Raw genomic sequence first — 51,387 nt, 5'->3', positions numbered from 1 at the left:
CGACGTCGCCTTGGTCACCACCAAGGACGGTCCCGACGGAGGCCAGTCGAAGCCAGTTCTGGCTCACAGGGCCATTCTGGTGAGCATTGCCTTTTGTTCATTGTTTTCGTCGCTAATTTTGCTTGAAGTTTGGGGTTTTCTTTGTTTTGCTCTGATATCCATTTAAATTTGGGAATTTCAGAAGAGACAGATCCAGTGATTAAGCTTCGATTTGGGGTTCCAATGTTCTATTTCTTGCTCCAAAATTATGGGGTGGTGATAGATTGTGTCATCCATGGTAAATAAGTGGTCAATTAGGTGATAAAGAAATCTTAGAATAATTCTGGGTGACAGTAGGAAGATTAGATGCGGAACACAAGTGTAATGAAATTATAAGATAGGAGTTATAGGAGAGTGAAAGAGTAATGCTAATACAGGATTTCCTTAGAAGTTTTATCTTCTATCATACTATTGAGTTCTCTTACAGTGCAAGAGTTTTCTTTTCTAAGTCCTCTTTCATTAACTATTCACAATCAGGCGAGCCGGTCCCCGGTGTTCAAAGAATTGTTCGAGAATGAGATGGAACAAACCCATTACAGCATCATCAAGATAAGTGAGGTGTCGTATGATGTCCTCCGAGCATTTGTCAACTATCTAGCATGTCTCGATGACGAAATGTCTTCTGATCTTCTAATACTAGCTGAAAAGTATCAGGTGAAGCACCTCAAAGCTTATTGTGAGAAGTTTTTGGTATCCAAATTAAATTGGGACAACTCAATCAAAAAGTATGTCTTTGCGCACCAGCACAATGCAAAGATTCTCCTTGAGACTGCCTTGTCCTTAATCATGGACAACATGGATAAACTCAAAAATCGTCAAGAATACTCGAAACTCATTGAAAAGGAGCCACGCCTAGTGGTGGAGATATACGAAGCATGCCTTGCAAAGCAGGAAAACACCACAGTATGGGTACCTGTCAAACGCAAACGCAAATCAGTTGGTTGATAATGAGTTCTCGATTTTCTAGTGCCAATCAGTTGGGTGAATGAGTTCTCGATTTTCTAGTGCCGTGGGATGGAATTATGAGTTTGGAGGACCAAAACTTCTGCCTGGATTGTTTCGTTCCATTTTTCTCACTGATTAATCCGTGGATGATGGGTGTTTTCGGCTTTTTAAGAGTGAACTTTATTGAAGCTGTCATTATATTGATAGATGTAATAAATGGCTATGCTTTTTTTTTTTCTAGAAATAAACTAGGGATGCTGCAATGGTCATGATATTCATCTATACTATGATTTAGTTGAAATCTAAGGGGATAAGAATAGTAGAAGTACATAACTTTCGCATCGCATCTACTTAAATGCCATATCATAGTAAAATCAATCATTTAAGTGTCGTTTCTGGCAAATCATTTCGATGCAGATATTTTAATTTTTTTTGAGTTTTTTATTTTCACTTTCTTTTCTTTTATTCTTTTCCTTTGCTTTTTTTTCTGTGCCAGCAAGGGTCGAATTTTCCGTCGAGACAAAACGCCGATGGCACTTAAATGATCGATTTTTCAAATTTGTGATACTTAGTGAACGAAAAAAAAAAGTTATGCAGTGAGCGGCATAGCACTCCTGCTATTCTTATCCCAAATATGAGCATTGAGCATTGCCTAGGAATATTTAGACAAACTAAATGCTTGCGGATAAGAGAGACTTATATTTCAGTTCATTATTTTTACATTTGGGTGATCAAACTTTGTTATAGGGTACATTGCAATTTAGTTATTTTTTAATCGTACCAAAATTTGACTTCGCTCTCAATCAGTTTATTCAACCTTAGCTATTCCGGCCAACAACCAAATATCCCAGAATTTCATTTGGTCTTTACACTTTGGTGTGAGTCAAGTCAAGACAGATAATACATTTCACTTGTTTAAGACTCGTCAATCATAATTTTTAGGGCAATTAATGTTTGGATTTCTCCTAGAAAAGTTACGCCCCTTTCATCTTTTATAATTTCTTGAACATTTGGTGCGAAGAACATGATGTTTGACGAGATGAATTTCATTTTCTTCGGTATAGGTCATCACCGTCGTATATATTTGGCTTTTCCATTTGAAACACAATTTGGCAATTGGCCCCTCTTCGTAATTTTTTCAACCGAAGATGACATGCAAGTCTTGAGAGTCTGCGCATGCATACTTAGTTGAATTGATCGATATGTTAAGATTTGGTCGTGAGAAGGTTATTGACAGCAATGGAAGAGTCTATATGTGATGAAAACAGTTATTCAAGAACGTGGGCAGATTAAGTTGGCGGAAATAAAGGACAGAGATACGACCGATGGAAGTTATTTGAAGAAAACGAATTGTTGAACTTTGTTGAAGAACGGTTATTTTGCCTTCACTATAAATACCACTCAGTATCTAGCAAGAAAGCCCCGAACATATCAATCAAAATGTTATATATTTATTATAAAAGCTTTTTGCACCGTACTTTCAATTTCCCTTATCCGTAGATCCTTATAGTTCGACGTTAGTGTATATCCATGTATTACGTCGTCGATGAGACTCAGACGTGATATTTGGGTATTGATCAGTACTGCCGTTGACTAGTGTCAGGCGGAGTTAGTTTGTATCTATTGTATTGTTTGGCCTTGCCGTTGATTGGATACTCGTACGGTTCAAGTTTGCAATATCTTGGTTGAAATAAGTGGATTCTTTTTCTTACCTGGATATCTCATGTCAGGAATCACCACAAAACCCATCTTCTTTCATTAAAGACCAAAGAACGACTTTTGGTGAAAGATATACACAAAAACAGAAAATAGATTTAGCTGTAATTTAAGTAAAACCTAGCAATTCTGCCATATATATTCCCACGAATCATTTGTAGCGTTTTAGGTTATATTCAACATAAACATGTTCAGAACCATTACTTAGGCCAATCCGACCTAGAGGAATGACAAAGTCCTAAATCTTAAAAAGAATATTATTTCCTAAGATTGATGGCATTTGGATATGACAAAAATGGCAAATTTTAGGTGCATCTCATGAAGGGTATCATCATATGTCTTTCACATATGAAGGATGTGATGAGTTTTCACCAACCAAGAGACTTAAAACCAGCTCCTTGAGAAGTGCAAACGCATCAACGGGAGAAATTTGCGCAATTCTTAAATGCAGATCACGAAGTTTCCCACCTTAGATCATTCATGCATCGAAATGAAGTCTATTATCATTGGGATGCATGATATCGATCAAGCATCGCTCGACCAATGCAGCTTCTGCTATCAATTGTGCTTTGGTAGTCCTGCAAAAGCACTAAGGCTGTATTTGGTAAGCAAGATAAAATTCAGGATAGATTAATATTTATCCTATCCCGTGTTGGTTCCTACTCAAGATGGGATAAAGCCGGATACAAGGAGGATATAGCCTGGATCGAAATAAACTTTTTAAATAATAAAAATAAATTAATATTTAAATATAAAATAATATTTGAATTATAATATTAAAAATATAATTTAGAATAACAAAAAAAAAGTTTTCGTTTTTATATATTCCTATATTATTTATATAATTGAATTTCTTTCTACTCTATAATATAAATTTAATATCTATATTATTACATATTTTAGGTATAATAGTATAGTTTATAAATTGATAAAAATTTTATAAAGGACTGATGGAAGGGAATAAAAAAAATTAAAAAAGAGATGGAAAAATAAAAATAAAAATAAAAATAAAAATTGAGTAAATAAGAATGAGGTAGAAGAACCCAGATTTTAATAAACAAATTCAAATTTGAAAAGAATCTTTCTATCGAAAAATGAGGGGCAATGAAATTTCTAAAAAAACCTACCTTCACTTGTCTCCCACTCCTATGTATCTGGTTCACACTGAAGCTTTACGACTCTGTAGTTTTTTAGTTGACGTCAAAGTTTCATGAAAGTGGCAAGAGAGTCTAAGCTTCTTCTCATTTGTATATCTCTGGTTCATATCTAAAGTCCACAAAAGCAGCAACAGAGTCGAAACTCCTCCGTAATTTTGTGGTTCATGTTAAAGTTTCACAAAAGTAGCAAGAGAGTCCAAATACTATACTTTTCGTAATCACAAAAGTGAATGATCATATTTAATGATCATATTTTTACTCTCTTATTAGATTTGGCAGTGAATTATGAGAGATTTTTACAATATTCGTTTGTGCATTTTCAGATTCATTTATATTGATATGTCGTAAATAACAAATAATGGATGTGATAAAATATGAAATTATCCAGCTTTATTAATGCGATTCACCAAACAGTGGATAGGATATGGCAAAATCCTTGGATTTCATATCCTATCCTATCCAATCCTATCTTAGTTAGAAATCTGGACAACCAAACGCAGCCTAAGGATTTAGCCTCAGATAATTTTTCATACACAACATTTTCTTGAATATATATTCATCTTTTAATGCTTATCTATTGTCGCACAAAGCGCAGAACTTGCATCACTCTATTCTTTTGTACTTTGTATAACTTCTCAAAGAAAGTGGTCCTGTGAAAAAGCTGCAGCTTTTGGGAAATACACATTGCCAAAAACAGCTAATGATAATGATTTGGCATCTTATTTTAATTCGATTGAGAGGAAACCGCAGCTACAAATTCATAGGAAGCAATAAAGCCCCAAATCCTCCTCTTTTCGTGTCAAGATACTTATTCAACATATTGAGAAAAAAAATATTTCACTTTTTCCAAAATTAAGCATAGATAATATGAAAAAGACTGTATATTCAAAATATTAAAAAGTGATTAATATATTTTTTAATAATCACAGCCGTTGACAAAATACCCTTTGGAAATCCTTTTGTGATTGCATTGCTTTACTGTATTTTATGCTAATCAGCTTCCTTCTAAAGGATAAGCAACATTCGACATCATTCATTTCAGTGCAATTATCACGGTCAGCTACCATTCTTTTTCTTGACGAAAATTGATAAATTAAGTTGCATTCTCAAAGCCAATGTACACACATGCTTTTCCCTTGAGGAACAAAATACAATTTGCTTATATCTTGGCCAAAAGAGGTATTGATCTTATTTGTGTCATGATCTGACGGCCAAAATCGAATCAATTACTTAAGAGCGTTCCCCATCTTATGTGTTGCAATCTTCTTTGTTATTTTTTGGTTATTTGCTCTTTTTTGCTAGCTCTTGCAACCTGTATATTGAAAAGTGATAATCGATAGAAATATTTGTATGTTACTCTTATGAATAAAATCTTGTCCATCAAATCACATCTAGATCGATATTAATAATAATAACATATATTGATAATAGCGTGCGAAGACCCAAGGAAAAAAGACCCAAAAACATATTAACATTAATATTATCTTCTCCATCTAAAGTAAAGAACATTCCAGATCAAGATTTGGGACTGGGCCAAACTCATGAGACAAAAAAGTTTAGGGTAGAATTGAGAGTTGACCAAAAGTTAGGGCTTTTTATGAGATAAAGAAAAACTTAGGATAGAATTGGAATTGAAGCTAAAGTTTGGGGCTTTTTAGGGTATTAGGCCATAACTATTATAATAATAAAATCTAAATTGATCATTTTGTGCATTTGAGTGTGTAGTTTTAGTGGTAGTGATAGAATTGGCTCCAGTCATTTTGCGGAAAATGTGACATTTCTAGAAAATATTTTCTGGAAAGTATGACAATATTTTCCGGTGTTCGGCTAATACTTGATAATGAATTGGAAAATATTTTCCATCCTTCGGTATCCGATTTGATTTTCTAGGGAAAATTATCCAAAAATTTGAATTTTTTATTTTCTTCTTCCTTTTTCGTTTTCCTTTGTCTTCTTCCTTGGCCAATCGCTAGCCATGACAACGGCTGGCCATAGGCAAGCTCGAGCCTCGCCTAATCTGGTGAGCTCAAGCCTCGCCAAATCCAGCCTGATCTGGTGAGCTCAGGCCTCGCCAAATCCAGCAAGCCTTGTGGGCCTCGCCAAATCCAGCGAGCCCTGCGGGCATGTGGCAAAGCTCGAGCTCACCTATGGCTGGTTGTCGATTGCCACCGTGGTCTGCAATCAGCCGAGGAAGAAGCAAAAAAAATAAAAATAAATAAACAATAAAACATTGAAAATAAAAATTTAAAACTCGATTTTTTAAAAATAAAATAAAGAAAATAAAAATAAAAAGGAAAATGAGTTATTTGAAAAAAAAATGAGGTGAAAGAAGATATGGAAAATTTTCTTCTCTTTTGAAGGTATTTTTTCTATTGATGGAAAATATTTTGCATGATTAGTTTATTTACCGTAAAACGAATGCCGAAAAATCCGGAAAACATTTTCCTGGAAGTTATTTTCCATGAAATGAACGGAGCCTAAAATCATTATCTAATTCTCTTCATTCTCACACACGCAGCGCATGCGCAACAACTTGTCTAATACCCTATATCTTGGCAGTTATCTTATTTTCTCTTGAAAACAACTACTCCCACTCAAATTGAACATTTACCCATAACTGACATGTTAGAATTTAATGACCTCTTACCGGTAAAATGTTTGAAAGGGTAGAATATAGAATTAATTCATTGCCTAAACTATGTGATCAAAATGCGCAAGTAAAACATTAGGCATACGAGTGCGTCGAGGACTAGTGTTGTTAAATGAAAAAATAAGTGTGGGACGTGCCCGTATCAGGCGCATGTAACATTAGCCTTGCATATTTGAAGGTAGCGTTTAGTGTTGGAGATGTGATTTGATATTATTGAAGATTCTGATATTGGGCACCGATCTTGATTGACTAATTGATTTAGTCAATCCATGATTGATTTTGATAAATAGGGAATTGTAATCTTTTATATATTGTTTCCCATTTATCTTTCTTATTCTTTCACTATAAATAGGTCATGTACATGTATACTGAAATATACCAATACAATATCAAAAATTCTCCAATTCCTTTAGTTTTCTGTCATGGTATCAGAGCCTTCTTTCCTGGCATAGCTTCCGCAATTCTGGATTTGCCTCCGGTTCTATCCTTGCTTTTGTTGTTGCGACCCTTGCAAAACAAATCAGCCAACTGGTAGGAATTCAAATTTTTTTTTCTTCTTGATACCATGTCAAACAATCAAAATACAAACGAGGAATTGCTGAACTCACCTCAAAGTCAAACAATATCGGATCAAATTAATCCGATTCGAGATGGGCAGTCTTCGCACAATGACAATCTTCAATAACCGCATTGGATTTGTTCCTCGCTCCAGCTTCAAAGCTTCCGCCCAGCCTGTGTTTCGCCCTCGCTCCAGCTTCAAGCTTCTAGCCCAGCCAGTTTCCACCCCATCCCAATGGCCTCCGATTCACTGGTATCCCGTTCAAGGTCAATGGGCTAGGGGCCAGAACAGTCATGGGCTACACCTTATCAACATGGTCCACCTGGAGAGGAAGGCGTACCAGGCCTCGGAACTTTGCCCAATGGAGATGGGATAGACCCGAATGGCGGATTGGGTTGGACAAACACGGGTCACGGACCCAGATCCATCCCATCGGGTCAAGGGACGAATCCTTACCCGGTTCTTCAACCCGGATACCTACCTTACGAGTTTCCAGTCGGCGGCGGCGGCCGCCCCGAGCCCGGCGATCCACTTTACACCTCGCCGGCGGACGGACCAGAGCTACGGCTCATTGGTTTGCAGCTTACGGGATCGGAGAACTATAACGCCTGGGCTCGGGACTTCCGGCGAGCCCTTGTCACTAAAGACAAGGACGGCTTCATTGACGGAGTTGTTCCATTTCTGGCCGACGAACGACTTCAGAGTCATTGGCGGAAGTGCAACCAACTGGTTCGCACTTGGATCGGAAACAGCCTAGCCCTCGACGTCGCGACTGGCCTTCCACCGACTGAAGATGCAAAGAAAATATGGGAATACATCAGCGAGATGTACGGGCGACTTGATCGGGCGAGGATTTTTACCATAACTCAGGCCTTGTCGGAATTGAAGCAAGGGAACCTCTCGGTTACCTCTTGCTTCAATCGGCTCTCGGCCTTATGGAACGAACTCGAGGCAGCCGAGGAGCAGCTCGAGGGACTCGAGAGTACGCTTGACAGTACAAAGAAATGAAGGAAAGAGAGAAAGCCACAAGGTTCTTACTGATTCTCAACGATTCGTATTCGTCTTTCCGGTCACAAATCCTTGCGATGGAACCTCCACCACCACTCGGCCGGATCTACCAATTGGCTGTCCAGGAGGAGAGTCAGCGGCTGGCTGCAACCGAGCATGCGAAGATGACAGAAGGAATCACCCTCGCCGCCTTACCATCCGGCCTTGCTACGGTGGAAACGACGACCGGAGGACAGAGAGCCTTTGGGAGCGTTGGAGACAGAAGACTGGCTGCGGTGGGGAAGGAAAGTGAAGGACGCCCTAGGTTTTCTCGAATGGACGGCTTGGATCAACGCATGGAATCAGATGGTCCATATTCATCCATCAGCCCAGCCGAATCCCATGGCCATCATCAGGCCACGTCGGCACCAATCTATAAGGGATCCTACGGCCCACGAAATTCCACGTCGTCTGGGAAGGTTAGTGGGCAAAATTCTAAATTCAAGAATAAATATTGTGAATATTGCAAACGCCCGCACCACACCATTGACACATGTTGGAAATTACATGGGAGACCAAGTGATAAAGAAAAAAAGGAAAAGGAAATTTCTGCTTATAGGGTCTCTGCACAAAAAATTGATGGAACACATCAGACAATTACTCAAGAGCAATATCAGAATATTATGAAAGCTCTGAGTCAACTGAAGACCAGCGACAAAAATGCAAGTTTCTATGGTACGTTTCTTTACAAGACAAATTCGATTTCAGTTGATGCATGGATAATCGATTCAGGAGCCAGTGACCACATAATTTGCGATAAGAAGTTATTTTCCCACATTCATGATCCACAATCTTCCGTATCCGTACGTCTTCCAAATGGGAATGTTACTTATGTTACTAAAATTGGCACTGTTCATCTTGGTCCCAATTTTATCCTAAAAAATGTTCTATACATTCCCGATTTCGAATTCAACCTCCTTTCCGTCTCAAAAGTCTGTAAAGACAATTCTTGTTATGCCATATTCAATTCAGAAAATTGCTTCTTTCAGGACCTTTCGACTGGGAAGCTAATGGGCTTGGGTAGTGTTGCACAAGGATTATATTTCTGGAAGAATTCCCCAGGAGATTTAAATTTATTAAATAAAAGCATTTCTTGTAATGCAATCACTCATAATAAAAATCTCCTTTTTCATCAACGCTTGGGACATAGTGCACGCTTCCCTCATCCAAAATGTCCAATATGTCCTTTGGCTAAACAATCTCGAGCATCTTTTCCAATTAGTACATCTCGAGCAAACAGTCCTTTTTCCTTACTTCATATGGACATCTAGGGTCCCTATCATACCCCTTATCGTGATGGATCTCGCTTCTTTCTCACAGTCGTTGATGATTATACCCGAGCTACTTGGGTTTTCCTTATGCAATCTAAGAGCCAAACTTTTTCTCATCTGTCGAAATTTATTTCTCTAGTCAGCAACCAATTTGATAAATCTGTCCAACGAATTCATACAGATAATGGACGTGAATTCTTCACTTCTGATTGCATATCTTTTCTATCCTTTCATGGCATTCTTCACGAAAGTTCTTGCACTTACACTCCACAACAAAATGGAGTTGTTGAACGCAAGCATAGACATCTCTTGGAAGTAGCTCGAGGGTTAAAATACCAAGCTTCAATACCTGAGACTTTTTGGGGAGATTGTGTGGTCACGGCAGCCTATTTGATTAACCGCATGCCAACTCGAATTCTTGATGGCCGAACACCTTTTGAGATGTTTTATGGGAAAGAGCCAGAAATTAATCATCTCAGAGTTTTTGGCTGTTTATGTTATGCAACAACTGTGGGCCCTCGAAATAAAATGGATCCCCGTGCCATTCAATGCATTTTCATGGGATATCCTCCTCTTCAGAAAGGATACAGAGTTATGGAACTATCTACAAGACATTTCTTTATAAGCAGGGATGTTACATTCCACGAAGATGTATTTCCATTTCAAGAAATGGCATCCTCATCTAAATCATCCTTGTCATCATCCGACCAGCGTCAATTCTTGTCAGATGAGGACTTGTCTATGATTCCTCAATATGTTCTAGTCACACCAGAACCACCTATACAGGTTATGAGGAATTCTCCAAGCCACACGGTTGAATCACTAGCATTATCATCTACAGATATTGATTCAACTCCAGTGTCGTCATCTCCACCACAGTCTGCACAAGAATTGTCTCCACCAGTACCTGAACAACTCCAAATTGAGCAACCTCGACGCACTAAACGGCACATTCGTCCACCTACATGGACAAAGGACTACATATGTTCTACTTTAAGTTCTCCAGGTACACAATATCCTATATCCTCATATGTCTCATTTAGTCAATTGTCACCAGAACATATGTGCTGCATTAGTCGCATCTCAAAAGAACATGAGCCATCTTCATACAATGAAGCAGCATGTGACCCTCGATGGCAAAATGCAATGGCATCTGAACTTAATGCCCTCATGGAAAACCACACTTGGGATATCGTTCCATTGCCAGCACATCGGAAACCAATTAGCTATAAATGGGTATACAAAATCAAATTCAAAGCTGATGGCTCTGTTGAGCAATATAAGGCTTGCTTAGTTGCTAAAGGATTTACTCAACAAGAAGGGTTTGATTATCATGAGACTTTTTCTCCAGTTGCAAAAGAAGTAACAGTCCGTTCCTTCTTATCAATTGCCGCTATTCACAATTGGTCATTACATCAGATGGATGTACACAATGCTTTTCTTCATGGGGATCTCGATGAAGAAATTTATATGGAGCTTCCACAGGGTTTACGCAGACAGGGTGAGTCTCGAGTATGTCGTCTCCGTAAATCCCTGTATGGGCTGAAACAGGCTTCTAGGCAATGGTATGCCAAATTCACTGCTGCACTAACAAGTGCAGGTTTTCAACATTCCAAACATGATTATGCTTTATTCACATGGACTGCAGGTAATTCATCAATTTATTTACTGATATATGTTGACGACATACTTATCATGGGAAATGATGACTCTCATGTTGCAAAATTCAAAGAGTATCTACATTCTGCTTTTCATATCAAAGATCTGGGACCTCCAAAATATTTTCTTGGCATTGAGATCGCTCGATCCGACAAAGGTATCAACCTTAGTCAACGAAAATTTATCTTGGAGATTGTTTCTGAAGCAGGATTGTCAGGATGTAAACTAGCTGTTATACCAATTGAGCAGAATACCAAACTGACAACACATGAGTATGATATGGGTTCATCTTCTTCTATAGATGATCCATTACTTAAGGATCCATCGGGATATCAGCGGCTAGTTGGGAAACTGATATATCTCACTATGACAAGACCTGACATATGTTATGCAGTACAAATACTCAGTCAATTCATGCATAATCCAAAACAGTCTCATATGAATGCAGCACTGAAGGTGGTAAAGTATTTAAAAGGATGCCCAGGACTTGGTATATTTTTGTCTTCTGATTGCAACATGAAAATGACAGCTTACTGCGATACAGACTATGCTACTTGCCCGATGACTAGGAGATCCATCACTGGTTTTTGCATCAAATTGGGTAAGTCCTTATTATCATGGAAAACGAAGAAACAGTCAACTGTATCATTATCATCAGCTGAATCAGAGTATCGAGCCATGGCAAAAACTGTTTGCGAAATAGTTTGGATACGAGGACACTCTTAGATTTTGGGATTCAAGTCGAAGGACCAAGTGAACTGTTTTGTGACAATGATGCCGCACTCAAACTAGCGACAAATCCAGTTTTTCATGAGAGAACAAAACACATATAAGTTGATTGCCACTTTACCCGAAATAAGATTCGAGAAGGATCCTTGTAACAAAAGGAATTGGAACTATGGAACAACCTGCAGACATCTTTACTAAGCCACTATGTCGAAGACAGCATACACACCTATTGAGCAAGCTGGGTGTCCTTGACATATATAGGCCACCAGCTTGAGGGGGAGTGTTGGAGATGTGATTTGATATTATTGAAGATTCTGATATTGGGCACCGATCTTGATTGACTAATTGATTTAGTCAATCCATGATTGATTTTGATAAATAGGGAATTGTAATCTTTTATATATTGTTTCCCATTTATCTTTCTTATTCTTTCACTATAAATAGGTCATGTACATGTATACTGAAATATACCAATACAATATCAAAAATTCTCCAATTCCTTTAGTTTTCTGTCATTTAGCATTGACGATATGAATATAGAAAAGGCCAAAGTAACTAGCTGGAAGAATAGCACGAGAATGGTAGAAGCCAAGCGAAAGAATGGAGCTATAAATCTATGTAGAAACGGTACGGTGTATAAAAGCAAATCCGACTCAAGACATGTCACACAGTTCCTTGAAGATACCATCAAGAAATTGTGATCAACATCATGCTCTTGAATTCCCCAAAATCGAGCCTCCCATCGCTGTTTGTATCGTACGTGCGAATCATGCTATTGCAATCCCTCCCGCTTCTCTCGTCCCATAACCCTAGTCTTGAGAGGACGCTCTGGAGCTCGTCGCTGGAAATGAAGCCGTCTTCATTCAAATCGAACACTTTGAACGCCTCGGCAAGGTCAGCCTCTCGATCAGCACCTCCTTCGTCGCTCTCCCGGGAATCTAATCCATCGCTCCTCGTGGCTCCTTCCGGCGATATAGAGTCGTAAAAGTACGAAAACTCATCCAAGTCGAGGCTTGGTTTCCCTATAGATGACTCAAGCTCGTCCGCGCTGTGATGGACACCGATTTTCTCGAGCAGCCAATTGAGCTCCTCGAGGCTCACCTGGCCATCGCCGTTCTTGTCGAGGTTCTCGAAAATCCGACGTAAATCTCCGGTTCCGAGGCGAGACATAGTATACAATGAGTCGATGATTGATACGTTCGTGTGGATGGGGGAAAACTAAAGAAGATATATGCGCAAATGCCAATGGCACTGTGGGAGGAGGACAATTCGAATTCAACGACTCCGAGGTGGAGTTGCGGTCTATTTACACACACATCGAACCTTCGTCGTACGGTCGTCTGCGTACGTGCACAGCGTGAACTTTGACGGAGATAGTGGTTTTTAGGGTTTCATGGAAGTTAGCGGGAAGCTTCGCCGAAGGAACGACTTTAGAAAGCCGAATTGATAATTTTCTTGTTTCGGAATGTTCTTGACTTTTAGACGGAGAAGATAACACGGTAATGCTTATATATGTTTTTATTAACATATATTATTATTAATTTCATTAATTGTGCCATTTATTTTCCGAGATGATTCTTGGAAAGAAGGCTCGTCCTTCGTAGCCACGCTTTTTCACGCTGAGAAACGTGATCCAACCCACAGGTCTAATCCAAGAACGGATACGACTCAACTTTGGCATGCTCCTTCTCGTTGTTTTGGTTTGGTGTCTGACGGATCTCGCTGACTTCTTTGTTGGGTTCGTCCGCTAATTGGAATATTAATTAACACGTTGATTAGGACAAAGTCGGGATCAAATTATGTAGTGATTGATGGATTGTGTCGGGACTTATTATGTACGAATGTTGTAGGGGGGAATATGGGGGAATCTCTGTGTATTCTTTTTTTTGTACGTATGCCGCTCGTGTTGGAGACGTGGAGAGACGAGATTCGTACGCGGCGCTCTTGGCCCGATTTGTGTGGGGGAGATTAATTGAGTAAAAGATTTCGGCCAATCTGATAAATGTCGAATGTTGAAGAAGATCCATGAAGGAGTTTAATGCACACCTTCACGTTCTAATGTTTTGTAATTACATCATTTTTCATCGTGGCGATTTACAACACCGTGGTACCAAACTTTAGCGATCCAATTTGCTCAAAATTTCTTTCAATTCAGTTCAAATCGAGTCATCATTATTTGATTTGTGCAAATTGCCACCCTCAAATTGTCTCATATACTAATTCATTAAATTTCCTAATTTTCCTTCTAAAAGTGAAATTATAATTTTATTCACATAGGCAATGTCAAATATCCAACTTAACTAAATGCAAGTCAAAGAAAATTTTTTTCATCATAATACCGAATCATGTCAGGAGGACTCCAATTACAATCAAGAACTGATAAGGAAATGAAAAAAGAATACAAATGAGAAGATCAAATTTAAACAGTTCCTTTCTCTTTGATTTCATTTCACTCAACTTTTCCATCAATCTGTTTTTCCTTGCATTCTTTTTCCAATTTTTTTTAAATTAAATGGTTCCATCATTTAATTTTACTATATAAGTCATCCTCAATTGTGATAATTAGCCACGTTGGCCACTACGCCATTAATTTTAGTGTCATATTTGATATATCTATTAGTCATTGCTTGCCCTCCGATTATTTCCTTACTCTTTTATGGCTATTGCTTATATTCATGTATCCGTTTTTTGACATCTTGAACTTCTTCAATACAAACATCTATGAATAAAACTCAAAATAAGTTCTAATCTGTACAATATCAATAGACACATGGGATAATGACATAAACAGTCCCTAAATTTTTGCCCAATGTGCAATGTAATCTCTGAATTTTTAATTTGTTCAATGTAGTCCTTTAACTTTAGCATAATGTTTAATGTGGTCCTTGAACTTGAATTAATGGGAGGACTACATTGTACAATATCAAGTTTTTATTGTTCATTTTTTTGTTTATTTAACATTGTTGTAATCAAAAGAAATAACTAATTTACACATAAATTTTTCAAAGTAAATTACAAACTATTAACTAATATAAATATCTACATTTTATATTGAATTTATTTTTAAAACCAAGTGACTATCTTTATTAATTGCTATGCATTCACTTAATTAAAATAATATACTGTCGCGACCGAACTCCCGAGCCCTTTTTTATCGAACATGCAAAAAAGGGGGGCTCGCCTGGTACGTGCTAAGTCTAGGTTCGGGACTTAACTCGGGCTCTCCCAAGCCCATACCATATCGCGACTTAGGGTTTAAGTTTTTAACATGCAAGTGGTTTATATCAAGGAGTTGCCACTAATCGATTTGGGGTGGGTCGATTAAAAACCCAAATAGGGTGATGGGAGAATCACCCTATTCCTACGAACCAGAGATTAAATGAGTTCGGGGACTTGGTTACACTAGTTGGATAACTAATGCCCTTTCGGTACCATTTTATCCTGTTCATTTCTGAAAACATTTGTCAGGCAATTTAGATTGATTTTAGGACCTTTCTCCTAACATGTGAGGTGATCAAGCGAGTGCATAATCAGAAACGATCAGCAGTCAGGAACACAACAATTCATGCAGCCTAAGGTTCTAACCTTAACTAAGTCAGATGACATTCAAAACACAACTCATGCGATTGTATTAAAAAACATGCATAATAATACAGCGATAATAAAAATAACATGCAAAACACTACCGCGCAACCTCAGGCTTGTCTAATTTAAACAAGACAAAAATATGCATAATAATACTACGATAAATTAAACACTTAGATATAACATAATTTAAAAAAACGAAAAAGTTTTTTTTTCGAAAAAAAAAATAAATAAAAAATAATAATAATACAGAAGAAGAAGAAAAAAAATTTAATTTATTTATTTTTTTTAAATTTTTTTTATTTTTTATTTTTTTAAAAATAATATTATAATAAAACCGGGTCGGGCGGATCCGGGTCGGAACCGACCCGGGTCAACGGATCCGACCCGGGCGTTGACCCGGGTCGGATCGGCTGATCCGGGTCGGTTCGACCGACCCGAGTCAACGGATCCGACCCGGGCGTTGACCCGGGTCGGATAGGCTGATCCGGGTCGGTCGGAACCGACCCGGGTCAACGGATCCGACCCGGGTCGGGTCGGCTGATCCGGGTCAGTCTGACCCGAATTCACAGACCCGCGGGGGGGGGGGGAGGCACCGGCGGAGCCAAAATTGGTCGTCCGCCGGCTGACCCAGACCTCCGCCGGCCCAAAACCGGCCTCTGGGAACGCCGCCAAGCCTCGCCGGCCACCTGGGTTGCCGTCCGACCACCGCTCGCCGGCCGGCGACCGAATTAAAAACCGGCCTCACTGAGGCATTTCAACAAACACTCGGCGTGCGTGACCAAAACAGAGATATTCCGACCTGTTCCGGCGAACTGGTGGACTCAGGCAACCCAACATACCTTCGGTGACGACACACGGATGGCGGGGGACGGCGGTATGGGCCGGGACTCGCGCGAAATGGCCGGCGTGGGTCCCGGTCAAACCGAGCATAAAAACAGGGGAGAACAGAGGCGGACGGGACCCCGGGAAAGCTCACCGGTCGACGACGCGTACGGAGGGGCTTCCGGCTGGTCAGGGGGGCGTTGGCGAGGCGACGGGCTTCCTTCTCACGGCCCGAGGACTCTCAGTTCACTCTCTATCTCTCTATTTTCGCTCAATCTCTCCCTCTCCTCCGGTGCTCTGTTTTGGCCGAGAATGACCAATCGGTCGGGGACGTCGGCTCGGTGGATCGTTGGCAACTCTGGCTCGCCGGGGGCACTCCTGCGGCTGTGTTATTCCACCTGTAAGCTAAAATATCGGAAAATTTTCACCCGATCTCTCTCTTTCTCTCTCGGCTTCTCTCTGCTCTGTTTTTTGTAAAACGGCCGACCGGGGGTGTTTCCGGGGGTTGCCGGTCGGCTTGCTGTAGACAGCGAGACCGGCTGGGACCTGCGAGACGCTCCCAGGCTCCTCTCTCTTCTCTGTTTTTTTTTTATTCTCTCTGGGACTCTCTGTTTTCTCTCTATGCTCAAACCGACCGAGAAAAGACCCCCCCTTTCTCTCTCCTTTCTCTGGTCTGTATATCCGACGACGACGACGCCCTTCTCTGCTCCATTCAATGCTCTGCACCGGCCTCTGCTCCTACCATGACTTTCGCGGCCATTAGGCCGGTGCAGAGGGGGGGCCGATTCTGTCAAGGTGCCCCGAGACGGGGAGGAGAGGAAGAAGGGGATAAGGGAGAGCCCCTGGAAATTGGGGAGGACGGGACTGGCAATTAATGCCAGTCCCGTCGGCGTGCCTCTTCGGCCTTCCTCTGGCCAGATAGCGACGGCGCGGAGGCGCTCAGCCGCTCACGTTCTGCGGCCGACTGCAGGGGTGAACAGGGGAGAGAGAGCGACCGTGGACGGGGGAGAAGGAAGAGAGGAAGCAGTTGGGCCGGGCCAGGCCCAGTCCGCGCGGAGGAAAAAGAAAAAGAAAAAAAAAGGAAACGATTTGGGCCCGCGCAGGAGGAAAAAAGAAAAAGGAAGAAAAGGGCCGGGTCGGCCCAGCTTCGACCCGGCCCGAATCGATTTCGAATTTTTTTTTTTTTAAATTTTTGTTTAAAATGTAAGAAAATATGCTCTAATATGCCCTATTAATGCACATATGCCTAATGTCTATATGCAATGCATTTAAATAGAAATATTTTTTGTTTTAGGAATTAAAGAAATTTAACTCCTAAATTTTGTGTATTTAATTTTGGGCAAATTAAAAAATAGGTGTCAACAGCTGCCCCTCTTTGAAGGTGAGCTCGCAGAGATTGAGCTCGCAGAGGTTACGTTCAAAGATAAAATGGCACCTAAATTTGGCCCATGCATGTTCAATGAATGTTATTTTTGGCGAGACCGGAGTCCCATTTTTATGATGCGATATAAGATGATGCATGCTAAAGCAAACAAAAACATACCTGGGGCTACTTACCTTGCCGAAGGGTAGAGTAATTCCAGATAGTTGATATTGTGTGTCGAGGACCCGAACCTGTCTTCGGTCGCCTTGACGGGAAAAATGGTTTGTCTAGGACCCGAACCTATCTTCGGTCGCCTTGACGGGGGAAATCGCTTGCCTAGGACCCGAACCTATCTTCGGTCGCCTTGACTGGATTTCGTTTGTCTCGGACCCGAACCTTTCTTCGGTCGCCTTGATTGGGGGAAATCGCTTGCCTAGGACCCGAACCTATCTTCGGTCGCCTTGACTGGATTTCATTTGTCTAGGACCCGAACCTTTCTTCGGTCGCCTTGACTGGGGAAATCGCTTGCCTAGGACCTGAACCTATCTTCGGTCGCCTTGACTGGATTTCATTTGTCTCGGACCCGAATCTACCTTCGGTTGCCTCGACTGGGGAAATCGCTTGCCTAGGACCCGAACCTTTCTTCGATCGCCTTGACTGGATTTCATTTGGTCTGTCTAGGACTCGAACCTTTCTTCGGTCGCCTTGACTGACTGGATTTTGTCTGTCTAGGACCCGAACCTTTCTTCGGTCGCCTTGACTGACTGGATTTTGCTTTACCAAAGTACCTGCATCACAAGGGGTACCTGAAAAGACTTGATGTGAACAGAGGGAGTCAGTTCCATGCTCAGGAGGGTGAACAAAGGGGTCAATCCGATGTTCAGAGGGTGAACAACGGGGTCAATCCGATGTTCAGAGGGTACCATAACAATCGTAGGTACATGGATTTTTGGAATCAGGCATGGGTAAAATGTACTTACCTAGGCACGTTCCTGCCTCTTAAGGGCGTGTTTCCTGTCAGACAAGTTTTTCTTTGTACAAAGACATACGTATTCATCGGAGAAATAGACAATTGAGGCTATTCTTGAATATCGTATGAAATATCTTGACCAGCTAGTCAAGATGCTTTTCTTTTTCAAAGAAACACCCCGTTTACCTTCTGGGTAGTTTGAAAAGAAATCTGATGAAATACCTGGGATTTCTTACCCGGAGGTTTGATGTATCATCTGCTGAATACCCGACCTTTTTCAGGGCATCTCTTTTGTGATGATAGTGAGGGCTTCTCCTGCGCCCGAATTTTCGTGTTCTATCACTGGGGATTAGAACTCTGAGCAGCAAAAGCATGCTGTGTCAATTCCACTTGGGGAGCGGAAGAAATTTTCTGTGACATCTTTGGAGACGCTCCAAAGGTCATATGTTCTTTGAGTCTTTGAGGATATTTTACCTGTCAAAGAGGGATAGTGCAAACATACATACATTCATCGGGGATAGACAAGCTAGGCTATCCTAGAATGTGTATTTGAAAGTTTATGCATGATGATTTTGCCATGTTTGCATCACCAAACATCCACCGAGGGTCAATCAAGACAATTTTCGCTTGAGAGGTGGACTTCTCGAGATGCTAAACGAGGGATTCTCAGTCAAAAAGGACTTTCCACTCGCTCTCATTGAAAAGGGCTATTTGTCCCGTCCATTAATGCGGGAACATCGAAAACACTCAATCTGACCGTTATCACATCTGCAAGGGTCTGAGTTTTCTCGCAAGCAGTACGACGCTGCCAATCTGAGAGGTCTTTTTCAGGGTTGTAATATAGGCTTGGTCAATGGCTTAACGAAGGAGATTGTCCGAGTCAAGGCCATGAAAGAAAATATTCTGTAATCATCTCCGGGTTTACAAGTCAAGAACCCTGCAAAATGAGATAGAAATAGTCTTGCTCGCACTTCCTCGAGCGTTGTTTATAAACATTTGAAATTTCACGTTAATTCAAGTGTCCTAGTCAGAAGAGACTTCATGAGGGACGTAACGTGGGCTCGGTTCACAGGTTGAGAAACGAAAGGATCGTTAGGCTCAAAAATGTGTGTAAGGGTGAGAGTTGGTGATCATCTTGGCATTGTCACCTGTCTTTTTCTTCATCATCAGGATCCTCTTGGACAACTCCCTGGGTAATCCCGTGTTTTAGCATCTTTGACAACATTTTCTTGAGGAGCTTCTGCGTCAAGCATTTTCCTGGATACCATTCTATCCCTGTTCCAATTACTTTCTCAAGAATAAGCTTGTCTTCATCTATCATGTGACAGATTTTTGTCAAGACAGAGTTCCTAAAGTAGGAATTTGTATCGAAGAAGAACTCAAGTTTAACCCTTTGGGGTCGTCTTTTCATCGTTTTTCTTCTTCTCCTTTTTCTTTTTCTTTGTTTTTTTATTCATGGGCATTGGCCTTGCTTTTACCAGGCACACTGCTTTTTCATGCCCCAAGTTTTTAGCATTTTTTACTGCTCTTTTGGTGTTGTCAGGACTAGCCTAAACAAGTTTGAGCAGACAATGTTATTAGGCTCTTGGAGTCTTCATCTTGATTTGGTACTTTGGACCTTGATGCTCGAGCTGTGGTGACTTTTGCCTTGCCCCGGTGTAGGGGATGATCACCAACTGGGTTGGTACGAAATGAAATCGCTGGCTCAATTGGGCTAGCAAGGGATATGAGTGTATGGGATAGAAGAAGAACCGCTCTTCGTCATCCTAAAGCACTTAAATTATTGTGAAAGTTCATCTGCAATAAAAACACTCAAAGATTAATGCAAATGAGAGCAAGAAAATTCCTATTCATCTTTGTCACCTTGTGAGAGCATTGCGGTGATGATCATAGAAAATTTTAGATATTACAAACTCCTCATCCTTCTTGTCTTGCTCATCACCGTTATCAATAAGATGTTGACATTTTGGACAAGCTTTAGTTTGCTGCTTCTCTCTTGACAAAGCCCTCTTAGCCTCGACTGTCCGGCCGTCGATGACGTGCTTGTCTTGGAAGACTCTGTCGAGGACCACCGGATCCGTGAAAACGACGAGGCCGAAGTCACAGGGGCGGTGATCGAAAAGGGGAGGAACACTCATCTTGCTTCCTCTGCATTGGAATCCTCCCTGTGATGCCGATTTAACTCAAGCTGGCCCAATGTGGGGTGGTTCTTGACAGGGGTGATTTAAAAAGAACCTCCAAGTGTATGGGCTCAAATGGTCAAGCAAAGGATTAATGGTAGTGTATGGGGCAGAGAAATGAACTGCCTCTCGTCATTTTGGCTACCGTACCTTATGCGAGAAACCCCTTTACCTTGTAAAAGTGGAACCTTTTCGCTCATCTTACATGGGTTTGGTACTTGAGAATGTGTATAGGGTAAGGATTGCCTCTCATCATCCTGACACATCTCGTTCAATACCTCGGAGTAGTTTGACACCATTCGTCGAATTGTCAAAATTTTCACAGGGAATTGGTGAATTAAACAGGTAAAATTATCATGCGAAATTCTTTCCAAGAGACATGCGATGCACTTGGGGGAAGTTAAACATTTGTTTGCTTTAACATGTTTCCTTTTCCTTTGTTTCGTTCTACTCTTATGAGAAGAGTTTGTAGGGAAAGAGATACTTACCTGTGCTGCAATGGCGACGAGACAAACCTGTAAGGCAATAAGAAAGACTGTGTTAATGAACGGCTCTTTGAGGGACAGGAATTGGGAACGATACAACATTACCCTTCGTGATTTCCCTCATTTGAGATCAAACTGACAACTCCTTGAGTTTCCTCGGATGTCGATAATTCCTCCTAACAAAAACAGGAGCTTATGTTAGAAATGAGAGGATTGAGGGTAAATTGAGAACGATACAAATTACCCTTCTTCCGTTTTGCCTTCAAAGCTAGCAGAGCCTTTTCTCCTCTTTACTTTGTTCAGCCTTCTTTGTCTCAGTCTGCTTCTCCATACTCTTGGTCTCGAAGCTCGAATGAAATCCTCTATAGTTAGGGGTGCTTCCAAATAGAGGGTTCTATTGTCAGAGCAGGCTGTGTCAATGCGATTCCAGCATGCTGAAGAGTTTCTCGTTAATGCTCCGATTCCTGACTGCACAAGGCATGTGCAATTGCTTGCATGGGGAACTTCGCAGCAAAGCTAATCTCTGCTTTAAAGGTCTTTGACGAACATGGGCATGACTACCATCGAGACTTCTGTGGTTGTCAGGATCTGCCTTGACGCCATTTTATCATATGCAAAGTCCTTTCCAGCTGCTTGTACCATGAGTGTTCTTTACTCAATTTTGCCCTATGTAAAAGGAAAAGATATGTCATTTCTTTGCTAAAGTGGATGAACTTTAGGAACGAAATACACCCTTTTTGATGGACTGGGAGATCGCATGCCCCCTAGTCTACTCTTCCAATTAAGCACTTCTTCGTCATGTTTCATTCGAGAGACATTGGTGCTCTATCCGGCTCGATAGCACGTCAGAGTCTAGCATGTTCCCCAGTTCATTATCTGCAAAAGAAAAGGGATGGAATGTCATTTTCAAAATTTGTTAAGGAATAAGACATACCTTTTCTTTCAAAAGGGATAATCTTTTCTTGATCTGCCCCCGACTTTTGTACGAAATGATGTTTCGCTCATCATGGGGTCAAGGAATGGTCAGCATTCTCTTTGACTTTCTGGAGTTGATATCACCCATTGGTAGTAGTGAGATTTGCCCCATGTTTCATTTGAAGATTGGATGATCTTCGCTCGGACTGCCCCTATGAGTTGGTCCGCTATCATCACCAGGGTCTGATGTGCTCTTCAGTTTGTGTCATTTTCAAATGTCCCATTTGTAATAACAAATCAAAAAGGAGTATGCTCTGAGACACGAAGTGAGCGCGTTAGAAAAACAAACAGGGCTATGAGCACGCATGCTTTTCCACTATTCTTTTTTGTCCTTTTGAAAAATGATAAAACGTTTGTTTTATTTTCAAAAGCTTAGAAACGAGGAAGCATGAGGAAGCTCGGGCCTCAGAATACTTTCCTTTACATGGCTGGATATCATCAACGGGCCGGTTTGGGATACTTCCTCAGGCCCTCAAAACAAAACATTTGTAATTCTTTTGAATAGTTCAGGCGAATTACATTTGTTGGAATGGAAATTGCAATACTAAAATTCCACGCATAATTACAAAAATCAGAAAACTGGGAATCTTAGAAAACAACTGGGACTTTAGAAAGCAAGAAAAGCTCCTACATAGGAGGATTCAAACTATTAAATATGCATCTATTCTAAAGGAGGAAAATTGAGTCTACAGTTTACTCAATGACGACATCCGTGCCTCCTGCTTGATTGGGTGGTGCGTTGCGGAATGAAAACATCTTTGCATCCAGCAATTTCTGGACCTTATTTTTTAAGACAGCACAATCATTGACGGAATGTCCCATTTCACCCAAATGATAGTCACATGCCTTGGAGGGATCGTAGTTGGGGAAACGCTCAGGATTTTCACGCTTTGGCTCTTTAGCAAGCAACCTCTTTTCCAGGAGAATAGGCAGGATCTGAGACATAGGCAAAGGGAGTGGCGTGAACTGCTTTTTGTTATTTCGCCTTTGGGGCGGCTTGCGGCCTGAGGCCGGTTGCTGTCCACTGCTTATCTGAATCATTGGGGAAGGACGAACGGTTTGGGTGTATGCAACATCCGCATCTGTCAGGGGTTCTTTCTCCTTCTTCATACCGAGTTTCTTGCTTGTGGAAGTGGGGTCTGTAAACCACCCCTCACGCAATCCCATTTCGATTCGTTCACCCACAGGAACAAGACGATTAAGGGATTCAGCAGTGGCACCAACCAGGCGGTGTCTGTATTCATATGGAAGAGACTTTATGAACAACTTCACTTGTTCATGATCAGTGAGTTGTGGGGTAACCTGGGCGGCCAAGTTTCTCCATCTGGTGGCATACTCTTTGAAGGACTCACTCTTCTTCTTCTCAGCGTGTTCCAGATCGTCACGAGTAAAGGTGACGTCGAGGTTGAATTGATAATGCTTGAGGAATGCATCAGCGGTATCATCCCAAGACTTAAAAGTATCCACATCCTTCGACATATACCATGTCAAGGCTGGTCCCGTCAAACTCGCTTGAAAGGTCTGAATCATGAGGGGTTCATTATCAACGTACTGAGTCATCCACACATGATACATGTGCAGATGATGTCTGGGGCATGAGGTGCCATCATACTTCTCGAATTTCGGCATCTTGAACTTTTCTGGTACTTTGACCTGTTTGTATATAGACAGGTCAAGTGGGACAGCATTCTGCGGGCCTTGTAGCTGTTTCAGCATCTCCTCGACTTTTGCAAGGCGTTTGTCCTGTTCTGTCATTGGTACAGCTTCAAGTTCAGGCTTCCTGACAGCAAGGGGAAGCGGATCGTCCTCTAGCGGGGGCATTTTATTGTCGCTGGCGGAGGCTTCGTCTTTTCCTGTAGACGGTGGTGATAACACCACCTCAACTGCTGCAGGCGTAGGTGTGAGCTTGCCATGAATGGATTCCACCTGCTTTGTGAGATTTTGGATCGTATTGATGACCATTTTCATCTCATCTTCCATGTTATTGAGGCGGACATTTTCTTCGGCCATTTTTTGTAACTACCTGCGAAAACGCGTATATGAATGAGTATAATGTCCAATAAAGAATCATTCTATGACTTAGTCATATTATTATTGCATATTTTCTTTATTTACAAAGAAAAAATAAGCAAAAAGGGTTTTTATTAATATTAACATTACAGGCGGCGTCCCCGGGGTTCGAACCCCGGTCGCCTCGGACCGTGACGCTACATCCCCGGATACCACTGGGCCGAAGGCCGCGATGGTGTCATTAAGGGGCAAAAATTTTATTTAAAGCATAAAAAACGGCCCGAGTTATATTAACATTTGTACAACCCATAAACATTTTTACAGGAGATAACCAAAATCCCTGAACATAATTACTAGGAAATATAAAAGACAGAGGCTTTTAACAAAAGGGTGCCCTTCCCGGATACTCATTTTATAAACGATGGGGAAATCACGGTCTCTCGGAGGCGTTTATTTTTACGGACAAGCTCCGCAATAAGCGTATCCCTGGTATATAGACTGCAATCAACAGGTGGCCTAACATTAACAAATCAAATAAATAAGTAGGCTGAATAATAAAAATGAGAAGGGACAGAATATATACCTTTCCTTGAACCATGGCAATCACAATAACATGCACATGAGGAGTGAGGTTCGATTTCTATCTAGACTGGCTCAGCAAAATGAAATTAAAAGGGTGCCTGACCGTCGCAGTCTCGCGTTGGTGTCAAGTCCTTTTAACCTCGGCCAAATCGAAAGGAATATCTTATAGTCACGCGAATAGCGGCTAAAGATACTTCTTTACAATTTTTAGAAATAAATTTCGGGGAAAAGAAAGGCAACCTCTACATCGCGGGCTCGCGTTCGAGGTCGTATCTTTCTTAACACCATCCTAACATGCCCTATCGCGGCCCAGGTCCGGCAGCGTGATTGTGTGTGCAACGGTGTAGTGCTAAATCATTAAAGCATGCACAACAAATTATAAATAATCAATTCGAACCTGCAAGACAAATAACACCTTAATGTCAGGATCATACCTGGAGTCCTTGCTGCCAAACAAAAATTATTTTGAACAGGATAAAATTTTTTGGCTTAAGTCCACTTTAAAAAATGCATTTCCCCAGCGGAGTCGCCAGTCTGTCGCGACCGAACTCCCGAGCCCTTTTTTATCGAACATGCAAAAAAGGGGGGCTCGCCTGGTACGTGCTAAGTCTAGGTTCGGGACTTAACTCGGGCTCTCCTAAGCCCATACCATATCGCGACTTAGGGTTTAAGTTTTTAACATGCAAGTGGTTTATATCAAGGAGTCGCCACTAATCGATTTGGGGTGGGTCGATTAGAAACCCAAATAGGGTGATGGGAGAATCACCCTATTCCTACGAACCAGAGATTAAATGAGTTCGGGGACTTGGTTACACTAGTTGGATAACTAATGCCCTTTCGGTACCATTTTACCCTGTTCATTTCTGAAAACATTTGTCAGGCAATTTAGATTGATTTTAGGACCTTTCTCCTAACATGTGAGGTGATCAAGCGAGTGCATAATCAGAAACGATCAGCAGTCAGGAACACAACAATTCATGCAGCCTAAGGTTCTAACCTTAACTAAGTCAGATGACATTCAAAACACAACTCATGCGATTGTATTAAAAAACATGCATAATAATACAGCGATAATAAAAATAACATGCAAAACACTACCGTGCAACCTCAGGCTTGTCTAATTTAAACAAGACAAAAATATGCATAATAATACTACGATAAATTAAACACTTAGATATAACATAATTTAAAAAAAAAGAAAAAGATTTTTTTAAAAAAAAAAATTTTCGAAAAAAAAAATAAAAAATAATAATAATACATAAGAAGAAGAAAAAAAATTTAATTTAATTTTTTTTAAATTTTTTTATTTAAATTTTTTTAAAATTTTTTTATTTTTTATTTTTTTAAAAATAATATTATAATAAAACCGGGTCGGGCGGATCCGACCCGGGCGTTGATCTGCCTGGTCGCGTCGGGCCGATCCGGCCGGGCCCGACCCGACCACGCAGACCCGCGGGGGGTGAGGCACCGGCGGGAGCCAAAATTGGCCGTCCGCCGGCTGACCCAGACCTCCGCCGGCCCAAAACCGGCCTCTGGGAACGCCGCCAAGCCTCGCCGGCCACCTGGGTTGCCGTCCGACCACCGCTCGCCGGCCGGCGACCGAATTAAAAACCGGCCTCACTGAGGCATTTCAACAAACACTCGGCGTGCGTGACCAAAACAGAGATATTCCGACCTGTTCCGGCGAACTGGTGGACTCAGGCGACCCAACATACCTTCGGTGACGACACACGGACGGCGGGGGACGGCGGTATGGGCCGGGACTCGCGCGAAACGGCCGGCGCGGGTCCCGGCCAAACCGAGCATAAAAACAGGGGAGAACAGAGGCGGACGGGACCCCGGGAAAGCTCACCGGTCGACGGCGCGTACGGAGGGGCTTCCGGCTGGTCAGGGGGGCGTTGGCGAGGCGACGGGCTTCTTCTCACGGCCCGAGGACTCTCAGTTCACTCTCTATCTCTCTATTTTCGCTCAATCTCTCCCTCTCCTCCGGTGCTTTGTTTTGGCCGAGAATGACCAATCGGTCGGGGACGTCGGCTCGGTGGATCGTTGGCAACTCTGGCTCGCCGGGGGCACTCCTGCGGCTGTGTTATTCCACCTGTAAGCCAAAATATCGGAAAATTTTCACCCGATCTCTCTCTTTCTCTCTCGGCTTCTCTCTGCTCTGTTTTTTGTAAAACGGCCGACCGGGGGTGTTTCCGGGGGTTGCCGGTCGGCTTGCTGTAGACAGCGAGACCGGCTGGGACCTGCGAGACGCTCCCAGGCTCCTCTCTCTTCTCTGTTTTTTTTTTATTCTCTCTGGGACTCTCTGTTTTCTCTCTATGCTCAAACCGACCGAGAAAAGACCCCCCCTCTCTCTCTCCTCTCTCTGGTCTGTATATTCGACGACGACGACGCCCTTCTCTGCTCCATTCAATGCTCTGCACCGGCCTCTGCTCCTACCATGACTTTCGCGGCCATTAGGCCGGTGCAGAGGGGGGGCCGATTCTGTCAAGGTGCCCCGAGACGGGGAGGAGAGGAAGAAGGGGATAAGGGAGAGCCCCTGGAAATCGGGGAGGACGGGACTGGCAATTAATGCCAGTCCCGTCGGCGTGCCTCTTCGGCCTTCCTCTGGCCAGATAGCGACGGCGCGGAGGCGCTCAGCCGCTCACGTTCTGCGGCCGACTGCAGGGGTGAACAGGGGAGAGAGAGCGACCGTGGACGGGGGAGAAGGAAGAGAGGAAGCAGTTGGGCCGGGCCAGGCCCAGTCCGCGCGGAGGAAAAAGAAAAAGAAAAAAAAAGGAAACGATTTGGGCCCGCGCAGGAGGAAAAAAGAAAAAGGAAGAAAAGGGCCGGGTCGGCCCAGCTTCGACCCGGCCCGAATCGATTTCGAATTTTTTTTTTTAAATTTTTGTTTAAAATTTAAGAAAATATGCTCTAATATGCCCTATTAATGCACATATGCCTAATGTCTATATGCAATGCATTTAAATAGAAATATTTTTTGTTTTAGGAATTAAAGAAATTTAACTCCTAAATTTTGTGTATTTAATTTTGGGCAAATTAAAAAATAGGTGTCAACATATACTCATTGAATTATAAGTAATGTATTTTTTTGTGAATAACGTATATCTGGTTTTATCGTTTACTTTTTCATTTCACTGTAATATATATTAAATAGATTTCAATAAGTTATTTGCTTTAATCACTTCGTGCTTGCGTTATACTATCACATGGTTGAGTACAAAAAAGCACAAAAATAAAATAAAAAAGACAACTATATTAAGAAAAGAAGATACATGGAATGGAAAAGGAAATATAATTGTTTCTTTAAATAAAACGGGAACTCATCTTAGCTTTTTTAAATAATAAAAATATGAAACCGGTTAAGTGAGTCTTTCAGTTTCCAACTTTAAAACTTGCGATTGTGGTTGGACTGACCACTTTGTAAACTAACGGTACAGTCAAGTACTCATTTTCCTTATATTTTTTGGTCATGGAAGAAAGAAAGAAACATAAGTGAGTGCGTACTTCTTTTAAAGAATATTGGGATAAGTGTATTAGAAGTCCTAAAACTTATCACGAAAGTACAATTGAGTCATAAAATTTTCAAAAAGTGCAATTGAATCCGAAAACTTGTAATGAATGTGCAATCGAGTCCTACAACTTTCAAAAAATATAATCAAATCCTAAAACTTGTCTCGAAAATACAATTGAGTCCTAAAAATTTCAAAAAGTGCAATCAAAGTAAGGATTTGATTGTACCAATTTGACAAGTTTTAGGATTCAATTGCACTTTTTAAAAGTTTTATGACTCAATTGCACTTTCGTGACAAATATTAGAACTTCCAATACACTTATCCCAAGAATATTCAATTTGATAGAGGTTATTTTTGTCTATGTAATTGTTAGAAAATCTTAATGGAAATTAATTGCGAAAGAGTTTTAAAGATAAACCTATCCAATTAAATAAGAGATTTCGCAAAAGTTGAGAAAAGATACTCTCTGTTGTAAGAATATTATTTCCCTGATTATTACCATGTGTTTTTTTTTTTCAATTTTGCATGTTATAAGATAAGTCCGAGGTTTTGCAAGAGAATTAGCTCTCACGAACCCCTACTGATCACTGACTCTGATAAATGCCGAGAGCAGGGCGCTTTCACCCGGACTCGTCCTCGTCCTCCGACACGTCGGGGACCCAGCGCATGCGGTGCAAGGCATGCGAGGCAAAGTACGTCTGGCGCAACTCCTACTTTTTGCAAAAAGTGCTATGAGAAAGTCGGCAAGACCGCAGAGGAGTACAAGCGAGAGATCGAAGACTTGAAGGCCAAGAACTTCTTCCTGAGACTCTGGATTCAAACCGACCCCCATGGTCTTGGGTTCACCGACGTCGTCTTGGTCGCCGCCGTCAAAAACGGTCCCAATGGAGGCCAGTCGAAGCCTGTTCCGTCTCACAGGGCCATTCTGGTAAGCATTGCCAAGGTTCATTGATTTCATGGCCTGAAGTTTGGGTTTTTCTTTGTTTTTGCTCCCATCTCCGTTTAAACTAGGAAATTTCAGAAGAGACAGAGATGTTTAGTCCCCAGCGATTAAGCTTCCATTTGTTTGTAATTAACTTTGGGTGGGTTCGAATGTTTTGCTCCAAATTCTAATAGGGTGACGATAGATTGGGTAAGTGGTCAATTAGGCGATGAAGATATCTTAGAGTATTTCTGGGTGAAGAGAACCACTGAATGCTCAACCTTTGTTTGGGAGTCTTAATTTCTGCCAAGTCAAGGCAACTGATGCCGGAATGAAGCAAGGAACGTAAGGGAAGATACTCTTTTGGGAGACCTTATCGTGGATATGGATCTTCTGCAAGAGTGCCATGAAATTCAAAATTCAATTGTCTGCGTCAAGTTTCTCAGATTTTTCATTTTATTTGAGGCAGATAGGAGTTATATAAGAAGCTTTATCTTCTTTTGGCCCTTATGCTCTTTTGTGGGGACTTAATTTCATTATTTTTGTAATTGATGAGAACTTTGCTCGCATGCACATAAAATTCATATTTTCTTAATTTAGACTCTTTTTTGACAAGATGCATAAACATTTTCTATCGAGTTTTCTTGCTTTTTGATTAACTATTTACAATCAGGCAAGCCGTTCCCCAATGTTTAAAGCAATGCTCCAGAATGAGATGGAACATACCTGAAGCAGCACCATCAAGATAAATATAGTACGTATGATGTCCTCCAGCATTTGTCAACTATCTTTATTCCGCTGAGGCATGCCTCGATAAGCAAATGGCTTGTGATCTTCTAACGGTGCAACTCGATCAAAAGGTATGCCTTTACACACCACCACAATGCAAAGCTTCTCCTTGAGGCCACCTTGTCCTTAATCACGAACAACATGGATAATCTCCAAAAAGGTCGAGAAATCTCGGAACTCACTGAAAAGGAGCCACACCTTGTGTTGAAGATATACGAAGCATGGATTGCAAAGCAGAAAAAAAAGTACAGGTACCTGTTAAATTTGGGTGAATGAGTTTTCGATTTTCTGGGTAGATCATGGTTCAGTTAACTCCTGACTGGGTTGTTTTGTTGCCTTTCCCTTAGTCGAGTGAACTTTGTTATGACAGGGTCTTATTTAATGAATGTTTGATTTATGTAATAAATGGCTTTTGCAGGTTTTAATATGCTTTCTTTTTTTCTAGAAACAAACTATCTATGCTGCAATTGGTCATGATATTCATCTATACTATGATTTAGTTTAAATTTGAGCATTGCCCAGGAATATTTAGACAAACTAAATGCTTGCTGATGAGAGAGACTTATATTTCAATTTAATTGCTTTTACATTTTGGATTATCAAACTTTGTTATAGGGTATATTGCAATTTAATTTTTTTCAAATATATCACTAAATTATGACTTCCCTCTCAATCAGTTTATTCAACCTTAGCTATTCCGGCCAACAACCAACCATCCCAAAAATAAATTTGGTCATTATTAAACTTTGATGCGAGTGACGTTCAGAAGACATTAAAAAATGTCAAAGATAGATAATACATTTCACTTGTTTAAGACTTGTCAATTATAGTTCTTAGGGCAATTAAATGGTTGGTTGTCTTCCAGAAAATTAACGCCCCTTTCATCTTTTATGATTTCTTGAACACTTGGCGTGAAGAGCATGATGTTTGACGAGATGAATTGGCAATTGGCCCGTCTTTGTAATTTTTTCAACCAAAGGTGACATGCAAGTTCTGAGAGTCCGCACATGCATGCTTAGTTGAATTGATCGATATGTTAAGATCATCTATCACGTATATCTTATACACGAGACACATCTCGTATCATTAATCGAAGTTTAACTTGTTTAAACATTTGAAAACATGGTGCTCACATTTTCTATTTCATCGGCAGAATGAGATGCAATTTTTCCCTTTTTTATCCGCCAAATGTTTATATGATATGGCTCTGTAGACTCCATTTAAGAAGCTAATTAAGTTAATATACTCCCAACGTCCATTTGCGAACCCTCAATCACGACAATGTTGTTTTTTTTTTTTTGGTTAAATAAAGGGCAGTGTTTGAGAGTTGTCAAGCTTGGGGCAAAGTTAAGTATTTAAGGCATGGAGCGTGGATTTGGCATCTCTAGTTGGAAAAGTGTCAAAAAAGTATTTAACTTTATTGCATTGGTGCCAATTTAGTCATAAACCTTTTAATTGTGTCAATTTAGTCTTAAACCTTTTGACGTAGAGCCAATTTAGTCCTTCCGGATAATTTTGACTAGATATTGTTAATGTGGACGCCGGCCTGCCTACGTGCCACGTTCGGCGCTAACGTGGATAACTTTTAATAATATTTTAATATTTTTAAAGAATATTTTTATTTTTATTTTTATTTTATTTTCTTTCTCATTCTTTTTTTCTTTCCCTTCCTTCTTCCTCAAGCTGGTCGCTGAGGTTGGCAACTCGGCGAGTTCAACCTCCCTGATCTCTGACAAGGCTCGACCTCGCTGGATCTAACAAGGCCGATGGCCATGGCCAGCGAGGGCGGCCTCTAGTGAGGGCTACTCGCCAGGGGTTGGGCGAGGCATGACCTTGAGGTCGACCTCACCTGCCCTTGCCTATGGCCAATCTTCGGACGTCGGCGATCGGCTGGAAAAAAAGAAAGAGAAAGAAAATAAAAAATAAAATAAAATTGAAAAATTATTAAAATATCATTAAAAATTATTCATGTCAGTAATATCTAGCCAAAATTAGCTAAGAAGACTGAATTGGCTCTAGGTCAAAAGGCTTAGGACTAAATTGGCATCATTAAAAGGTTTAGAACTAAATTAGTACCAATGCAATAGATCTAGGACTTTTCTAACACTTTTCCACATCTCTTATAGTAGTGGGGTGCGGAAGGGAATGCAACCATCGCACCGCCCTTCCCCGTTGCCATCCTTATTCCATAATTTCTGTTAAGTTGACGTTAAATTTGTCATGCTAAGGTCCAGATGGCTTAAACCACCCCCAAAAAAAGGAGAAGAAGAAAGGAACGCTTGCTAACTTAAAAAAACGACGAAATAGTTCACATATTTATTTTGACCCAATAAGCGCTGATGTGGTAGTCCACGTTAGAAAAAATGTGCGTAATATGACGATACACTTGATGGAAGGAATACATCAAGCAAATTTTTTACAACATTTAGGGATAAAATTGAACAAAAACAGTTCAAAAATCACATTGAACATTGAAGAAATGTTCAAGGACCACCCTTGTCATTACCCCCTGATTACATAACTTAAATACTTAATACGTTTTGCACTGACTTTTTAAGATAGTTTTCCTGCATTAACAAATTTGGATTTTGTTTGTACAGAACACACTAACACATTTTAACACGATTTTTTAAAGTAATTTTCAAAGTTTCAAATGACTTTTCCCTTTCTAATTTTGGCATTGACTTCTTCATCAAAGGCTATTATATTACCATTGTGAGAATATCCAGCATATGACTATTTTATGTCGACTGTATTTTGCAGAAAACTATATGAGGCAACATTATTTATGTCACTACACAACCAAAAAATTTTCATATGTTGCAGATATGCTATATATTGACTTTTTTTTCTCCTACTCCCCTACCTAAATTTTAATTCGAAAGTTGACAGCTTAATATATATGGTTAGGGACAAAAAAATTTGACTTTATCGTGTGCAACATAATTTGTAGAATAGAGGAAATTAGGCTAAATTTCAATGAAATTATGCATCATAACAGTATACATTATTGTATTATATCCAAATATGACTTGATTGTGCACAATATACGTGGTGATGGAGACATGTCTCTAATTACATAAACTTGAGTCTACTTCATAATATAGATTGTAAAATTACTCCTTTCCCTTATACAACATGTAAAGGAAAACAATAGAACATATACAATGTTTGTCTATATAGTAAAATAGGACATATACTACTTATGTACTTGATAAGGTAAAGTGAGCTTATATTTGAGATAATTCACTTTATGATACATACCAACATATGTATCGATTTCACATGAAATTTTTACTTTCTCCATTCCTTTTATCTCATTTCTTAGATTTAGTGATTATTGCCACTATGGTAGCTCCCGAAAATATTATATTTTCACACAAGACAGACACGCAATATTAAAGAAGAAACTTTGCTAAATACAATGCGCAATGTGAATAGAGCTAACAACCACGCGCAAGATGAATAGAAGTCACACGATATGGTCCTAGTTTGAATAGCATGAAGACTCGGACTACGAAACTAGATATCGGACTGCAATTTCCCATTAATTCTCGAATTGCAGTCATATACGGCAGCTGAATTACAAAGAGCATATCATGGTCAAAATGAGAAAATTCATAGGCAAAAGACTTTTGGCATTAACCTCTAATTCTTTTAGTCCCGTTTTACACCTTAACCAAGCCAAGTCCATGCACCAAACTTACATCATTTGCTTATATAAGCAGCAATGGAGCTCTGGAGAAACCAAGCTTGCTACACATCTTAAGAAAAGAAAGAAGAGGGTACGTGAAAAAAGGGCAAAGAAGGGAAAAGGAAGGGGGAAGAAATGGCGCCCAAGACTATTGCTTCGTCTCCTTGGCTCGGGAAATTTTTGCGCGTTTTCATGGTTCTGGTCCTTCATTTCATAATCCTCGCTGCCGTCCCCAATGGCCGATGCGGGCGTGGTGACGATCTTCTTCTTTTCTTTTTTTCCTCTTTTGAATAATCTCTTGATTTCCTATAGTATTAATTGTTTCTCATGCATTTTTGTGATTTACACCGACATGTTCACGGTTCGCACTTTGCGTGCAGGACTACCGGATCCAAGCAACCCGCAGCCTTCCCCTGGATGTAAATGTATGTACTTGCGTTACATTTTATACACCTAACAATATGAGATTTAGACAGAATTCAAATACGAAAAGCAGTATCCATCTTGCTTGTATCGACAAATTTTCAGGCAAAACCGTGCTAATATGAGCTTTTCAATGGTGTTGCAGGAGGTACTTACATGACAAAGTGATCGACTTCTTGTATCTTGCTTCAAGAGAAAAGTGGAAGGCCCTGAACTTGATTGTAATGTTATATTTTGTTAAGTAGTCTCTGAATTACATATCTTTAAGTAGTCTCTGTGTCTTCAGGCAACTCTTGGTCCGGTTTTAGTTGTAGGTTGAAATAAGATAGTCACAAGCGTGTATCTTTCTTCATTATTAGTGTCCAAAGCTTGTATTCATTACAACTTTAGACTTGCTTGATAGATCGATTATAGTTTCGATTGACACAGCTCTTATGATTTAGAGAGAGATTTGCAATTGATTATGAACGTGAACTTCATGGATAGGATGTGAATATGAAGAATGGATGCTCTCCATGACAATGGGTGACATTTCTTAAGATATATCGAATATTGATGGCCCTTGACGCAATTCGGGTAAGATGAACCGCACCACAATAGAATTTTTAGGCGACAATCACTCTGGGCACAGTGTAATTGCAATTTGCATTCGGAAAGGGATTTGTTACGTGGAGAAGCAAGCTAAGTCAGAAGCGAGAGATTAAAATGTTCAAAATCAAAGTTAATGGGGGAGGAATATCATGTAGATAACATGATCGATCGTTTATACTGGTCAATCATATAATCTGACACATAATACTGAAAACGTTACAACAATGAAGTTGCACTCTCTTAAGTTGAGTTACCAAAATGTCAGGCTCAAATAGCCAAGGACTCAAACTAAGCTCAAAAGCGTTGAATGTACTACCCTTGAGTGCAATATAAAATCATTGAGGCGCACCTACACTTAAATGGGCTTTGCACAATAAAATCAGAGGACCAATCTGGCCACGCAAATGGGCTGTTTTCCCCATGTGAATTGGATTCGGGAGAGGAGGGCTGAGGCCCCCTACGGATCTGTCCCACCTTCTCCGTACATATTTCACTTTCTTATAAATAATTAAAAAAATCTTACAGCTATCGATACGCTCTCTTTTTCGTGCTATGCAAAATAAAAAAGTTGAAAATAAGAGTAGTCCAAATTAAGTATGTGGTGAATAAGAGTCCGGAGACACTAGCTTATCTTTGCCAAAGAATCTAGAGACACTTGTTAACATTACCCTTTGTCATATTTATCCTGGTTAATTGTTCCTTATTATCGTGACTTAGGTGTATATTTTCCAACAGCCCTAGAAGAAAGGCGATGGCACACACTCAAGTATTACATAATCACTTTTTCTCAGTTTTGCTTAAAATGAGAACGAGGCTAGAACCATGGAAATCTATGTTCTAACACATATATCCTATTTGACTCCGTAACCATTTTCTCATCAGCACATGGTATGCAAATTTTATTGCCAATTACCTCAAGGATGCTCCCAGCAATCCACGTTTGATCAACAGTTAGTAGGACCAGTGAACTTAGAAGAGACGCATGAATATTTCACAGCCTCCCCAACACTAAGGAAGACCCTCTCTTTCCCAATCTTGTCCAGGAAGTTGGCCAACTTCAGCTGGTGGATCACTTGCCATCTGATGTTGGCCATAGCCACCTGCGAAAAAAACACGCATGAACTGTAATTTCCGCAGGATCGCAAGATGTAATTTCCATTCAATTTGTTGGGTACTACTTACTTCTAAGCCAACCGAAACCAGCTCCTTGTGCAGTTCTTCGAGCGCGGCAATCCCCGATGTGTCAATGTTCATCACATCTGCCATGAGACAACAGGGGAAAAAAGAAATAAACAAGGACATTGCTGATTAGTAAGGCCCTTTTAGCTTCTAATCCCAAATTGATTTGAGTTAATCAGGACTTACTGGACATGTCAAGGACCACCACTTGGATCTTGCTCCTCTCGGTTCGTCTAGCGTCATCCTCTTCTGTGACTGACCTCATTATCCTAAAACAAAACAGGACCAAGAATATAATATATAAACCAGTACCAAATATATATATATTCTTCAGCACAATATGCCTTGATTCAATGAGATTGACTAATAGATCACCACCTTTCTCTGATGAAATTGGCATTGGCAAAGCACATCAAGCCGGAATTGATGCGGACCAAGAAGACACCAGGAGTTTCGATGGCCATTGGGTATTGTCTAATGTCGCAAAATATTTCTGTCCCTGGAAGCTTTCCTAGCAGTTCTGTGCCGGGTCGAATGGATAGAAGTATTACCTTTCCGAACGAGATAGCAACCTGCAATTAATTCATAGAAGTAAAAAATCTTGACTTTCTTGTCTAAGGTGACGACGCCTAGACTAAACTTTCATATCAAGAGACATTCTGTTGTTCAAGATGAAGACAGTCGAAATATCTTGCTATAGCACAGAATTTCTGATCTGCTGTTGACAATCATTAAGACAATAATTCACGAAAAATTTAGCCCGTCTAGAAATAACTTAATGTGAGTTTGTTGCAGATGGCTTGAAGCAGTGTATGATTTTGGGGGTTTTTTATTTGCCAATACGTGCCAAAACGGTAGACCTGAATGAGCTCTCACTCGAATGGATACTTCAGGATAAGCTCAGCACCAACCAAGCAGTTCGAAGCTGAATTACGGAACTCAATAATTATATGGAACCCACAAGTCACGAGACAGCTAAATGTTAAGCTCTTCAAGGTCCATGTTTGATAATGTTAGAAAGATTGGCAGACATAATAATATATAATTTCTTTCAGGAATTCAATTGTTTTGTCATGTTGGAGAAGTTGGAATTGAAAACTACCGCAGCTAGAAGACCGATCTCCACCGACCCGAACAGGACCCCCAGGAAGGCGCCGATACACGCTAAGAAGTCAAGCTTGTCAACTCTCCAGATCCGGAGAGCCTCACTCACGTCGATCAGACCCGGAAGAGCCGACAAGATGATCGAAGCAAGGATGGCCATGGGAGTGTAGTACAAGAGCTTGGTGAAGAGCAGCAGTGATAGTAGAACCGTCACGGCCATCACTATGTTTGACACGACGGTCTGGCACCCTGCACTAAAATTCACCGCGGTTCTTGAGAAAGAACCTGTTTTGCATGATGAAGAAGCTATATTAGGATTCCATGAATTCGGACAATTTAATTGATAGGGAAAACACAGTGTAGACCAATATAATACAATGTATAAAACCATTTGGGTTATAGGATAATGTGAACTTCAATCTGAAACCTCTGCCTTTTACCCTTTTGTACATCGTTTTGATTTCTTCATATATTCTTGAATGTACTGCCAATTAATCTCACTCAATAGCTCCATTGATTATTATTTGCTGAGGGGACTGAATCGCTTTGGAGAAACTGAGTGACAGGGAGACGTTTTATGTTTTGATTTGAGCGAAAAGTTTGTAATTAATACTGTGCATCGTAAGTTTCCTCCAACTTTCAGGGAAGCTTTACCAGTTGCTACATAGCATGAGGTGAGAGATCCAGCAATGTTCATGAATCCCATTGCTACCATTTCCTTGTTCCCATCAATCTGGTAGCCTTTGATCGAAGCAAAAGACCGGCCAACTGCTATCGCTTCCTGAAGAAAGCATTTTTGAAGACCAAGAGAAACTTCATAGAAAAAAATGAGAAATTGTCAGACAGATAAAAAGATTTTGGGCATGGAGGAGTACGGTGAGAGCCACAGCGGCACAGATTAGACCGATTTTAGCAGACTGTCCTACATGTGGACCTCCGAACTGCAACTGATGTGCTGAACTTGGATTTAATCCTCCTTTGATGTGCTTTACTACCTTCACACCATGGTTATCAGCCTTCGTCAGAAAGACTATTAAAGTGGATAGGACTACCGACACTAGAGGAGCGACGGCCGGTAACCAGAAGAGTTTCTTGTTTCTTCGTCCCTGAGAACATAAATGATTTGTGTTATTTGGTTAGCGGAGAAAATTTTCATGAGATATATAGGAAATGCAGGGGACGTAAAATTTCCTTACGATGAACCTCGCAATGAGGAGGAAAATAAGGAATGAGCATCCGAGGACAAAATTCAGGGGGTACCACTGTCACATGTGCAAATTAAAATACAATTGTCAGCCTTGTGGCAGTAAAAGAAAACATCATCTGAGACCATTTTAAATGACAAAACTAGAGAGCACTGCCCGCTATGATTGGAGCAACTCTCGTCCACAAATCTTTCTTGAGGCTGTTTCTTAGAGAGACTAGAGAAAACACTGAAACAGGACATACTTGATGGTGAATCGATCTAAATGCCGACTCTAGAACGGACACCGCGTCTGTTTTTGTTGTGAAGTGGCTAATGCCCAGTAGCCCTTTGAGTTGTTGAAGACCGATGATAATGGCCGTGCCCGCCATGAACCCAACAATCGCAGCATGTGAAAGAAAACCGACCAGAAATCCCAACCTGCGAGACTCAATGCCTTCAAACGAGGTTCTTACTTGTTGAACATAGAAACAAGTTGAAGAAGTAAGGCAGAAGAGTCTTTCAACGAAAAAAGTACCTAAACAATCCAAAGATCGCCTGGAATGTTCCAGCAAAGAAGGTCACCGTGAAAACGAGGCTTCTGTAAGCTCCTGGGTCGGTCAATGGATCCTGTATATTCTGAATCATGGAGGAAAGCAAGAGTGATACGACAGCAACAGGTCCAATGGCAATCTCCCTGGAGCTCCCCATCAAAGCATAGACGAGAGGCGGGACTACACTTGTGTCTGAATCCGTTGCTCAAAAAATGAACTCTCACATTCAAATTATGCTCGAAAGCTAAAACTTAAGAAATGGGAGTAAGTCATTACTCAAAAACTTACATAGACCATACTGTGGATCCAGTTTTGCCAAGCTAGCATACCCAATGCTCTGCAAGAAACCGAAACCATGCTCTTAGAACTGAAGAGACTACACACTGTCACATTCACAAAACACTGTTGTCTGGTTCAGTACTGCTTTTTACCTGAGGAATGCAGAGGCTTGCGAGAGTCAAACCGGCCATCAGGTCGCTTTTGAACTTCGAGATGCGGTAACTTTTGCCCCAGCAGAGGATTGGGAAGAGACCTTGAAAGAGTGAAGCAGCTCCCCTGCATAGAGCTTGCTTGTGTGTCAATGGAGATTTTTTCTTGTCATCATTGCTGTTGTTAAGAAGTAGTGTCTCTCTTATTGAGACGAGCAGATCATGCCAGAGGCTAGGAGGGTCGGGTGAATCAAGCACCCATTCAGCTCTCCCAGCCTCATGATGACTAGCGTTCTCAATGCTTGTTGGCGGAGGCAGCTCTGCCTCGGATTTCAAGCTCTCTGTAGCAGGCAGTGAAGCCATGGTTGTGTGAAGCTTCTTGGGTCGACCTTGGAGAGCTATTTGTGCATCTACGGTAGCTTTTATACCAGTCGAAATGCGTTTTCTTTTGTTCACCGCATAGGGAGATTATATCTGGCCTATTGTTAAGAGAATAGTTGATTTAGCAGGAATTGAGGAGAGAGGAGGGGAAAGAAGGAAGAGAGGTAGGAACACAATTGTAATTGCTTACTCTTTAGTGTAATCTAATGGCCCTTTAAATAGCCGAGTACACATATGGATATCAATTATAAATGGAAACTAATTAATGGCTATCCTTATAGATAGAAACTAATTGATGGCTATCCTTATTAATGCTGATTACTATCGTCGTCATAAATGGAATGCGATTCTCCTTAGCCTTGTTTAGGCATGTTCTTGCGCCGTGAATATACTTGCAATCCTTGGGATGTAACATTCCTTCCCCCATAGAAAGACGACTTGTCCTCAAGTCGAATATTATCCAAGAGGTGCTCATCCTCCCAACTGAAGTCGTCGGGCGCGAGGTCCTATCACTGAACTAACACTTGTGAGACCGGCTTAGAATCCTTCATAATAACTCGTTGACCCAAAATTGCCAGTGGCTAGTGAATGGGTTGGTGATCAACAACTGCCTCTGGGAGTGGGTGCACTCTAGTGGAGTGCGAAGCCATATACGGTTTGAGTAGTGAACAATGAAAAACTGGGTGTATGCGACTGGAAGCTGGCAAGGAAAGTCGATAAGCCACTTGTCCCATGCGTTCCTCCACAGGGAACGGACCATAGTAGCGAAGTCCAAGTTTGTGGGCTGAGTCTTTGCGAGCTGACAGCTGGCGATAAGGATGAAGACGAAGAAGCACCATGTCGCCTGGTTTGAAAGAAATATTAGTGCGGTGCTTATCTGCTTGGGTTTTCATGACCGCCTGAGCTTTGGATAAATTGGCACATAACTGAGACAAGATTATATCACGTGAGCGCAAGTCATGATCGAGTGCTTCGACAGCACTGGTACATGCACAATAGGCCAAGAGGGAGGGAGGTTTTCTGCCGAATGTCACCTCGAAGGGCGTCATACCTATAGAAGCCTGGAACGTGGTGTTGTAGTGGTACTCCGCCAAGCTAAGTATCTTGGACCACTTGGAGGGTTGATCATGAACAAATGAACGAAGGAACTGTTCAATGCAGCGATTGACATGCTCCGTTTGTCCGTCCGATTGCAGGTGGTAAGCGGATGAGAAGTGCAGCTTTGTTCCCTGGAGTTTAAACAACTCCTTCCAAAAGGCACTCTGAAAAATGGGGTCACGGTCGGAAATAATGGAGTGAGGTATGCCGTGTAGCTTTCCCACTGTAGTCCAGAAAACTTGGGCCACCTTGGTGGCAGTGTAACGTGGTGGCAAAGAAGCGAGGTGGGCCCCCTTGGAAAAACAATCAACAACCACTAATATAGCCGTATATCCAGCAGATGGTGGTAAATGTGTGATGAAATCCATAGAGAGATCGGTCCATAATGAGTCGGGTGGAGCAATGGGTTGAAGTAACCCGTAGGGGTGATGGTTGGTGGGTTTGCACTTTTGGCAAACATCGCATGCTTGGACGAACTTAGCTATGTCCTTGCACATGCCGTCCCACTGAAAATGCGCAGAGATGCGTTGTAAGGTCCGTTGTACCCCAGAGTGACCACCATGTAAGCTGGAGTGATAATCTGACAAAAGGAAGGGCACAAGGGAGGAGTCCGCCTGCAAGAACAAGCTGCCACGGTGACGGAGCAAACCTGATGAGTAAGACCACCCGAGCTGGGAGTCAGGTGCACGCTGGAGGTCGTCAATGATGCTCTTTGTACGCTGGTTTAGCAACAACTCGGCACGAAGAGTGTCAAGGTCAGTATTCACGGGACGAGATAATGTCAAAAGTGCGCTCTCCTGGTTATCGTCATCATAAACCCTTGACAGGGCATCTGCCGCTGCGTTTTTCTTGCCCGACTTGTACTCGATAGAGTAGTGAAAGTCGATCAATTTCGAGAGGAACTGCTGTTGTTCTGGTATCTGGATGGTTTGCTTAAGAAGATGGTGCAGCGGCCTATGATTGGTCCGGATAATGAAGTGAGCGACGAGCAGATATTAACGCCACTTCTGAACGACGGACTGTATTGCGAACAACTCACGCACATAAGTTGACTTGCTGTGCATGATGGGAGAAAGTTTGCGACTGTAGAAGGCCAGTGGGTGTTCAGACTGCATCAATACTGCGCCAATTCCTACGCCGCTGGCATCAATCTCCACAACAAAGGGAATGGACAAATCAGGTAGTGCCAATACCGGGGCATGACTCAAAGCTTCCTTGAGGGAGTTGAAGGCGTGCTCGGCTTGTGCACACCATGCAAATCCGTCCTTGGTGAGGAGGTCCGTGAGGGGGGTGGCTAACGTCACGTAGTGGCGGATGAAATGACGATAATAGCCGGTCAACCCCAAGAAGCCGCAAACCTGCTTGGGCATTGTTGGGAGTGGCCAACCTCGAACCGCTTCAAGCTTGGCAGGATCAGCGGAGACACCATGTGCTGAAACAATATGTCCAAGGAATTCGACAGTGGGTGTGGCGAAGCTGCACTTCGAGTGTTTGATTGCCAGGTGGTGGTGACGCAGAGTGGCCAATACTTGTTGGAGATGATCAAGATGAAAGGCCAAATCCTTGTTATAAACAAGAATATCGTCGAAGAACATAACAACGAAACGATGAAGAAACGGTCGGAATACTTCATTCATTAACGCCTGAAAGGTGGATGGTGCGTTGGTGAGTCCAAAGGGCATTACCAGGAACTCGAAGTAGCCGTGGTGAGTCCTGAAGGCTGTTTTGTGAATGTCGGAGGGATCCATCCGAATCTGATGATATCCGGAGCGCAAATCCAATTTGGAGAAAATGATAGCGCCGTGCAATTTGTCCAATAGCTCATCAACCGTTGGAATGGGGAATCGATCTCGAATAGTGGCGACATTAAGCTCCCTGTAATGGACGCAGAAGTGCCAAGAGCCGTCCTTCTTTTTGACCAGGAGGACCGGCGAAATGAAGGTCGAGCGACTAGGGCATATGATTCCATCCCGAAAGAGTTCCGTGACTAGGTGTTCAATCTCATGTTTTTGGTAGTGTGGATAACGGTAAGGTTGGACATTGACTGCCTCAGTGTCCGTTTTGAGGGGAATGCGGTGGTCGACATCACGCGCCGGTGGAAGGCCGGTTGGTTGGGCAAATAGGTCGTCGTACTCCGCAAGAAGGGTTTGTACTGACAGCGGAATGTCAGCATCCACGTCTGTTGGAGGTTGGTCTGATGAAGAGGCGGATAAGCACATGTAGCCTACACTTATGCCGTTAGCCGCCATGAGTTTGAAAATGCCGGAGGATGAGACCGAGAGTGCGCGCAGAGAGGGGTCACCTTGCAGCCGCACTGGTTGGCCATGGTGCTGAAATTCCATTGTCATATTGGCGTGGTCTGTTACGACTGGCCCCAAAGTTTTTAGATATTGGACGCCCAAAATAATATCAGTGCCCTGTAGGTCAAGAATATACTGGTCCATGGTAAATAAATGGGTCTAAAGCAGTACGGGCACATCGCGACATATGGTCGTGCATCGTAGGGTATCACCATTGCCTACCAAGACCTGGAAGGGAGTGATCGGCGACAGTGGCAAGGCAAGGAACTTGGACATGCGCGTAGAGAGGAAGTTATGTGTGCTTCCTCTATCGACCAGTACTTGAACCGACTGACCTCGCACCGTTCTCGTCATGCGCATGGATTTGGCCGAATGTTGGCCCAGGGGAGCATTGAGGTTGACTTCGAGTTCAGGTGGAGTAGTTTGGATGGCCTCACTTTCGATTGGCAGCGAGACGTCGAAGCCCTCCAAATATAAAAGGGTTGGACGCCCTTTACAACGATGCCCGAGGATAAATTTTTCGTCACAGTTGAAGCATAGACCTTTGTCACGTCGTACTTGCATCTCTTCTGCGGACAGATGTTTAACGGGAAGCCGTGGAAGCGGTGGTTGTGTGGTTGCAGATGCGGACAGGTGGGGTGATGCGAAAGGGCGCGGGGAAAACGACCGGTTGCGCAGCTCGCTGAACTGGGCCTCGTACATGCGTGCTAATGCGAAGGCATCGTGCAAGTACACTGGGCGGTGAGCTTGGACGGCCATGCACACCCGGAGTTGCAAGCCGGAAATAAACAAACTACGTAAATGTGCTGGTGAGAGTCCACATACCTTGCTGGAAAGATTTTCGAAGGTGGCCTGGTAATCAAGGACGGAACCCGTTTGCGATAACTTGGCAAGGAGTGCCATTGCATCTTCGTATTCGGAGGGGCCAAAGCGATGACGGATAGCACAGGTAAATGCATCACAATCCGGCAAAAGATTTTCAGCCGTCAATCCTTGATACCAAGTGGCGGCGGGAGCATCGAGGTGCATTGTCGCTAGCAGTAGGCGATCCTCGGGGTGAGTGTGATAATATTGAAAAAAATGGCTTACGTTGAAAAGCCAAACAGACGGATCACCCGAAGAGAAACGCGGAAATATGAGACGTGGTGTCGGGCGCTGGGTTGGCCTCTCATCCGTATGGGTGGGTTTCAGTGGGCCACTCTCGAGAATGCCGGACATCATAGGATTGGATGAGGTGGGCGGTGGTGATTCATCCGTATGGGTGGGTTTCAGTGGGCCACTACCGAGAATGCCGGACGTCATAGGATTGGATGAGGTGGACGGTGGTGATGGTTCTGTTTGGAGGATAGCGGTGAGACGTTGGTCACGTTTATCCAGGAGAGTCATGAGGCTCTTGGCAGTCAGTTGATTGGCTATAGAGGTAATGAGATCTTGTCGTAATTGTTCGACAGCTCCAACAGTTTCATTGGCTATTTGTTGCACCGCTTGCAATTGAGTCTCCCGTTCTTGAGAACGAGTTGCAGGCATGGTGGAGGTGTGAGTCGACGAGAGCACCAAATTGTTAAGAGAATAGTTGATATAGCTGGAATTGAGGAGAGAGGAGAGGAAAGAAGGAAGAGAGGTAGGAACAGAATTGTAATTGCTTACTCTTTAGTGTAATCTAATGGCCCTTTAAATAGCCGAGTACACATATGGATATCAATTATAAATGGAAACTAATTAATGGCTATCCTTATAGATAGAAACTAATTGATGGCTGTCCTTATTAATGCTAATTACTATCGTCGTCATAAATGGAATGCGATTCTCCTTAGCCTTGTTTAGGCATGTTCTTGCGCCGTGAATATACTTGCAATCCTTGGGACGTAACACCTATGATTTGGCAATATAATTAGATTTCAACTACATACTTGATTAAATCTCCATAATGCATTTTAAAACTATATATTTCCAATCCGCGGTTGACAAAATAAATACCGCAAGGAACGAGTGGTACCTACATAGTGGCTATCCAATCATCAGCATTCGTGAAACTCTGTCAATGGTTCTCTCGTGACTCTCTTACACAGCTCCTCTTTTAGATAAGTAAGGACTCACTTTCAAGATCAGTGCATCCACACCCACGCATGAGAAAATTTCCATGACATGCCATGAGAAAGTTTTTCTCTAAAGAGAGGGGTAGCACGCTTCCCTACGAAAGCCTCTGCCGCCTATCCTCTTCCATGAGCGGTGCCAGGCTCCATGGATGCACATCTTATTTTAACGTATCCGCATGCCTCGTATCCCCCACTCCCTCCCATATTTTTGTCTTCCTCGCGAAGAGAGAATACCCTTTAAATACTTTACATCCTAGGGATACCGAAGTCTGGATGAAACCTAGGATAGAGCAGTTTAAGGTAATGTTTAGGACCAATCTTATAACTCTCTTACACAGCTCCTTATCCAGATAAGTGAGGAGTCGCTTTCAAGATTAGTGCATCCGCACCCACCCATGAGAAAGTTTCCATGACATGCCATGAGCCACATTTTATCCAAGACAAATCATTTTGATTCCTCCTGGGGCAGAGAAACATCGATCACAACTTTGAAGGGAGATGGAACTTTAATTCTGACGAGAAACCAAGGAAGCTCGGGTCACAGTGGGCATTGATGTCCACTCACACGACTGACAGATTACAAATCCATGGCACGAGTTTGGCCTGGGGAGAGGAATTGGGTTTCTGGTCCCCAAAGCCAAAGGTTCCATCCAATCCCACTATATGAAGCTTCTCATGAATAGCGCCACTACCGTCCCTGTGTCCACCGACCACACTTTACCAAGGTCAGCCCACTTCTTCTTCCCTAAATTATCCATCATCCTCCTTTCGGCAAAGATGCTTAGTTCCGGAAATCGACATAAATGGTCCCTGAACTTTGGCTTAGCATGTAATGTCATACCTGAACTTTGAATTTAGTAAATATGGTACATTAATTATTGGTAAATGTTCAATCTAGTCCTTAAACTACATGAAAATATTCGATATCGTCCTTTTCTAATTCAAGTTAATGAAATTTGCCGTTGTGGCTTACAATCCATTAAGTTTGAATGGTGGACAAAAAAAAAGTTATGTGGATCGTCCACATAAGACATTTATCTCAAATCAAGAAAGGAAATTTCCACATGGGATATTTGACGTCCATAATTTATTTTTATTTTTGTAAAGTAGATGGAGAAAGGATAGATATGTTCACTCGTCAAGTCCAACTCAACATATATACCTATAGTCATCAAACAACGTCTGATTTGTTGATTGAACACACGGAATGACTGAATTGAATATTTACCTATAGTTCAGTGACTACATTGAATGAATTAAAAGTTCATAAATAACATTGTACATTAGATCAAAGTTCAAAAATCGTTCATGTCAATTTCTCTAAATTTTCCTAGAGCTACAAGTACCAATTTCACCACTATTGGATACAAGTGATCATGGTCTGCGGGAAAATTACCAAAACAGTCATAAACCTATTACAATTATGTCAATTTAGTTCTAAATCTTTTTTTTTGTACCAATCCAGTCTTAAACCTTTTGTATTTGTGCAAATTTAGTCCATCCGGCCAATTTTGGCTGGCCGGCACTGACGTGAATGCCAACGCCAACGCCAGCTGTCTGGCCAACACTAACGTGGTAATTTTTTAATATTATTTTTATTTTTTCAAGTTGTTATTTTTTTCTTTTCTTTTTCCCTTTCTTTTTTTTTTCCATTATCTTCATCTTCAACCTTGGCGACCGGCTAGAGGCAGGGGCCAGCGAGGTCAGTCCCATCTGCCGCTGACAAGGTCAACCTCACCGACCCCCGCCTTTGGCCGACTAGAGGTTGAAGATGAAGATGAAGGGAAAATAAAAGAAAGGGAAAAAGAAAATAAAAGAAAAAAAACAAAATTAGTAAAAAAATTCAAAAAAATAATAATAGTAAAAAATTGACACGTCAGCGTTGGTCGGACGACTAGCGTCAGCCGGATCCACGTCAGCATCAACCGGTCAAAATTGACCGGATATACTAAATTGGTACAAATACAAATAGTTTAGGATTGAATTGGCACAAAAAAGATTTAGGATTGAATTGACACAACTGCAATAGATTAAGGACTTTTTTGGTAATTTTCCCATGGTTTGCCGCCACTTGGGCCCATCTAGTGGGCCATATCTAGTGGCTCCTTTATTGGGCTTAAGTTTTGAAGTTTCAATTGGTGTAAATAGGTTTCCCAACTTTTTATTCATTATGCAATGTCGCCCCTGTCATTTATTTTGGTTTTAGGAGATCTTGAATTATTTGAAGATATTTCATGACATTATCTTATTAAGTTGCATTAAATAAACTCACTAACATTGACAACAAGTACAATAGAGAAAATTTTACACGTGGTTTTCATACATTTAAATATTCGCTTGAAAATGGAAAAATAATAAACATTGCTAATTTACACGTGATATTCACTATGAGTAGACAATTTTTTCTTCGCTCGGTCAATTTAAATATACATTATCATCCACTTAACCTTCTTCCATAACAATTTTAGAACTACTTATCCCCGAAAATTAGAACAAATATAAGAAGAACAAGGAAGGCAACATTCGAATCTTTTCTATAGCATAGGCGCGGAGAACTTAGTTTCATCCCTTCATTGTCTATTATTAATCATGATCACAATTGAAAGCTTGAGCAAGAGGATGACATTGTTCGTATTGCGTGAGCGAATATTTCCTTATTTGGAGGCTTTTCTTTATCACAATGATACATCGGGCACTATATTACTTGGAGAACTAACCGAACTAGTTCACCGTTCAGGAAATTTTGCACGTCAAACAAAAGTTTGAGGTCGATGGAGGATAGCATTGTATTTTAAATAAAATAAAAGCTCGAGGAGTAAGGATATCATCACGCCCTAAGATTCTTTTTATGAGCATGACCCCAGTCTTGTATGTCCAGTCCCTCTCATTGATCAGACTACCGGAGAACTTCGTTTCTTGAAAACCAGTTAGACATCAGCATGATGCCATTGGAGAAATCGTGAAGCTTTCATGAAGTGCAGACACCATTCCAAAAGATGAGTACACATCTGGAACTTCCCTAGTGGGATTCGGTACACGAAGATCACCGAACATCACTCGTTTCGGCCAGAGGAGGGTCTTGACCAGAGGAGTGTCTAGGATAAGATCACAGAAAGAGAGAAGAAAAACACAGAGGCTGAAGCTTTGCATCTGAAGGAGAAGATGGGTACAGGACCCCCAGCAATTCTTCTCCATCTTGTCAGATTGTTTTCAGCGGAATGTCCCACATCAAAAAGTCACAGACTACTTGTTTGCTTTTGCATTCTGGCCCCTTCTTTTGTGCTCCCGACATGTGCCATGAGAGCGCCGTTGAGTATGTATATCACTTGAAGATATGAGTCGGGCACCGTTACTGATCATATAGGTGCTAACTGGAATAGAACAATCCTAAGTGTATTTTGGGTATAAATTTGTTGTATGGTGCATGAATTTGAGCAAACTATTCTCTTCTTAGACCCAATTCACCGAGCTGGGTATGTTAGTTTGTCGGACTACACTCGATCTACCCATCGCTCAAGTCTATTGATTAGTGGGCGGGACAGTGTGTATTGTGCACCATGAAAACAAAAATAATTCTCTTTTCCCGCATTTGATGTCTCTCCGACAAAGTTTACATGTTATGTCTCTCGAATCACAATGTTTTTTACTCAAACTAGTTCTACGGTCTGCTGGCTACTTCGAGGCTAGACCCGCCCTACTCGATGAATTCAGACATGGCAATTTGCATGCATCTTGAGGATCGATTAAAAATCGAGGCTCGGACATGCTGTATTATTGAAAAGGAGGTCACATTTATGGAGAAGTGGGAATTGAATGATGCCTTATGAACCGGATCGCAATCGAGTGCTAGGATCCTAAGCGCCAAGACATGATGCACTTTGAACGAGGGAAATGAAAAGGACAAATGAGAAGTCAGCTGCAAAGTGAGAAAAAAGCGGTGGTCCTCATCAATTCCACTCGGAGTCATCACTTGCCGCCCAACTATGCCCCTTCGACAGAGAGTCTGGTGTTTTCATGCTTCGAATGCAAGCATGCTTAACATGAATTGATGGATTGATCGGCACGTGTGCGAATGCAATCATAGAGAGAAATTCTTGATGTTATCTTCGATATGAATCTTAACTATCCAATTCACCTAGAATTCGAAGCAACAATCTTGATAAATCCACCATTGTAGATCCATAGAATCCAGCACGCTGGATTTTGCAAATTCCTGCTTTGAGGATACAGATTTCACGGGGAAGGACTTAGTGGGATCGGGGAATGGCCGATCGAAATAACTTAAGTATTTCGAGGTCACGCAACTGATCCAAAGGGGCTTGTTGGTGCAGCTTTCTTCTCCTTCCAATGAATCTTCTTGGCTTGAAGATGAAAGGAGAGAAGCACGTAGATTCTGCAATGGGTTCCTCCTTACATGGGTGCTCTGAAAATTTACATAGATGGATCTTTTCTCGGTGACTTTCAAAGATCATAGAGGAATCATTGTGGAAGGGATGGCTCAGAATATTCGATGCTTCTTCAGTGTAAGGAACTTCATGTCTCGATTGACCAATCTCTCCTTCTCTTTCTGTCCACGTCAAGCGAACCGGGCCCAACGTACGAGTTCTCTTCCTTGTGATTGGGCTTCTTATCCTCCTCTACAACTTTGGAACATTCTATGCTCTGATGTAAGCGGGCTGTACTCGGCTACTTTTACTTGAATGAAATTAAGGCAAAGGCATGTCGACCAAGAAAAGATACAAGATGAGCAACTCATGACTATGTACACGATTAGCAAGTCAAGTTTCCTTGTGTAAATGTCTAGTCTTCCTGCGTTGAGAGTCAACCAACTTAGGTGGCCCGTTCTCTTTTTGACGGCGGCCTTGTTCCGATTCTCTAGGGCATCTCGACCACACCCCATTGCAGTCATGTCGATGGCTGAATTATCGATCGGTTTCAACGGATCAAATGCCTTGAGGGTTCAACGGATCAAATGCCTTGCATTGCTCCCTCGTAGGGTTTGGCTTAATTACAATCTCCATAACGTGATGAGCCAACTGTTCCGCCCCTCTTTGATGTCCAAGGGCCAGGACATGTGATCTATTCACGTCGACCTATATAATTCTCATAATATAAAACATCATCCAAGTATAGAAAATTACCCTCTATAAACGACATTTTGAGGGGTTTGTCAATTTAATAGTCAGAAGACGTTTCTTCCAATATGACACGGATTTGTAAGATAATATGGGGAGGAAAAAAACCCTATTTCTTTTTTTTGCAAATTCATGAGCTTATAGTCTATTTATTAATTCGAAAGCATACACGAAGCTTAAACCAAGGTGATCAAATTGAACATGGACGCGCAAGTCCAGCATATTTATATTCATTAGCCTTATTAATTAGATCGATGGCCGCTGCTAATAGGAGTGAGATTTCGATAAGTACAAATAGGGAACTCCACAGCTGGGCTTTGGACGGCAACTACAATGCAGGAATGGGAAGCATTTTCCCTGTCCGGACGAACGGAAGAGACAGCTTTTAGGTTCGCTCAGAACCATTTCATTCAAACCTCCAAAACATTGCCTTTTCCACCAGACCATGTGTTTCACCATTTCAAGAAAGCCCACCAGGAAGGAACTGAGGAAGGAGAAGGAAAAGAAGAGGAAAGCGAAGCAAAAGGAGAAAGAGAGGGAGGCCAAGGAGGAGGAGGAGAGCAAGAGGGAGGAAAAGGAGAAGAGGAGGGAGGCCAAGGAGAAGGAGGAGAGGAAGAGGGAGGAAAAGGAAAGGAAGGAAAAGGAGAAGAGGAGGCGAGAGAAGGAAGAGCAAAGGAAGAGGGCGTCGCGGCTGGAGGAGCTGAGGAGGAAAGAGGAGAAGGAGAGGAAGAAACGGGAAGAGTTGAGAAGGAAGAAGGAGAAAGAAAAGACACAGAAGGTCAAGCATAGATTTCGCAAGAAACGAGCCTAGTCTTTACACTCTTAGGCTCCATTTATTTTGCAGAAATTGAGTAGTTTGAAAACATTTCCTAAAAATAATCTCATGTATCACTTGAATAATTAGTCAATAAAAAATATTTTCATTACCGATAATAATTTGTGTCTAAACATTTAGTTTTTGCTCATTTATTTTTTTAAGTGATTTTCTAAATCACTTTTTTTTCCGCGAAACAAAAGGAGCCTTAAAAGAGCCATGTCCGTACTCATGAAATATTTTTACATAAGCACATGTGGTGCATATCTTTTTAGTTATAATCTTGTGCTTCATACGGCTTTATACTTGTCTATTCATTTCGTTTCTTATATGTAATAATTAGTAGTAAATTACATCATAGACAAATCACCATTATATTTTTTTTTTTCGATGAACTCCAACTTGTTTGACGAACATGTAAGAATTTTCTTGAA

General features: G+C 41.6%; 2 protein-coding genes, 1 long non-coding RNA gene and 1 pseudogene across 4 annotated transcripts; 2 read left to right on the top strand and 2 right to left on the bottom strand.

Annotated features, from left to right (window-relative positions):
- Positions 1-12,309: 12,309 nt before the first annotated feature.
- Positions 12,310-13,042, bottom strand: LOC115676474 (probable calcium-binding protein CML44). Its single transcript, XM_030599415.2, has one exon. The coding sequence runs from the start codon at positions 12,940-12,942 to the stop codon at positions 12,460-12,462; it is 483 nt and encodes a 160-aa protein (XP_030455275.1). The 5' UTR covers positions 12,943-13,042; the 3' UTR covers positions 12,310-12,459.
- Positions 13,043-16,218: 3,176 nt separating this feature from the next.
- On the top strand, positions 16,219-30,283 carry LOC115667282 (BTB/POZ domain-containing protein At4g08455-like; annotated as a pseudogene).
- A 3,462-nt stretch (positions 30,284-33,745) lies between these two features.
- On the top strand, positions 33,746-34,523 carry LOC115676531 (uncharacterized). Its single transcript, XR_004005153.2, has 3 exons — positions 33,746-33,920; positions 34,048-34,092; positions 34,236-34,523. It is a non-coding gene; the product is annotated as an uncharacterized LOC115676531 (long non-coding RNA).
- A 910-nt stretch (positions 34,524-35,433) lies between these two features.
- LOC115676294 (low affinity sulfate transporter 3-like) lies at positions 35,434-39,580 on the bottom strand. 2 transcript variants are annotated; one of them, XM_030599178.2, is made up of 12 exons: positions 39,133-39,579; positions 38,990-39,038; positions 38,686-38,893; positions 38,414-38,588; positions 38,161-38,226; positions 37,840-38,070; positions 37,619-37,745; positions 36,963-37,249; positions 36,239-36,432; positions 36,047-36,129; positions 35,864-35,940; positions 35,434-35,781 (listed from the first exon to the last, which is right to left on the bottom strand). In XM_030599178.2, the coding sequence occupies exons 1-12, from the start codon at positions 39,490-39,492 to the stop codon at positions 35,626-35,628; spliced, it is 2,013 nt and encodes a 670-aa protein (XP_030455038.1). In that variant the 5' UTR covers positions 39,493-39,579; the 3' UTR covers positions 35,434-35,625. The 2 variants fall into 2 exon arrangements, with proteins under 2 accessions (XP_030455038.1, XP_056167185.1); XM_056311210.1 differs by lacking the exon at positions 38,161-38,226 and having other exon boundaries at positions 39,133-39,580.
- Positions 39,581-51,387: the final 11,807 nt, after the last annotated feature.

The sequence above is a fragment of the Syzygium oleosum genome, unplaced genomic scaffold, assembly GCF_021117445.2.
Source record: "Syzygium oleosum isolate NSW1041296 unplaced genomic scaffold, Sole_v2.1 Sole_v2.05, whole genome shotgun sequence".
In the NCBI taxonomy this organism is placed as follows: domain Eukaryota; kingdom Viridiplantae; phylum Streptophyta; class Magnoliopsida; order Myrtales; family Myrtaceae; genus Syzygium; species Syzygium oleosum.
The sequence above is the reverse complement of the archived record's forward strand: the minus strand, read 5'-3'. Positions and strand labels throughout refer to the sequence as shown.

Coding starts and splice junctions, on each gene's coding strand:
- LOC115676294 (XM_030599178.2), bottom strand. CDS start 39,492: ATGGCTTCACTGCCTGCTACAGAGAGCTTGAAATCCGAGGCAGAGCTG. Junction 38,894..38,989: donor GGATCCACAGTATGGTCTAT/GTAAGTTTTTGA, acceptor CAACGGATTCAG/ACACAAGTGTAGTCCCGCCT. Junction 36,130..36,238: donor GCCAATTTCATCAGAGAAAG/GTGGTGATCTAT, acceptor GTTTTGTTTTAG/GATAATGAGGTCAGTCACAG.
- LOC115676474 (XM_030599415.2), bottom strand. CDS start 12,942: ATGTCTCGCCTCGGAACCGGAGATTTACGTCGGATTTTCGAGAACCTC.